The 69,016-nt window shown below is 46.1% G+C and overlaps 1 protein-coding gene across 1 annotated transcript; it reads right to left on the bottom strand.

Annotated features, from left to right (window-relative positions):
• Window positions 1-9,014: 9,014 nt before the first annotated feature.
• Window positions 9,015-28,843, bottom strand: LOC141476496 (leucine-rich repeat and fibronectin type III domain-containing protein 1-like protein). The gene is made up of 2 exons (XM_074165191.1): window positions 27,468-28,843; window positions 9,015-9,525 (listed from the first exon to the last, which is right to left on the bottom strand). The coding sequence occupies exons 1-2, from the start codon at window positions 28,841-28,843 to the stop codon at window positions 9,015-9,017; spliced, it is 1,887 nt and encodes a 628-aa protein (XP_074021292.1).
• Between the last annotated feature and the right edge of the window lie 40,173 nt (window positions 28,844-69,016).

Raw genomic sequence — 69,016 nt, 5'->3', positions numbered from 1 at the left:
GGGATGGTGCCTCAACCCCTTCCCTGGGCAGCCCATTCCAAGGCTTAAGAACTCTTTCCATGTCAAAATTTTTCCTAAGATCCAATCTGAACCTCCCCTGGCGCAACTTGAGGCCATTTCCTCTTGTCCCATCGCCTGTTCCCTGGGAGAAGAGACCGACCCCCCCTGGCTACACCCTTCTTTCAGGGAGTTGTAGAGAGCGAGAAGGTCTCCCCTCAGCCTCCTTTTCTCCAGGCTGAACACCCCCAGCTCCCTCAGCTGCTCCTCATAAGGCTTACTCTCCAGAGCTCTCACCAGCTCCGTTGCCCTTCTCTGGACCCGCTCCAGCCCCTCAACGTCCCTCCTGTCGTGAGGGGTCCAAAACTGGACACAGCACTCAAGGGGGGGCCTCACCAGTACAGGGGGACCATCACTGCCCCAGTCCTGATGGCCACAATATTGCTGATACAGGCCAGGATGCTATTTGCCTTCTTGGCCACCTGGGCTCGCTGCTGGCTCATATTTAGCAGCTTTTCCACCAGACAGCTCTCCAGCCGCTCTTCCCCAAGCCTGTAGCGCTGCATGGAGTTGTTGTGACCCAAATGCAGGACCCAGCCCTTGGCCTTGTTGAACCTCACACCATTGGCCTGGGCTCATCCATCCCGCCTGCCCAGACGCCTCTGTAGAGCCTTCCTTGTGGCCACACGGGGTGGCGGATGCCACCCTCTGCAGCTACTGTGCAGAGCCTGGTGGGCAGCCCCTCATTACCCACGGGATGTGGGCACCCTCCCTGGGGTACGCTGTCTCTTCATGGCACTGGGGTGGGGACTCCAGAGTGGACACCCTCTTCCCCCCAGGGTGAGGAACAGCCTCTGTGAAGCCCACTCTTTGCACATGCCAGACCTGGAAGATATTCTGCAGCACCTCACTGAGCACCAGCATCTCCAGCGTGGTGTCCATGGCTTTGAGGATCTGCAAGGAAGACAAACAATTGTGGCAGTGATTCTGCTGTCCCTCTCACCCCCAGGAGACTGCTCTGAACTCCCAGAGCCAAGGGAGGACTCCAGTGCTGCCTCGCGATGCCCAGGAAAGACCCAAGGGCAGACAATCTGCTGGGTGCAGAGCAGCCTGCGGCACTGGATGTGGCCAGGCCCACGGGAAGGGGACAAAGGGATGAGGGTGGGAAAGTGTCGAAAATGGAGTGATGCGCTTCACTCATAGACAGAAGCAGTGATTCATTTATTGAGATCAAGCAGGGATTTAACCAAGTCTGATAGTAAACGGGAGGGTGTTTGAGGAGATGGGATGGCAAGGGACACTTGGTCCCTTACCGCACAGAGGTCAGGCTCAGACAGAGCTGTCAGAGAGACCCTCCCGCCGAGTCACCAGGTTCAGAAAGGACCCCCTGGCTTTCTAAACTCCTTCCCGGAGAGGAGTCTGGCTGCGGCTGGATCCAATCCTAGTCCCAGACTTGCTCAAAGGGGTCTGTCGAAAAGAGGAGACGTGCGCAATCAGTCCTTTCTCTCCCTGAGCTCAGGGTTCAAACTTAGCATGCCACTAACCCACCAGACCACTGACCACTAACCCACCAGACCACTGACCCAGGATCTGTTGCGGTGAGGAATCTCTGAACCTCAGGGAGTAGCCCTGAGCGGGCGTCCCTGCTCAGGGGGACCTCAACTCCCCTGCTCTCGGGCTCTTGACTGTTTATGAGTGAGATGATGGACCCATAGTCACACTTGCATATCACCCACAGGACCAGAGTTGCGGTGAAGGAGGGTTCATTGCTCAGGTTAGCCCTTGGCTATTGTGTTGTTATCTGTCTCACCAAAACCATGGTGAGCCACATGCAGCGCTGGCAGACGAGAAAGCCAACCGCATCCAGGGCTGCATCAAAAGAAGTGTGGCCAGCAGGGCAAGGGAAGGGATTCTGCCCCTCTACTCTGCCCTCGTGAGACCCCACCTGGAGCACTGCCTCCAGCTCTGGAGTCCTCAGCACAGGAAGGACATGGACCCGTTAGAATGGGTCCAGAAGAGGCCATGGAGATGCTGCGAGGGCTGGAGCCCCTCTGCTGTGAGGACAGACTGAGAGAGTTGGGGGGGTTCAGCCTGGAGAAGAGAAGGCTCCGGGGAGACCTTGGAGCCCCTTCCAGTCCCTAAAGGGGCTCCAGGAAAGCTGGGGAGGGACTCTGGATCAGGGAGGGGAGCCGTAGGATGAGAGGGAATGGTTTGACACTGAAAGAGGGGAGATTGAGATGGTATTTGGGAAGAACTTCTTTGCTGTGAGAGTGGTGAGAGCCTGGCCCAGGTTGCCCAGAGAAGCTGTGGCTGCCCCATCCCTGGAGGGGTTCAAGGCCAGGTTGGTCGGGGCTTGGAGCAACCTGGTCTGGTGGGAGGTGTCCCTGCCCAGGGCAGGAGGTGGCACTGGGTGGTCTTTAAGGTTCCTTCCAACCCAAACCATTCCATGATTCTATCATGACTAGATAATGTCTGTTATGACCACCATGGGTGGTTATCGCTTGGGCAGGCTTACGGGAGATAAACGTCCGGTTGGCAGTGGAGCACACCGTCACAGAAAGCAAAGCCAAGACCCTGCCCTTCCTTGGATTTCTGGTCATATCACAGCACGGCATGGCCCAGAGGGACTGGGGGCTCCTGTAGGTCACCCAGCACTTACCTCAACGTAGTGGTCAACGTCTGGGTATGACATTTCCTCCATTGGAGGAAGGGATAAGACCCTCGAGAAGCAGGCTTGTAGGCTTTTCTCTTTGCCTTTCAGCACTGTCTTCACTGAGCTGCAGAGAGGGGCCAGTTGGACTCTGGCGCTGGGACCAGTGCCTCGAGGTCTCGTGCAGGTAGATGTGGACCTCTGGGGCAGGTACCTCAATTCAGTGATGGCATCCATGACCTTCTGCTGCACAGCTGGTCCCTGGGCTCCTCATCCAGCAGCACCTGCAGAGCACAACCGGGATGGGACTGGGCAGCTTCCAGCACCCAGTGCCACCAAACTTGGTGCCACTAAGCGCTGCCATCACAGGATGCTGTGCCCCCCTCCCCAGAGCTGTCGTGTGTCCCCTCACGTTAACATTCTCTGTGGGCTCATACCTGTGGCAGAAGCCATCCAGGCCCTGTCACAAGCCACGGTGCTTGGTGGTTCTGCACAGGATAAAGATGCTCTCGAGAAACTCCATCTTCTGGGCCACCGACTGGCAGCCAGGGGACAGAGAGACAGATGGGGAGCACTGGACAGGGGACACATGGCCAGCGGGACGGGAGCACTTGGGGTTGCTGTGCCATGGGGGAGACCTGGGAGAAGCAGCTCTGCCCAGCCAGCACACCTCTGGCAGCCCGGCAGTAATTTTGCTTTTCAGTGAGGTCTCTTCTAATGCTTGGGAAAACTGCACTTTTAGAAGACTCTGGTGTCTGAATTGGTGAAAATCTTTGCTTTATAGGCAGCTGTGGGGTGCGAGTTTCAGGGTCTCGGTGTTTTCGATCTCACCAGGTTGCGGGGATGAGGAGGAGCAAGACCCAGGCACTTGACCCAAGCTGCCAACAGGATTATTTCATACCATGAACATCACATTCAACAGAAATGAGAAAGTTTGCTGAGGAATTCTCTCTCTCCCTTGATGGCTGCCACCCTGAGAACTCCTTGCCCCAGTGCTGGAGCCCTGAACCCTTCCCTTCCTCCCCAAGCCACAGCGCTCACAGTATCCCACATTGGCTGTCCCTGCTGGGAGTGCACGGCTTCCTGCTGGTGGGATGGGATGGGTACAATCCTTGTATATTTTGTATTGGTATCGGTATCAATATTGGTTCTTTAGTACTATAAACGTTATCTATCTAGTCTTATTCTATTAAATCTGTTTATATTTCAGCCCTGGGCTTTCCTTGGCAGCGGGGAAAGCCCATGGTGCCCCGGGCTGTGGAACCTGCTTGCAGACAGGCAGGAAAGGTCCCTGCCCCATGGCATTGCTGCCTCCTACCCGCCCAGCTGCCCCTTGCTGCCCATGCCCCGGGACAGGAGCTGGGTCCCCTCTGCTCTCTCCATCCTTGGGAGAGGCTGTTCTGGGGACAGTCACAACCCTGAGCAGCCCCGGCCTTCAGGCAGCATCATGGGCACCACCCATGGGACCCCCACTGCCAGCATGATCCTGGCCTCGAGCAGGGCGCGCTCAGTGGCCCCAGCCCTGCCCAGACCAACAGGGCCTCTCACTCACCCGTCTGCAGTAGCTGGACCCTGCACACCTCAGGGGGCTGTGGTGGAGAGCTGAGCTGGAGCCCCGTCCTCAGTCATAGAACGGTTTGGGTTGGAAGAGACCTTAAAGACCACCCAGTGCCACCTCCTGCCCTGGGCAGGGACACCTCCCACCAGACCAGGTTGCTCCAAGCCCCGACCAACCTGGCCTTGAACCCCTCCAGGGATGGGGCAGCCACAGCTTCTCTGGGCAACCTGGGCCAGGCTCTCACCACCCTCACAGCAAAGAAGTTCTTCCCAATATCTCATCTCAATCTCCCCTCTTTCAGTTTAAAACCATTCCCCCTCATCCTATGGCTCCCCTCCCTGATCCAGAGTCCCTCCCCAGCTTTCCTGGAGCCCCTTTAGGGACTGGAAGGCCACTGTAAGGTCTCCCCGGAGCCTTCTCTTCTCCAAGCTGAACCCCCCCCACTCTCTCAGCCTGTCCTCACAGCAGAGGGGCTCCAGCCCTCCCAGCATCTCCTCTGGCCCCGCTCCAACAGGTCCATGTCCTTCTTGTCCTCCTCCCAGGCCACCCTGGGGCAGCTTGAGGGTCTCTCCACCGTCCTGCAGGAAGTCATAGAATCATAGAATCATCCAGGTTGGAAGACACCCTTGGGATCATCGAGTCCAACCATCTACCCTACACTACAAAGTTCTTCCCTATATCATATCCCCCAACACCACATCCCCACACTAAGTTGGGAAAGGTTGGGGAAGGAGGAAGCTTTGAGGAGATGCCTTGGCACTCAGGGGCTCCTGGCTGGCTCTGTGCTCCTGCTCTGTCCTGTCACCGTCCTGCTGGACACTGCGGGCTGGGGGCTGCAGCCGTGCTGACCACATGCTGTGCAGTGGGGTACCACAAAGTGAGGTCCGCTGGGGATGTGCGGGGCCAGCTCAGCCCTGGGCACCTGGGTGCTCTCGAGGTGCCTCCAGGCCCTCCTTTGCCCTCATATCCCCTTGGGACCTCCCCATCGCCCTCCTGTGTATCCCAGAGACCCAAGCTCAGATACCCCAGTGTCCTCCCCACAGTGTCCCACTCCTTTTGGCGCAGTGCAGAGCTCTCCTTCTCCCCCTTGATGACATCAAATGGGTAAAATTAACTCAAACTTAACAGAAACCCTATTTTTTGTTGCTTCAACTCTTCTCCTCCTCCCACAAAAGAGGAAGAGCTCTTGCAGAAAAGGGGAAAAGGAAAGTGAAACATCTTCCACTGAGTTTGCCCTTTCAGGATTTGGAAGGTCCCAGAAATGGAGATTCCTCTCTCACTGGTTTTCTTCTTGGTCTGGTTTCTAACCATGACAGAGAACACCCTCTTACAATTACAGACTTTCCACAAGTCTGAAAAACCTCTTCCAGCACCAGGTCACTCAGGAGCCCTCCCGAGGCCTCCATTGCAGCCCGGACCCTCTGCAGGACATCAACCTGCCCCAGGGAATGGCTGTGTGGTTTGAGGAACCCTGGGCTGGTGTGGCAGTGCTGAGCTCCAGCTCTGGGGGGGCTTCAGGGGGAGGATGGCACCCAGGAGGGTGCAACTCTAAGGGCCACTGTCCTCAGCATGCCAGGAGCTGTCATCTTCCAGCATGGCACTTCTGGGCAGCCATGTTGGCCTGTGGGGCATGGTGGGAGTTGTTGTCTTCTGGTACAGCCCTTCTGTGTGGCCACATTCGGCCCCAGGGTGTGCCAGGAGCTGTGTCATAGAATCATAGAATGATTGGGTTGGAAGGGACATTAAAGATCATCTCGTTCCGCCTCCTGCCCTGGGCAGGGACACCTCTCACCAGACCAGGTTGCTCCAAGCCCCGACCAACCTGGCCTTGAACCCCTCCAGGAATGGGGCAGCCACAGCTTCTCTGGGCAACCTGGGCCAGGCTCTCACCACTCTCACAGCAAAGAAGTTCTTCCCAATATCTCATCTCAATCTCCCCTCTTTCAGTGTCAAACCCTTCCCCCTCCTCCCACGGCTCCCCTCCCTGATCCAGAGTCCCTCCCCAGCTTTCCTGGAGCCCCTTTAGGGACTGGAAGGGGCTCTAAGGTCTCCCCGGAGCCTTCTCTTCTCCAAGCTGAACCCCCCCCCACTCTCTCAGCCTGTCCTCACAGCAGAGGGGCTCCAGCCCTCGCAGCATCTTTATGACCCTCCTTTGACATTCTTTCTGGGCAATTCCCCCATTCCTCCCATCTGAAAATGCAGTGTCACAGGGAGAGAGTGCAACATGCTCCCCCCCAACCAATCTTTCTGAAGAAGTAATTGCTTCAGACGCATCTTCCTGGTGCTTTCCACATTTTTATGCTTCTATTACAGTTAAGAGTCATTCCCCAATACCCTCAGCCTCTTAAAACAACCTGGAGAAATGCACCAAACCCCGATTCCATTTCAAGTGAGAAATACTTAAATCCAGTACATCCCTATGGTTGCATGCAAGTGAGGGTGATGCTGGCACAGCTCATGCTGGTTTGACTCCCTTCCCCTAACAGTAAGATGGACAACCTGAGAACCGGGCAGAAGAGCAGTCACAGCATGGACTAACACACTGCATCTGCCTGTGGTCCACGGGCCAAGCAAAGCCCACGTACTGGGCTACTGTGATACCCACATTGGGTACCGAGTGTCCAAATACAGCATTTGCAGCTACAGCCCCTGAACCCCACCTGATGCTGCTCAACAATGCAGCATTTTCATATGTAGGAACCAAAGAAAAGGGCATGACAGAAATTGCTACTGGCAGAAAATGGCAAAATATTCCCAATAAACAGATTTAATGTACAGGTGGGTTGAGCCACTTGTGATACTCATAGCAATCAGGCTGCACTAATTACGAAAACCATGTTTAAATTCCAGCACTGAACTTTGTGTCTGGCAAAAGATGAATGAATTTTCTCCCTGCAAGAGGTGGGGATTGCAAACCAGTGACCACAGACGGGTTGAGGTGGTGGTACCTTAGGAGTGCCAGTGATGAGCCTGCATCCCTGGAAGTCTGGCAGAAGCCAGAGGAAAATTCTGGAAAGCACAGACACCATCATCTACCTAGCAAGAAGCATCCATTTGCACAGTCACACATACAGTTTTTGTTGTTTTGTTTTTTTTTAAAAGAAAACTAACATGAATGTAGCTGCATAGTCTTACCTTACTGGCACCAACACACCTGATAACAGAATCCCTCAAATTACTTTTTCCTCCATTTATGCTTGAGAATTAAAAGAGAACAGAGACCTCAGAAAATCTGTGCATCACAGAAACATAAAAAAAAAAATGCCTTGTACTTTGGCAGTTAGTGAGAGTAACTACATTAAAATATAGTACTTAATTGCTGTGTAGTTAAACAGCTTTTGGCTGTCTGCCAGGTAACTTTCCTTGGTCCATTCTTTCATATCCAAACAGGAAAAGGATTTTGAGTCTATTAAAGGGACAATCTTAGGAAAAATACTTTTTTTTTTTTCCTGTTCATTGCTAAGTTGTGACACATTCGCCTTAAAAGACACAAGCCAGGCACGCAGCGTGCAAGCCTCTCCTGCCAATTGCTTTCACATTCCTTTTCTTGAGGTTTAGTAAAAGGCATCAAAACAACATCAAACATCCACCAAGGAGGATGGCAGAGGGGACACTGTTTTGTTGAGGTCACCAGCTCCCCGCAGGCTTCGTAAAAGTTATTTCAAAGCCTAAACTTTGGGCCCATCTTGATCTGACAGTATCCCTTGAAACAAAAGGAACATTTCATTATCCAATATGATGCGTTAAAATGATATGACCAGACACATTCACATAATTCATCTGTCCATCAGCCACTTACATTACACTTCATGCAGGATTACAGGAATCAGAGACTGATATAAAAGCCATCTGAAGATGCAGTGTCACAGTGAGAGAGTGCAACGTGCCTCAGGACACGGAAGCTTTAATCCGTGGGTCTTTAATCAACCAATTTATCAATAAAAAAGGAAAAAAAATACCTTCAGCAGTATGCTTTTGGAGGGGGAGGCCACGGCACGGTTTTCAGCATAGCAAAAACGTGCACAGTGAAACACATCTAATTTCAACCGGTTTGTGAAGTTTGACAGTTTAGAAAGAACAAAACCAGGTCTTCTTCTCACCCGAACAAAAGCCGATCTGACTACCAAGAACCAGAGGAGGTTTCTCAAAGCACAGTCTCAACAGATAACCTCTGTTACAAAGCAAACAATACAAGTTCATATTTCTGTGCCACTGAATAATTAGGAGAATATGCTAAAGTACTTTCAATTATCTTTTTTTTTTTTTTTTTAATTTAAAGAGTACTTTTTTTTTTATGAGGAACCTCTACTAATTTTACTTCTTTTGTGAGCAGCACGTATACAACATGCCTAGAGCAAAAAATAGCTTGGTACTGCAAAGCTAGTAAATTTTTATAACAAATCATTCCTTGAAGAGATGAGTAGTTTAAGCTGCGAAGAGACTCTGCCGCGAGAAAGGAAGTCTGAGGATCCTGAGAGTACAATTTTGCTGCTGGTTGGTAACCAAATGAAAAAGTAGTGCATTTCACCAAAGACAAACCTAGTAGAATTTAGCTATGCTGCTGTCTTGACACCAGAGGTGTATGCTATAAAAGAACCAGTAAAAAAATCTTGTAAATCACACACTTATATTTAATATATTGAAACAAAATAGTTAAGAATGCAAGAACTGTATACAGATTAAAAAAATATTTTTTAAACCATCTGATCTTAAAAATAGACAATAGTAGTGAAGCTTAAAATACAACCACTCGCATTAAAATGTTTCAAGCAATACCACCTTGGTGTGTCCTGTTCCATCAAATGGCCATTAAGATAATGCATCAGTTGTTAAAAAGGTTGTGTTGGTTGGAGTCACTTTTTCACAATCCAAATCTACAACAGTTTTCCCTTTGATGGAAGAGCCCGAACACTCCTGGTGCAAACTTTCCTGCCTCTCTGAAAGTTTAGAAGTGGATCGAGCCATTGAGCCGCTTTGGCTTCCATTGGTTTGAGAGCAGACGTTATTCACTTTAGTAGTTTTATTTTTGTGGTGGTTGTTGTAGACTTTATATTTCATGAGGAGGATGAAGATGAAAACAAGAACCGAAGCCACAATGATACCCCCAATAATGATGATCATGGTTCCTCCAAGAAACTGGGCGTGAAGGGATCGGCACTGTTTGTACTCTTCCTGGGTTGTGAACTGCACACATCCGATCACTCTGGTTGCGGTCAAAGATGTCAATCCATCATCATAAACAGCAAGAACGCAGAGGTCGTACTCACGTCCTGCAACCAGATCAGTCAAGAAGAAGGATTTACTAGCAGCTGGGATCATCCTGGAAGAGAAAATGAGTACAGTAAACATCCAAGCTGATGGAGCCCAAGGAGAGCTCTTTGACTATCGATGCCACTGTAAGGAAACGGACAGAGCAGAAGATGAAGGCGGCCACCAGAGCAAGCAACAAAAAACTGGCATTCCCTGGGTTACTCGGTAGGGACAGAAGATACAGACTTTAGCAATGACAATATCTTTACCTCGGCCGTTTCAACCAGACACGAACTAGAGCGCTCACGCTTGCCAACGGGCAGTGGAGAAGTCACACTTGATGTATTGTTTTGATCTGCATTAGCTTATATTTCCACAGTTTCAGCAGAAAAAGGTATAACGCCCTATGCAGAATTGATTACCATCAACCTTTCAAAAAATGTACAGGAACTGAAGCAACATACTTAAGGACTTAGTTGGCAGGAGAGGATAAAATTCAACACTTTAAAAAATGTATTTTAGTAATTTTACAACCACAGGAAGTGCATTTTGAAGATCAAGGGAAAAAGGCAAATTCAAACCTTTGGTCCACAGATTAACCTTATTTCCATCTTTTAACAGCTTAGTGGTGCTCAGTGGCTCATAATCACATGACCAGTAAGAGCAATCAGAGCAAAGTGTGTGCACCAGCAACTAAGCGGTGTCTTTTATAGCCAAAGAACAGCATGTATTGACTTCTTTACCTTGATGTAATCCTAATATTGTGATGGTTTGACTTCCTTGCCCTGATGCAACTCTCACATTGAGATTGTTCAATGTTGATTCCAAATATTCCTTTACCACAAAGTATCATTGGTACTAAACTGACAGATAAGAAGGATCTCAAAAGAAGAGCTATGTGCTGTGTTACAAGTTCTGGACCCCGGTCATGACCATAGGAATCACAACATCTCATAGGAGAACAGCTCTCCATGTGTTTGGCTCAGGTTCCTCACTGAAGTACAGTAGCACGGCTGCAGAGGAGTCAGTGAAATGACATCCATTTATAATGGGTGGGAGCGTGGCCTTCTCTTGGCCACAAAGGTGGTGGTGGGGTGGTGGTGAAGACTAACCACTCGTCATACAGTCTTTTCCAGGCAGTCATTCATGGGACTACGGACTATACAATAGTATGATCAATGGACATCCCATACAATGGACCATACAAAGAAAGGAGAGCCACACCTTCAAAAGAACATTCTCCAAACACATGGCTGCTACCACTTCATTTATAACAAATGAATTTCTGTGACTATGGAAAAACAAAGGCTCCCTTGTCAATGTACATGCACCATCATGGATTCATAGAAACACTAACAGGGGAGACCCTCCTGAGTTCTCCAGCCCAGCTTCCCATGCAGAGCAGTGCTGTCACAAACAACAGATAAGGCCAATCACGCTTCTGCCTTGAAAACCTTCCAGGAGCTCCCCAGGCACCATTCCAGTGTTAAACTACCCTCCTAGTAGGTATTTTCCCCCTAATGTCTGATTTGAATTTACCAAACTTCCACACATTACCATCGCCCCAGCCTTAATTTATAACACCAGCTTCATGACCTCCAGAGAATGGTGCTGCGTTTTAAGGCTAATGAGATCTTTATAGCAGGAAAAAGAAGGTTTGAGATGAAGTATCGTAGAATCATAGAATGGTTTGGGTTGGAAGGAACCTTAAAGACCATCCAGTTCCAAACCGCTGCCCTGGGCAGGGACACCTCCCATCAGACCAGGTTGCTCAAAGCCCCGACCAACCTGGCCTTGAACCCCTCCAGGGATGGGGCAGCCACAGCTTCTCTGGGCAACCTGGGCCAGGCTCTCATCACCGTCACAGCAAAGAATTTCTTCCCCAGATCTCATCTCAATCTCCCCTCTTTCAGTGTCAAACCATCACCCCTCCTCCTATGGCTCCCCTCCCTGATCCAGAGTCCCTCCCCAGCTTTCCTGGAGCCCCTTTAGGGACTGGAAGGGGCTCTAAAGTCTCCCTGGAGCCTTCTCTTCTCCAAGCTGAACCCCCCCAACTCTCTCAGCCTGTCCTCACAGCAGAGGGGCTCCAGCCCTCCCAGCATCTCCATGGCCTCCTCTGGCCCCTCTCCAACAGGTCCATGTCCTTCTGCTGTTGGTGGCCCCAGAGCTGGAGGCAGCACTGGGGGGGTCCTCCCCAGAGCAGAACAGAGGAGCAGAATCCCCCCCTCGCCCTGCTGGCCACACTTCTTTTGATGCAGCCCAGGGTGTGGGGAGCTTTCTGGGCTGCCAGCACACGTTGCTGGCTCATGTGGAGCTTCTCATCCACCAGCACCCCCAAGTCCTTCTCCTCAGGGCTGCTCTCCAGCCATTCTCCACCCAACCTGGGTTTGTGCCTGGGATTGCCCTGACCCAGGTGCAGGACCTTGCACTTGACCTGGTTGAACTTCATGAGGCTGTCATTGTCCCACCTCTGCAGCCTGTCCAGGTCCCTCTGGATGGCATCCCTTCCTTCCAGCGTGTCAACCACTCCACACAGAACTACTACAGGGAAGTACACAAAAAATCCTTTCTCAAATTGAAACACCCAAACAACTCCTTGCGTGTACATAATGAGAACTTTAATCCAACGTTAATGTAGGAGGAAGCGTGGAAAGCTAGCAACTGCTTCAGACCAGCAGAACAAACCCTTGAAATCATGGCCACCATTACTCATTCAGAGGGCAGGCCATGCGGAATGAAGTCTGCCAGCTGCAAGCATTAACAGACTCATCTCTTCCCTCTCCTGCAAGCAGTCCTTCATGGAACAAACATTTTGTCATGATTGCTGCTTTACACTTGTACATCTCCAACACTGGCTGAGCACTGAATCCTCAAAATATGTTGTGCTCCTTTCTTATAAAATCATAGAATGGTTAGAGTTGGAAGGGACCTTAAAGACCATCGAGTTCCACCCCCTGCCCTGGGCAGGGACACCTCCCACCAGACCAGGTTGCTCCAAGCCCCGACCAACCTGGCCTTGAACCCCTCCAGGGATGGGGCAGCCACAGCTTCTCTGGGCAACCTGGGCCAGGCTCTCACCACCCTCACAGTGATGAATTTCTTCCCCAGATCTCATCTAAATCTCCTCTCTTTCAGTGTCAAACCATTACCCCTTACCATTATCCTTTGTTCCACAAGTTTAACTCAGCAATGTTATTATGTACCATTACACCCTGTCAAAGAAAATACCAAAGTTGTGTTGTCTCACTGGACCAGGACTCCAGAAAGCAGCTCATCAGTCCTTTGCTTTCCCATGTACCATTTTTGGGAGCCTGCAGCTGGTGATTCTTCCACATTTTCTGTGTGAATGTGGCCCTCAATGCTCTGCTAGCAGGTCTGGCTGGTGCTTCACAGTGCACCGCTTGGTTTGCTCCCTGGCTTGACATCCACCTTCCTAAATCATATACCATTGTCAATTATCAGACAAATATGTAATTAACTCCTCAGTCTTCTGTTCAGCCACATTTCATAGTGACCAAACAGGGCAAGAGAACGCCGTGGCTCAGACTGGATTGCATTCCTCCCTCAGCCCAAACACGACGTTACGCCGAAACTAAGCAGATTCTTGCTTGTCACACAAAAGGATGCGACTGAGAAGATGGAGAATTTATTTGTCTGCCTTCAGCACTAAAAGGCTTTGAAATCAGTCAGGCCTCCCAGAAAAATACATCTAACCATGGCACAGAGTCTAAAATTGCTTGACATCAACAAAACTGTCACCGAACCCCAGGGCACTATACGCAAAAAATTAAGAGATGTCACAGATACGCTCTGCAGAAGAAGGCACTGTTTAGAAGACCAGCTAAGCAAAAGGAATATGTTTAGAAGACCAGCTTAAGCAACAGGAATCGAAAGGAAAAACCATACAGAAAGCATCTTTCTAGTCTGCCCATCTGTGAGAGGGAGGTGTAATTGCAGAAATTATGCAAAGTACTGTTTTCTAGCTTAATGTCCATATCATTTGCCTTATTCAGCAGCCTTTGAGGCTCACTTTCCTTCGTTCAACTTTCTGCGTTGCATTACTGTCAGGATTATTCAAAGAAGAGTTCAGTATTGAAATTTGACTGATTACCATGGAAAGCTATGTACAGCATGCACTGCATTTCAGCGTGCCCAGCTATTGCTGAAACACTCTTAGTCATTCTCATCAAAAAGAGGAGGTTCTAAACAAAGGACTTTCTGGCCTCATGTGCAAATCTTCTGCACAAATGTTCAATATGACCAAATATACATTTGATTTCTATCCGCTTTTCTGGTAATACAAGGCTATTTTCAGCACCACGAATAAGGAAAAGCGTATAGTCCTGAGAAGGTAAAAGATAAGGTTTCTTTGCTGGTTGAGCAGTTATTAACAGATATGTCTCCTGGGAAACGTAGCTATTTTGGCACATTTAGGAAGTTTCAAGGAAACCTCTACAAATGAGTAAGGACAGCTCACAAATGAGTAGGCAATCTGCCCACAGCCATGTCAGTAGTTAACCTCTGTATGTGTTCTCAAGCCTGCAGAACATTTCAGAGAATCATAGGATCATTAAGGTTGGAAGGGACCTTAAAGACCATCCAGTCCCACCCCCTGCCCTGGGAAGGGACACCTTGCACCAGACCAGGTTGCTCCAAGCCCCGACCAACCTGGCCTTGAACCCCTCCAGGGATGGGGCAGCTTCTCTGGGTATCCTGGGCCAGGGTCTCACCACCCTCACAGCAAAGAATTTCTTCCCCAGATCTCATCTCAATCTCCCCTCTTTCAGTGTTAAGCTCTTCCCCCTCATCCTATGGCTCCCCTCCCTGATCCAGAGTCCCTCCCCAGCTTTCCTGGAGCCCCTTTAGGGACTGGAAGGGGCTCCAAGGTCTCCCCGGAGCCTTCTCTTCTCCATGCTGAACCCCCCCAACTCTCTCAGCCTGTCCTCACAGCAGAGGGGCTCCAGCCCGCCCAGCATCTCAGGGGCCTCCTCTGGCCCCGCTCAGACAGGTCCATGTCCTTCTGATGTTGGTGGCCCCACAGCTGGAGGCAGCACTTGGGGGGATCTCCCCAGAGTGGAGCAGAGGAGCAGAATCCCCCCCTTGCCCTGCTGGCCACAATTCTTTTGATGCAGCCCAGGGTGTGGGGAGCTTTCTGGCCTGCCATCGCATGGTGCCGGGTCATGTTGAGCTTCCCATCCACCAACACCCCCAAGTCCTCCTCCTCAGGGCTGCTCTCCAGCCATTCTCCATTTCCTTCTGCAGTCAAGTCTAGTCTTCCCTGTACCATATTTACTTTATTTCAGTAATCCTATAAATGAATGAATCGTTCATCATGCTACCAGAATCCACAGACTACAGATTAGAGCCTGGCACCTTCAGAGCAAACATCTCCATTAGCACTTAGTTTGACCCAATAATGGTTTAAGTACCATTGACCAGGTTGTAGGTTTGTGAGAGACATATTCAGGAGATACCACGTGATCCTTGACAGCCCAAGTGACCGGATTTAGGGGCACGGTGACTCTAAGCAGGGTAAAGCCTATCAGCCTCTCCATGGAATTGTTCCATCTCAAAGTCAAAGCTTGCAGCAATCAAAGCCATTTACTTAAACAATTAATTTGCATGAAAGACATTTCACAATAGCAATACAGAAACCAAAAAACGATGTCTGCCAGGATATTCTCAAATATCCATGGATGCAAAAACCTTTTACTTAGCTATTCTTTTGGGGTGGTTTTTGGTCTTTTTTTTAATTCTATGAGAAATGTTATTATATTATTTCACAATAACTATCCATCAGCCTTTTCTCCAAAAGCCCTTAATTTACATTAGAGTTTCATCAGGAGTCAGCTTCCTGTTACTTATAAAAGCTGCTGAAACTGTGGGTTTTAGACACAATTTTGTCAAATCACTTTTCATAGCTGAAAGTATACTATACTCTTTTCTCTCTAGTGTCACAGAGTCTGCATCTACCTGGTGTTGGCCCACAAGCACCATCTTTCAAAGGGATCAATAGCAGTATCTTTAAACCATTTGAAAGAGCAGTGTTAACATAACTGGTTCAGGAGAACTAACATCTCTAAATCCTGATCCATGCCAGTGCTTCCCCTGCCATCTGCAGTCAGCCAGTAACACGTAAAGCCCTTTGGTGAAAGCTCAACTGTGAAATCTGCTCTCAAAACTTCCAACAAAACATCATTTTGTGAGACTGGAAGTATTTCCCAGCAACACTGTCAACAACAACAAAATAAACCAAGCGGCTGGAAACAGAAATGGAGTCTTTTGTTTGGACTCTAATTGATAATGATGCTGCCCATCGAAAAATGTACTGCTGCGGCCAGAATGCCTCAAATTAATCACTTTTATTTTGGCCGACCCCTCTGCCCCCAATCCAGCACCACCATTGCGAAGGTTTGATAAGCAGAATTTATTTTCTGCCATTTCAGCTGCTCGGTTGGGAGGGGAAGGGTGAGGGCGAAAGGAAGGGATGTGGAATTGGAGGTGTTGGAGGGACCCCAGTGACAGGAGATCTTTTTGAACCCATTCTGTCAACAAACTCTTGAGCACCCACTTTACTCGGCTGCTGATTAAAGGAATTAAAAAGCAATTGGTACAGAGCCTGTTTTTTCACACAAACACCCACTGAGACCCCAATACGATCTATGACATCTGTGAAGGGAAAAGCAACAACAACAACAAAGACCACTCTAAGACAGCCGAATATCCTAGACCTTTACTGAACCCAGGCTTCTGGTTGCATTTTTTTTCAGAAGAATTATGTTCATATGGTTGATGGTACAGTCTGGAAATTAAATGACCATGCACCAGAAGATACAGACAGCAATGAAGTACTGATGTCAAGTTTCTTATTTATAGAGCTTTCACACAAATCAAGTCAAAAGGACTGGTGTTATCGGCAGGGCTTTGAGTTTTTTGAGCATAGGCAGCTATATGAGACACCTGGCCTGCTGGTGGCAGGTGGGATGCACCTGTCCCAGAGGGGGAAAAGAATTTTGGGGCAGGAGTTAGCAGGGCTCATTGGTAGGGCTTTAAACCAGATATGAGAGAGGAAGGGGAGCTAACTGGACCTGTTAGGATTAAACCTAAGGGAAGCACACCAAGGCTTGAAGGATGCTGGGTTAATGAGGACTCTCGCTCTGTCATTTCATTTGAGAAAAGGGATAGACATTTAGAAAATTCTGATTGCGAACAATGGAAAAACCCTATCCCAAAAGGGGAAAAGGATACTAGGCCAGGAGTTAACAAAGCTCATGGACAGATCTTTAAACCAGAAGTGGAGGGGGAAGGGGATAAAACCAGGCCCACTGGTAATGAGCCTGGGGGTAAAGGGCCAAGGATGGGGGTGAAATCGGGAGCCCAGCTCAAGTGCATCTACACTAATGCACGTAGCATGGCCAACAAACAGGATGAGCTGGAAGCCATCGTGCAGCAGGACAGCTATGACATAGTTGCCATCACAGAAACGTGATGGGATGACGGTCACAACTGGAATGCTGCGATGAGTGGCTATAAGCTCTTCAGAAGGAATAAGCAAGGAAGGAGAGGCGGGGGTGTGGCTCTGTACATTCGGGAGTGTTTGACTGTATAGAGCTAGATTCCAGTGACGATGAAGTTGAGTGTTTATGGATAAGGATGAAGGGGAAGGCTAACAAGGAGGATTTTGTGTTGGGAGTCTGCTATAGACCACCCAACCAGGATGAGCACGTTGATGAAGTATTCTATAAGCGGCTGGCTGAAGTCTCACAATCGCCAGCCCTTGTTCTGGTTGGGGACTTCAACCTACCAGATATCTGCTGGAAATATAACACAGCAGCGAGCACGCAGGCTAGGAGGTTCCTTGAGTGTATGGAAGATAGCTTCCTGACACAACTGGTAGGAGAGCCTACCAGGGGAGGCGCCTCGCTAGACCTACTTTTCACAAACAAAGAAGGGCTAGTGGGAGATGTGGAGGTAGGAGGCCGTCTTGGTCTTAGCAATCATGAAATGGTCAAGTTTTCAATTCTTAGTGAGGTAAGGAAGGGGGTTAGCAAAACCTCCACCTTGGACTTCCCAGAGGGAGGACTTTAGCCTGTTCAGAGCCCTGGTTGGGAGGGTCCCTTGGGAGATAATCCTGTGGGGCAAAGGGGTCCAGGAAGGCTGGACGCTCTTCAAGAAGGAAATCCTAAAGGCCCAGGAGCAGGCTGTCCCCATGAGGTGCAAAATTAAAGGGCAGGGAAAATGGCCGGCCTGGTTGAACAGAGAGCTTTTGATGGGACTTAGGGAAAAAAGGAAGGTTTACCACCTTTGGATAAAGGGACAGGCAACTCAGGAAGAGTACAGAGATCTTGTTAGGTTATACAGAGAAAAAATTAGGAAGGCAAAAGCCCAGCTGGAACTCAACCTGGCCATTAATATAAGGGACAACAAAAAAAGTTTTTATAAATATGTCAACAAAAAGAGAGTCAGGGAGAATCTCCATCCTTTACTGGATGAGGGGGGAAACATTGTGACCAAGGATGAGGAGAAGGCTGAGATACTTAATGCCTTCTTTGCCTCTGTCTTCGATAGTCGGACCAGCTATCCCCAGGGTGTTCAGCCTCCTGAGCTGGAAGATAAGGATGGAGAGCAGAACAACCCCCCCATAATCCAGGAGGAAGTAGTTAATGATTTGCTTATGCACGTGGACACGCATAAGTCCATGGGGCCAGATGGGATTCACCCAAGGGTACTCAGGGAACTGGCGGGAGAGCTCACCAAGCCTCTCTCCATTATCTATCAACAATCCTGGTCAACAGGAGAGGTACCAGATGACTGGAGGGTGGCCAATGTGACGCCCATCTACAAGAAGGGCCGGAAGGAGGATCCGGGAAACTATAGGCCTGTCAGTCTGACCTCGGTACCAGGAAAGATCACGGAGAGGATCATCTTCAGTGAGCTCTCACGACAAGTGCAGGGCAGCCGAGGGATCAGGGCCAGCCAGCATGGGTTTATGGAAGGGAGGTTCTGCTTAACCAACTTGATCTCTTTCTATGACCATGTGACCCGCCTTCTCGATGCGGGGAAGGCTGTGGATGTTGTCTACCTGGACTTTGGTAAGGCCTTTGACACCGTCCCCCACAGCGTTCTCCTGGAGAAGCTGGGGAATCATGGCGTAGACAAGTGTACTCTTCACTGGGTAAAAAACTGGCTGGATGGCCGTGCCCAGAGAGTTGTAATTAATGGGGTGAAATCCAGTTGGCGGCTGGTCACCAGTGGTGTCCCTCAGGGCTCAGTCTCGGGGCCAGTCTTGTTTAATATCTTTATTGATGATCTAGATAAGGGGATTGAGTGCACCCTCAGTAAGTTTGCAGATGACACCAAACTAGGTGGGAGTGTTGATCTGCTTGAGGGTCGGAAGGCTCTACAGGGGGATCTGGACAGGTTGGATCAATGGGCCAAGGCCACTGGGATGAGGTTTAATAAGGCCAAGTGCCGGGTCCTGCATTTCGGTCACAACAATCCCAGGCAACGCTTCAGGCTTGGGGAAGAGTGGCTGGAAAGCTGCCCGGCAGAAAAGGACCTGGGGGTGTTGGTGGACAGCCGGCTTAACATGAGCCAGCAGCGTGCCCAGGTGGCCAAGAAGGCCAATGGCATCCTGGCCTGTGTGAGGAATAGCGTGGCCAGCAGGAGCAGGGCAGTGATGATGCCTCTGTACTGGGCCCTGGTGAGGCCTCACCTCGAGTGCTGTGTTCAGTTCTGGGCCCCTCACTACAGGAAGGACATTGAGCTGCTGGAGCGTGTCCAGAGGAGAGCCACCAAGCTGGTGAGGGGTCTAGAGAAAAAGTCATATGAGGAGAGGCTGAGGGAACTGGGCATGTTTAGTTTGGAGAAGAGGAGGCTGAGGGGGGACCTCATTGCCCTCTACAACTACCTGAAAGGAGGTTGCAGAGAGGTGGGTATTGGCCTCTTCTCCCAAGGGAATAATGGCAGGACCAGAGGAAATGGTATGAAGCTGCAGCAGGGGAGGTTTAGATTAGATATTAGGAAGAATGACTTTACTGAGAGAGTGGTCAGGCACTGGAACAGCCTGCCCAGAGAGGTGGTGGAGTCGCCATCCCTGGAGGTATTTAAGAAACGTGTAGACGTGGCACTTCAGGGCGTGCTCTAGTGTTTGCTAGTAGTTTAGCTCTAGTGCTCTAGTGTTTAGCTCTAGTAGATTGTTGGTTTGTGTCTGCTTGTGGGTGGGTGTGGTGTGTTGTTGTTTGTTTTGTGTGATTTTTGTTTTTGTTTTGTTTTTTGGTGTTTGGTCTTTTGTTGGTTTGTGGGTTTTGGGTTTTTTTTGTGGTTGGACTCGATGATCTCAAAGGTCCCTTCCAACTAGGAAGAGTCTGTGATTCTGTGAAAATTCTCGATAGAGGCAATGACAGCAATTGATTCTTTTTCATAGTATTTTAAAAAAACAAACATCTGTATCAACACTACAAAAGGAAATGGGAACGTTGGTGGATGGGAAGCTCCACATGAGCTGGCAACGTGTGCTGGCAGCCCAGAAAGCCCCGTGCACCCTGGGCTGTGTCCCCAGCAGCGTGGCCAGCAGGGTGAGGGGGGGGATTCTGCCCCTCTGCTCCGCTCTGGGGAGATCCCGCCCACAGTGCTGCCTCCAGCTGTGGGGCCACCAACATCAGGAGGACATGGACCTGTTGGAGCGGGTCCAGAGGAGGCCCCAGAGATGCTGGGAGGGCTGGAGCCCCTCTGCTGTGAGGACAGGCTGAGAGAGTTGGGGGGGTTCAGCTTGGAGAAGAGAAGGCTCCGGGGAGACCTTAGAGAACCTTCCAGTACCTGAAGGGGGCCTATAGGAGAGATGGGGAGTGATGGGATGAGGCGGAAAGGTTTCAAACTGAAAGAGTGGAGATTGAGATGAGATCTGGGGAAGAAATTGTTTGCTGTGAGGGTGGTGAGCCTGGCCCAGGTTGCCCAGAGAAGCTGTGGCTGCTCCATCCCTGGAGGGGTTGAAGGCCAGGTTGGCTGGGGCTTTGAGCAACCTGGTCTGGTGGGAGGTGTCCCTGCCCAAGGCAGGGGGGTTGGAACTAGAAGATCTTTCAGGTCCATTCCATTCTGTGATTCTATATATTCCTCCTCCAAAAACAGCACAGCATCTTAAGTGTTTGAGAAACAAGACATTGATATTTCTCATTTGAATGATGTCTCCATTGCCATCCATCATTTGCATCTGCAAGGTATTATTTTTTCTAAACCATGTTCCAGCAGCGATTGGTGCCAAAGTAAGAGGTTACACCAGCCCAGGGCTTTTAACAAAGATCATGGGGGGTGTGAAGGAGGGGAATGACAATGGAGAAGTGACCTCTGAGGTGTGAGGAATCCAGCTTTGTAAGGGCAATTCCGATTAACTCAGCACAAAGTCAACCGTGAGAAGTTTTTTCCCCATAAAGGGAAACCTGAAGAAGAGGTTTCCAAGGAGAAACTCCCTAAAGACAACTAGGGACTGCCATGACAACTGCTGTGCTGCAAGACAAGGAAAAAAAGCTACCAAAATTAAAGCCAAAGAGTGACAAGTCATGTGATCTTCTGTATTTACAGATGTTGCATGTCTCCTGTATTTCTGGACTTCCATTGGTATATCACAGAATCACAGAATCACAGAATGATATGGGGTTGGAAGGGACCTCCGGAGATCATCTAGTCCAACCCCCTGCCAGAGCAGGTCCACCCAGAGCAGGTTGCACAGGAACGTGTCCAGGTGGGTTTTGAATGTCTGGAGACAGAGACTCCACCACCTCTCTGGGCAGCCTATTTCAGGGCTCTGCCACCCTCACAGGAAAGAAGTTCTTCCTTATGTTTAGATGGAACTTCCTATGTCCCAGTTTGTGCCCATTCCCTCTTGTCCTGTCACTGGGCACCACTGAAAAAAGACTGGCCCCACCCTCCTGACACCCATCCTTTAAGTATTTATAGGTGTTGATCAGATCCCCCCTCAGTCTTCTCTTCTCCAGACTAAAAAGACCCAAGTCCCTCAGCCTTTCCTCATCAGAGAGATGCTCCAGGCCCCTTATCATCTTTGTAGCCCTCTGCTGTGTCCTCTCCAGCAGTTCCCTGTCCTTGAACGGGGGAGCCCAGAACTGGTCCCAGTGCTCCAGATGCAGCCTCACCAAGGCAGAGCAGAAGGGGAGGATGACCTCCCTCCACCTGCTGGCCACCCTCTTCCTGATGCACCCCAGGATGTCATTGGCCTTCTTGGCTGCAAGGGCTCATTGCTGGCTCATGGGCATCCTGTTGTCCACCAGGACTCCCAGGTCCTTTCCACCCAGCTGCTCTCCAGCAAGTCAGCCCCTTTTCCTTTTTGAGGAATGACCGCTGCTTAGGTGAAGAAACGCAAACATGACCACTTGTCCAAGATTTCCTCCTGAGAAGCAGCCACCGCTCCTGCACAGACTTGCTGGATAACCACGGCAATCCTGACATGCTCCAAAATCATGATAGTTGCTGCTTGCCCACACGGCAGCTCCACCGATTGCGAGACACGCTCCCCACCTGCTCACCCGAGTCCATCTGTAAGCGCACAAGCAGGGCCCGGTGTGTCGAGGGCACCCTGAAAGAAAACACAAAGTCTTACGGCATGTGCCTGACCGGTAACGAGCAACAAAATCTCTTTCAAACCTCACCGTTTGAAATCCAGCCTGATCTTGAGGCTTTTCCATTGCACTGCGCTGAACTAATTTAAGAATTTTTGAGCAGACGTAGCGTGGCTGATTCCAACTGCTTTTCATGCAACAGATGTAATCATTGCTATATTGATCTGGCAATACATCACCTTTTCCCCAAGAGTGACAGCTCTGCCCTTTAAACAATGCTATTTTGTACTCCATATTAAAAGCCTCTCAATTTGTAAGTTTTTCTCTCAACAGAGAAAACAAGGGCATATTATCAGCAGTTTTATGCAATATATAGTCTCTTAATTATCTATAGAGAAGCATCACTATTAAATACTCATTTTCTAATTTATAGCATGTAGTTGCAGCTAATTAAAGCTAGATGATCACTAGCTATGAAAGATTAAATTCAATGCTTAGGAGACTATTGCCTTTGATGTTATGAGATCCAGCTTCTAATTGAGTAGGACATCACTCAGATTGTTATGAAGCATTAGTAATCTGCTGCTTCTATCAGCTAGGGTACAAATTGAAGTTTAACCAGCCTCGTTCAGAAATATGGAATCACTTATTTATTTTTTTTAACTTTTAATTTGTTGGCCATTTGTGGAAGCACTGACAGACAAAACAGGAGCACTCGCAGTTGCCTTCAGGGCCTTTTGAGCATCAGTCGCTGCTCTGCTTCTCTCTTGCACACCGAGGCAGGCTACAAGAGAAAGGCAGCCCAGGGTCCTGTGGAGATGAGCCTTTTATCCCATGACCCAACACAAGGAGTCATTGTCATCAAGATACATGTGAACTAAATCAGCATTAAAAAGAAGTGCATTTTCATCTACACGTACACACAAATGGGTGCGCATCATGACAAAGCAGCAATAAAATAGCGTGGCCTCTCTTCCACATTAATTATTGCTTTCTAAAACTTGTATAATATTCGTCAATACTATTTTAGTATCGAAAGGTCAGTTCTGCTGATATCTCTTCCCCAAGACTAGCACTAGAAACCTGGGCAGGACACTTGAGCAACGACAGTTAAACTAAAATTACAGCATTGTGAAGTCCAAATTGTGCGGGAACTGCAATCAGCATCAGGACTGTAAGTTGTTTAAAGAATACAGATCCATTTCTAGCTCAGAGAAGGAAAAGCTGCACAAAGTGGCTATTACGATTCCTGATTCACTCTATACATGGCTGTACAACAACAGTTTCCGACCTTTCTTCTGAAAACAAACGAGGCTCTTGCTTTCAATATTGATGCTCTCCACAAATTGCTACCTGCACCTTAATTTACTGATTCTGGCTTCCTGCTACTCGTCTTGCCAGACGCTTCACTCTGATGCAATTTTCCTCCTCCATAACTAATGTCTTCCTCCAGTTTTGCTCACCATTCTCCACCCCTGCGCCAGGAGACAGGTCAGGGTGATAGTTTCTATTACACCGATTAAGCAACTCACGTCAGACAACACAGTAACCAGAGGGGCCAGAGGCACAACTCCTGTCTCCTTTTCCATATTCACCACTGGAAAAAACGCTGTGTGGCTTCATCTTGTCAATCACCCAAACTGGGAACAACAAGGAGCAATTTTGGTGCCCTTATGTGCAAGTGTACGCAGGCGGCAGAACCACCTGCAGGGCACATACATTATTCCCACATATGTGAAAGGATAATTTGATTGCAGTCCCAAGGGAAAATTAGGAAGAATGTCATTTCCCTCACTTTACTTCCACAGGCTCCGAGCACAGAGACAGATGAACGCGCACTTACCCACAAATACCTACCCAGAGGGAGAAGGAAACGAAAAGGTGAGGAAAAATAAAGGAGTCAAAGGAGCAGGTTAAATTCTCAAGATAAAGCAGAGTTGCCATAGCAACTGCTCTTCCCGTGGTACCACTCAACTTGACGGGAGAGGCAGGTTTCTGATGCATCCTTAATACTTTCTTCCAGGCAACAATCCATCGCCTGCCAGAAATAAATTACGCAACATGCTCTGGGAAGAAGGAAGATTTTCACCTTCTGTAAAATTCCTTTGGCAGGGCTGAAGCACTGCCACTGCTAGGTCTGCTACTACACCGCTATTGTCAACGACTGGCTCCGTGAAACGCATGTTTTACCAGAAACACGGAGTCTGAGAGGGGTCTTGCCCATGCAAAGGGTCAGCAAACATATCTGGGGACTTCTGTTTCTCCAGCACATGTTAATGTGGTCAACTTAAAACACTCCAAATTTATAGCATAACTTGAAGTACTTGTTGTTCAGATAACTGCAAATGCCAAATTGCTGCCCAATTACCATTCCTCTCACCTAGCACAAAACTTCCTTTAAGGATCTGTATTTGACGATTACTTTCTGTGGGAACTGAACAAGAACACATGAATTTTCATCTTTGAGAGGCCCATTATACTACAGTATATTTCATTGTATTATTTGAAATTGCTGCTGTGTGATTTGAAGCATCAGGAATTTTATGGTTTCGTTACTAACCTGAGCCTCTCAGTTAACGGGAATCTAGGCTGAGAAAGGGGCACAGAAACATAGTATTTTTCCCCATTTCTTCTGTAGGAACAAGGCCATTCGGCGGCAGCAGTATTCTACAGATTCTACAGATTCACTAACAAGCTGCCAAGTGAGTCACTGAATTTAAAGACTTTGGAAAGTTTAAAACTCGTTGTGAACGAATTGCTGCAATTGTAAGAAGGCCGCCAGCTCGGCTGACCAGCTGTTACAGCAAAGGAACAAAAATACTATTTAAAAACCCCCTTATACTACTGGCTGTGCCTACGATGCACCCACTGCCTCTACCTGCTTCTCACTTTGCTTGCTTCACTTCACTCTCTAGCGGGAGAATTGAATAAAATCCCTTTAGAAACCTCAGTTGCAGCTGTCGAGACATCTCTGCTCCACATTCCTTTCCTTTTGCAATTTTGCAGTTCTTTCAACCAGCAATGTCACAAATGTTCTCACAGCTGACAATTAAATGAGGCTTCATCTTCCTGCCAGCTCCTCACCATCCCTGTCAGATACCAACAAGGCATCTTCCCACCCCCTCTTTAGAGACCTCTGCTTACCCCCACCGGGTCCTCCTGGTTCCTTTCTAGCTCGTAGCCATGACAACAGGAGGATGGATGGCAATCCCAGGCACAAACCCAGGCTGGGTGGAGAATGGCTGGAGAGCAGCCCTGAGGAGAAGGACTTGGGGGTGCTGGTGGATGAGAAGCTCCACATGAGCTGGCACTGTGCGCTGCCAGCCCAGAAAGCCCCCCACACGCTGGGCTGTGTCCCCAGCAGTGTGGCCAGCAGGGTGAGGGGGGGGATTCTGCCCCTCTGCTCCACTCTGGGGAGACACCCCCCCACAGTGCTGCTTCCAGCTGTGGGGCCACCAACATCAGAAGGACATGGGCCTGTTGGAGCGGGTCCAGAGGAGGCCATGGAGATGCTGGGAAGGGCTGGAGGACAGGCTGAGAGAGTTGGAGGTGTTCAGCCTGGAGAAGAGAAGGCTCCGGGGAGACCTTACAGTGGCCTTCCAGTACCTGAAGGGGGCCTACAGGAGAGACGGGGAGGGACTTTTTACCAGGGCATGTAGTGATAGGATGAGGGGTGATGGCTTCAAACTGAAAGAGGGGAGATTAAGATGAGATATTGGGAAGAAATTCTTTGCTGTGAGGGTGGTGAGAGCCTGGCCCAGGTTGCCCAGAGAAGCTGTGGCTGCTCCATCCCTGGAGGGGTTGAAGGCCAGGTTGGAGGGGGCTTTGAGCAACCTGTTCTGGTGGGAGGTGTCCCTGCCCAGGGCATGGGTTGGAACTCGATGGTCTATGATTCTATGATCCTTCCTCAAAGAGACTCTGGGGGTGGGCATTTTAATGTGAGGCTTCTGAAAATCTGAAGCGACTGTAAAATCTTCACACAGTTTTCATTCATAGTTCCATTTTTTTACAAGACTTTGAAATAGGAATCCCAGCAGAACAGCTATCCTACATTCCTTTCCTTAGGAGACTACTTACTGAAGCAGTATATTTGAACCCAAACTTTAGGGGATATTTCTTAAGCTATTAGATGTCACCGAATCACAGAATCACAGATTGGTTTGGGCTGGAAGGGACCTTAGAGATCATCGAGTTCCAACCCCCCTGCCATGGGCAGGGACACCTCCACTAGAGCAAGTTGCTCAAAGCCCCTGGCGTTAAACACTTCCAGGGATGGGGCATATCTAATCTAAATCTCCCCTCTTCCAATTTAAAACCGTTACCCCTTGTCCTGTCACTACATTTCCTGACAAAGAGTCCCTTTCCGGCTCTCCTGTAGGCTCCCTTCAGATATTGGAGGGCTGCTTTGAGGTCTCCCTGGAGCCTTCTCCTCTCCAGGCTGAACAGTGCCAGCTCTCTCAGCCCGTCATTCTCCTTTCGCTTCATCCACTGCAAACTTTAGTGCAATCAGTGGAATTATGTTAGAAAAAACATTATCGCTCAGTTTAGAGAATTCATCATCCTTACAAAGTGCACAACTACGAAATATGAAATCCGAACCAAACTTTGGCTCCCACTTTAAAGTCGTTCTGCCCCTCCCTGTCCCTTCCACCCCCAGTTAATCACGAACAAAAGTCTATGTAACAGAAAGGCAGATAATCAGAAACTCTCCCTGACTAGGAGAGCAGCTATAAGCTTAATCTCCATGTTGTCCACTGAGACTTAAGCAGTTATCAGGCAGTTATTCCCAAGTAAATTTTACTAAATAAACTCCAGTGGAAAAACTTGAAACCCCCCCAAAATACAGAACCTAAAACTTTCTGTGCAGCCTCCAATTCATACCAGTGAGTTTTGTCCCCAGGACACCACAGAAGTGGAGAAAAGGCAGAATGCACTAATTAGAGACTAATATGGGGTGAAGGTTTGGCATAACATGGCAAGGCTATATCCATACAGGCAGAATGTTGCTTTTGGCATCTTGCAATTTTGGGCATCTTGATTTTTTTCTCTCTCCTCCATATTTTAAAGTACAATAATTACAGTCAATCACCATAAAATGTAACTAAAATCTCCATCTCATTTTTCTTAAATGTTAACAAGTGAGATATTGCTCATCAGCTTCACTTGGTCCATTAAACTGGACTATGAAACTTAATTATGTCTGTAAAGAGTTTAGAGATCCTCAAGAGGCAGCACGGAAGCAGATGTATTATTAATTTTAATAGTGTAACTCCTTGACAATGGAAGTTTAACGAGCAAAGTCTAAGGCAGCCATTGTCTCCTCATCCCCTCATTTATAGCTTCTGCTTGCAGGATAGCTCTCTTTACATGGGATATGTCAAACTATGCTCTCCTTTTTTCTTACTTCTACTGCCTACTTCATAGAGGTACGAGCGTGGGTTACCTGTACACTAGTATGTCGTCAGCAGAACTGTTGTACTGAATCTGGTACATTCGAATCCCAGGGAGGTGATGCTGAGAAGGCCACTGAATAAGAGCAGAGGACGACGTCAGCTCCGCCACCACGACGACCTTCTCCTGCTGAGCCTTGGTTTCATTTGGAAAGCTTGACTTGGCAGATATGAGAATATCCGAGGGGCCAGGCTCTGCGTCTTTGTCGCAGTTGGTGCTGTTTGCCAGGTTAGGGTAGGGGGTAACGAGGAGTTCGACCAGAGCTGTCGACTCTCCCGCAGCATTCGATGCTATGCAAGTAAACGTGCCTTTGTCATTCAGAGATGTAACCAAAATATCCAGAGTACCATTCTCATAAGAAATCGTCCTAGAGGTGTTAGAGACCAGCTTCCCATCAGGCGAGATCCAGCGAACGTAGGGATCTGGATCGCCAACAGCTTTACACTTCAAAGAAGCGCTTTGGCCCTCTGTCACTGTTAGTTTTGGGGTTCGGTGTGTTATCATTGGAGGTTCGCAGACAAATTCCTCCTCTTTAATAGACCAAAAGTATTTGCCCATCAGTTCTGGCGGAGAGGCGCAGGTTTCTAGGTCATCTTCTCTGGTGAGACGTCTCAGCCACACGAGTTCGCAGTTGCAGTGCAAAGGATTCCCACCAAAGCTAAGCACCAGGGACGACAGTGGAGATCCCTTAGACTTGGCGTACACGGGTATTCTGGAAAACAAAGGATCAGGAGGGATCTTTTTCAACTTGTTGGAGGTCATGTCTAAGCGGGCAAGTTTGTGAAGGTTTGAGAAGATCCCCTCTGGTACAAATTCAATGAGATTATGATCCAAACTGACTGTATTGACATCAGAAAGTTTGGCAATTGTTTCCCAAGGAACGTTAACGAGATTGTTGTAGGACAGATCCAGGTCTTCAATTGTTTCAATAAAGTCATCCAATGACCCAGGAGAGATATAGCTTAATTGATTGTTACTAAGTATTAAATGCCGAAGGTTAATTAAACCTTTGAAATGATCTTCATTGATATAAGTCAGTCTATTACTATCCAAGTGTAAGGCATGAAGGCCTTTAAGATCAAAAAATGCATAAGGCATGATTTGACTTATTGTATTCCTTGATAGTGTCAAATGAATTAGATTAGTCATGTTTGCAAAATCTTTTCTCCTAAGTGTAGTGATAAAGTTATCCATTAACCTTAGTTCTGCTGTTCTCCTGTCAATACTAGGGGGCACAAAGAGAAGCCCCGTCTTCGTACAGAGAATTGTGAAGGATGGAGACAGGTTTTGACACATGCATCTTTTGGGACACATCATGGCCTTCACAGCTGTGCTAATAACCAGTAGATAGACAACCAGCCTTTCCATCGTAAGAAAAATAACAGACCTAAAAAGGGAGGGAAAAAAAGAGAAGAAATCCATGTAAATATAATTTAATTGGGCATTAGAAATAGATTTACATTGAAGTTTTCATTAAAAGTCCATCTGTGCAAATTGGAAACACCTTCCAAGATAATAAAGAAATTAACTGCTAATATTAATTTGGATGTTTTTAGAGCTAAGAACTTCTGGGTCTGTGCTAGTTCAGCCCTACTCTCCTGATGACACCGCTTCAGACTGACTGTAAGGCAACAGCCCATCCCAACCACAGCTCTGGGTCATCTACCTACTGCCAGCTCTTCACAACCCACAGTGTTGACAGTGGTACTTGCATAGGTGGAACAAAGCAAGATGCAAAGCTGATACCTGGTGAGAGGAATGTGAGGGGGAAAAGCAAATACAGGATTTTTTTAGGTTAAAAGTACCATCTACGTAAGGTTCTCTGCACAGATCCAACTGTTTGCTTGGGCCAGAACCTCATTTCAACCTGTGTTTCACTTCATTACTTTGTGATTACGCTCCCCTCACTTTATTTTGCCATTATAGATGTCCAACAGCTTTTTTTTAGCTCATGTATGCCCATCCTCAGTCTCACCTACACCAAGCAGTGAGCTCTTTGCAGAAATGCATGTTTTAAGGACAAAGGTTGGTTGTTTTTTTTTCCCAGGACATGGCAGGGGTCTAAAACTTCTACAGCAAATAAGGAGAGACACCTTCAAAAGCATTTCTGAAAAGCAAGGCTGTGTTCAATCAGAGAAGCAGGTATATATTTTTTTTCTGTGCAGCACAGGTAGCAGCTTTAGAAAAATACGTTTCATAATTGCACATGGGTTTGGTCAATGAAGTTATCTCTGTGAAATCTTGGGTGTGCCAAGTTATTTCCCATTGTATCTGAAGTGCTTGCCGGCTACACCAAGGGTAGATTTTCATTTCTACTTTACCTCCAGCTGGCTGGAAAATTGCTAAGCATTAGGTGTGGTGACTCAAGCAACCACAAAGACCGAAACTCCCAATTTGCAATGTAAAAGACTCAAATTACACATTTTGCATGAGTATTCTGGTACAACCCAATTCCAAATGCCAGCTGGCAAATTCTACCCCAAAAGAAGGTTAGTGGTCTTCCTGCAAAGGAGCACATGTAGTTTTATTTCACGTATAAGCTCTAGCACACTAGAGATCACAGCTTTTTTAGTTTCTTGTGACAATTCCTTCATTGAGTGAGTAAATGCAGTCTAAAAATAATCAACTACTGCCTTTGAGAAGAAGAAATGCAGTGTAAGACATGGTCCTCGGTTTAGCACAAAGCCAGGGACAACACCATAATCTGCTGAGTCAGCGATCTGCAAAAGAGACTTTGAGTAAAAGGGCACAATTTGCTCTAAGTCAACAGATTCTTAAGGTATGCTTGTTTGTGGGTTTGGGGTGGTTGTTTTTTATTTTTATTTTTATTGTTTTGTTTTACTTTAATGATCCCCGTGAGCTAGAGCTCCTTTATAGGGCAACAGAATCACAGTTGCAGAGTCTGGAAAGTAGTTTGGATAGATCAAATTTAAAGCTCCAGAAAGGGGAAAAATGTTGTTAAAATCAACCCATGAGTTATACATTATTATTACTTCAATTCGGAGAGCATGAAACTCAGTCTAAACCTTTTAACCAATGCTACATGTTCACTTATTAGAGGCTAATCTTCAGTTGTATGCAATGCTGACCAAGCCTCTGCAAAGTATTTTGTAAAAAGTAAATGAGAAAGAGACAAAACGATCAATCAAACCCTATCCAAAACCTCTGAATGGTTAGAGCATGGACAGCGTGAGAGGCTGAGAGGCCAGGGCTCAGTCAGCCTGGGGAACAGAAAGCTTTGGTGGACATCACAGGAGGAATCTTCTTGATAAAGTCCTTGATAACCAAGGAGTTTATCAAGGAGATGGAGCCAGGCTTTTCACAATGGTTTGTGATAGGGGATGAAACGACAAGGGGCAGAAATTAATATAATTAAAATTCAAGCTTGATACAAGGAGAAACCCTTTTCACCATGAGGATCATGAAATAGGTTGTCCAGAAAGGTTGTGGGATCTCTGTTCTGGCATGAGGTGACCAGACACAGCCCTGAGTCCAGACCTGGCCCTGCTTTTTAGCAGGAGGTGAGAAATGACCTAAAGTTGTGCCAAAGGAGGTTTAGGATGAAAATAATATTAGGATATTAGGTAAAATTTCTTCACCAAAAGGTTTGTCAAGCATTGGAATGGGCTGCCCAGGGAATTGGTGGAGTCACCATCCCTGGAGGTATTCAAAAGACCGGTAAATGTGGTGCTGAGACATTGGTTAGTGGTGGTTTTGGCAGTGTTGGTTTAATGGTTGGACTCAATGATCTTAAAGGCCCCTTCCAACCTTGACGATTCTATGATTCCACAGACCCTCTGAGGCTTCTTCCCACCTGTTTTATTCTATGACCTAATAACTGCAAATATCTCCACATTTTTCACATTTCATCTGTAGCTCTACTGTCGCCTCTGCTGTCTGATTTTTACTACTGGTTTCAAATGTCAATTCTGAACATCACTTTTTATATTTGAGAGTATCAGTTCTATGTAGAACATAATAAATTTTCTGTTAAGAACAACCAAGTTCGGAAAACAAATCTTACAGCAGAGTTTGCACAGCGCTACTTCTCTTTATACTTACATTTTTTCTAATAAGCATCCTTTTAGTAATGTCTTGCTTCCTGATCATTTTTCCTCAACAGCTTTTATGATATTTGGAGCACTGTGTCCAGCTCTGGGGCCACCAACATCAGAAGGACATGGACCTGTTGGAGCAGGGCCAGAGGAGGCCCCGGAGATACTGGGCGGGCTGGAGCCCCTCTGCTGTGAGGACAGGCTGAGAGAGTTGGAGGGGTTCAGCCTGGAGAAGAGAAGGCTCCGGGGAGACCTTACAGTGGCCTTCCAGTACCTGAAGGGGGCCTACAGGAGAGACGGGGAGGGACTCTTGATCAGGGATGGGAGCCATAGGATGAGGGGGAATGGTTTTAAACTGAAAGAGGGGAGATTGAGATGATATTTGGGAAGAACTTCTTTGCTGTGAGGGTGGTGAGAGCCTGGCCCAGGTTGCCCAGAGAAGCTGTGGCTGCCCCATCCCTGGAGGGGTTCAAGGCCAGGTTGGATGGGGCTTGGAGCAACCTGTTCTGGTGGGAGGTGTCCCTGCCCAGGGCAGGGGGTGGCACTGGGTGGTCTTTAAGGTTCCTTCCAACCCAAACCATTCTATGATTCTACAATACTTCTTATAGTACACTACAAGCTTTATCTTTCAAATATTTCCTTTTTAAAGAAACCCATTTCTCCTATCACTCCATCCCGAACCCTTCTTGCCTCTAATGGCTCCATCGTTTTACTCCTGTGAGGTACAAGTGATTAACGGATGCACAATTACCCAAAAACAGGCTGCTGTGCAATATTGTAATTCCCTTGTTTTGTCATTAGCAAATATTAATGCAATTTTAATGGATTAACTGCCATCTGGGCTGTAAGAAACCAGTACAAAACCACCTCACTTAAACCATTATTCTGTTAAAAAATAATTAAACGTTACTAATGTGAAACCACGGCACTAAAATTAATGATTAGAGCCAACTATGAACATAGTGCAATTACTCTTACAAACTATATAACAGTCACAAGGAAATTGTGACTCATAAAGAAAAGCTGCACGTTAGTGAATTACCACTATTGCTGTGGATAATTTGCTACGTTTAGCACTATCACCTAAAAACCCCATCAGGAATCTAGCCGACTGCATGATAATACAGTAGTATTTTTAAAGACCGCTTAATCCACACCGCCTCAACACAAGGCAGTAAAAGAAAGAAATTTTGCACTTATAAGACTGCCCACAGATCTAGGGCACGGGGGGAAAAAATCTTCTCTGAACTGTTGCTTATTGACTCATTTCCTCACTTCCCATCTGCGCGGCTGCAGCTTAAAGTTCATGCAAAAAAAAAATTGGTTGAGGCAGTCATTTAATTCCAAAATACTAAAGACATATAGAGTAGAATAGTTCCTGTTGGAAGGGATCTACATCAGGGATGTCATGTTCAAGTTACATGCAGAGAGACAGGGGGTTTTTGGTGTTCTCCTACAGAAAAACATGACTGGTTTCCCATTCATTTGTAGTCTAAAGGATATTTAAAGGAAGAGTTATTCGATTCTAACAAGTAACAGCTATTGGCCTATTAACTTTGTTCCGTTGGAAAGAGCTCAGGCTGCCATTGCTGTAAATATAATGGATTTTCAACAGCTTTATATTGCTGCTATGGTATAGAGATTTCTTACACTCTGCAAAACACATGTGCTTCTGTGCGAATAATGATGTGTAAAGATGCTACTTCACCAGCATTAAGGAAGAAATTCTATCCTCCGACAAATGGCCCTTTGCCAAGCGCCTTTGCGAGGGACAAGTACAATTTGTCAATAAAACACACACTTATTTCAATGTAATCCATGTCCTCCTCTTGCACACACCTATCCCTTTTTACTGGAATTATTAGCAAAATATATTCAAGTGCATGGTTTCCAGTCTATACTTGTTGACATTGCATCTATTTGTCATTCACCCCATCTTTTGGCTGTGCTTAAGGGATGCAGCTGTGCCTGTTCTTCAGGTTCATTCTCCACTGAATTGGGTTCTGATCATACTCAGGTCTCTCTGAAAGAGACCTGGGCACCCTATGGCGCAGAAATGTTGATATACAGAGGGTGGCAAATAGATATTAAGTATTAGAAACAGCTATTTCATACCCTATTTCTTGCCCCCTCATCAAACAGAAACACAACCTGGGGTATTTCATCCAACCAAGTGCTGCTTTTCAAACAAACCGAATGAAATCTGGTACATAATTTATTCCTGCAGTGGCCGCTGGCTGCGGAGTCTGGCTGAGAAGAACAGACCAGGCTCCCACATGCTCCAAAGGCAGCTTTTTTGGTTGTCGCATGGCGACAACCTGTTCATGGCACGAGACAGGTGCTCGCCATCTGCATCCATAGGAGAAAAAAAATTAAAAAAAGCTTTTTCTTGAGGGAAGCTTTAATATTACCCTTTTCTGATCGAGAATTAGCCACCACATTGGAAAAAAAAATAATTTACCAAGAATAAATAATGGGCTTAATATAGTGTTGCTTGCCCTATCTGTAAATGAGCAAGAAACACTTCCAATAAGTGTTTAAAGAGTATCTTGCTCAGTTTCTTTCTTTTTTTTTTCCTTTTCCAAGAGCACTGGGAGCACACCTCTAGATACACTTGGGCACAGAGAGGATTAGCTGCAAATCTGGCAGCCAGCATTTCTCTGAACCCAAATCACCATAATTAATATTAATACTAGGATTTTGGGGTAGTTTGTTTTTTTTTTTAATCTAGTTCACAGCATAATAGGAAAACCAAACCATTTACTATTAAAAATATCAAAATATAGAATATTTATTCTTTTTCCTGGCATTATTTTTCAGACATGTCAGCTACGCAAGTGAACTCATTTGCCCTTTTCTTTATCATTGGACAGTGGCACAAATAACATCTATCTGTGCACAGTTATTGCCTGCCACTCCTCCAGGGGATGGCACTGGGGAATTGTATTTATAACACCCAAAAATCACATTTCCAACCTGCGCTGTAGAGTTGCAGAACAAGAAAACCAGAAGTAAAAATACAGCAATAACTTTCATCTCCATGTTAATTTTTGCCTCGCCCAATTCAGTCATCTGTGTTAGCAGAGCTGAAAATGATTTTATTTTGTTTCGTTTGTTGTTGTTGGAGTTTTTTTGGCTGTTGTTGGATTTTTGTCTCCCACTACCCCAGAAAACCGTATATATACTGGTTTCTGTCTCATTTCCTAAACTTTAGTGCATACCATATACTGAGGAAGGTATGGAAGGAATTACCACCAAAAGGTTAAATGCTTTATGGATTTATTGTGTGAATATCTTCACTCTCTTCCTCTATCGCTTTCCCTTCTCTAAGGGCCAAAGAACTCATGACGAGCTGTGCTCATCTTTTCTTCCCCACTGAAAAGCCTGAACTGAAGCCATTTAATCGATGGTTGAGGTAGCCAGGACACCGATGTAAATTAGGAAACAGAAATAACTCCTGTGGATTTTGATGAATTGTCCAAGGTCTCCTGAAGATGTACTTGATGAAAAGCAGACTGAATTATGCATTGATGTTTTATTTAAGGACAAAAAAGCTTCTGGTGCAGGGAGCCTGGAAGTAATGCTACTTCAGACCTACACTGATAAATGAGCTATTCTTGGCCACGCTGTGGATCTTTCACAGTGGTGACACTCAAACCCAGCCAATATTAACAACTAGAAGCACTCATTCTTTATTGGAAGACCTATTATGAATTGAAACACGTCCCACCACCAAGTCCTAGCACATTGCACCCAGCGAAGTGTTTCATTATGGTAAAATCATATGGGTTTTATCTTGCTGGCATCAGCATCTGCTGCTTATACTGGGGAATTTGGTGCCCAAACAGTTCCCACCTTTGGGTGATCTGACCCTCATGCTGCAGGAGCAGAGTCCTTCAGGGCACCTCTGAAAATCTCTGAGAGTCATGGAGAACTTTCCTATAATTCCCACTTGTGCAAGGACTGTTTGAGATTATCTGACTCTTAACATCCCCTATTTGACAATGAAACTCTTGGAATTACATGAGTCACATCGTTCTGATGGGACAGTGAATTTAAGATGAACAGGCATTTCTTTGGACATTTATTCTTTGATTTCTTAAGATGAACAGACAAGCACAATTAAGACCAGCACAGCACTGTTCAAAAATGTTCCTTCATGGAAAAGACATAATGATCGGAGTAGAAAAATGCTGTATATTTAGATCGCACCCTCTTATTCAGGAAGGGCAAATTAGATCCCTGAGGGAACAAGTCCTTGGCCCCATTGGGTCTGGTGGATTAACACCAGCAAAATCACCCAAATTTTGTTGCATCTTATTAGAAAACAGATCCTGGACAGAACATCCCACCAGGAGATGGAAAAGTTGAGGCCTTTTATCAAAGAAAAAGTACTGCCCTGTAAGCGTCTGGAAATTTAGGAAAAGAGGTGTGATAGAAGCAGAGGCCTTTTTGTGAAACGCTTTGCACCAACCACCAAAGAAACGGATGAGGAGAAAGTGGAAGTTCTCAACAACTTTTTTGCCTCAGTCTTCACTGGCAACCCCTTTCCTTCTAGCTCCCATGTTGATGGCCCACAAGTTGGTGACCAAGTCCCTCCCACTGTAAGTGAAGACATAGTATGTGATCAACTGAGGAACCTGAAGGTATACAAGTCCATGGGACCTGATGAAATACACCCCAGAGTCCTGAAGGAACTAGCTGATGTAGTTGCCAAGCCACTTTCCATGATATTTGAAAAGTTGTGGCGGTCAGGTGAAGTCCCTGCGGACTGGAAGAGAGAAAACATCACACCCATTTTTAAAAAGGGTAGAAAGGAGGACCCTGGGAACTACCGACCTGTCAGCCTCACCTCCGTGCCTGGGAAGATCATGGAACAGATCCTTCTAGATGCCATGCTTGTGCACATGGAGGACAGGGGGATGATTCAAGATAGCCAGCATGGCTTTACTAGGGGCAGGTCCTGCCTGACTAACCTAGTGGCCTTCTATGATAGAGTGACTAGGTCAGTAGATAAGGGACGACCTATGGACGTGATCTATCTGGACTTCAGTAAGGCCTTTGACACAGTCCCTCACAACATCCTGCTTGCCAAATTGGAGGGATACAGATTTGATGGGTGGACTGTTAAGTGGATAAGGAATTGGCTGGATGGTCGCACCCAGAGGAGGGTACTCAATGGCTTGAAGTCCAGATGGCGAGCAGTGACAAGTGATGTCCCTCAAGGGTCCGTGCTGGGACCGGTACTGTTTAACATTTTTATCAACAACATAGAGGGATTGAGAGCACCATCAGCAAGTTTGCAGATGACACCAAGCTGTGTGGTGTTGTCGATACACCAGAGGGACAGGATGTCATGCAGAGGGACCTGGACAGGCTGGAGAGGTGGGCCCAGACAAACCTCATGAGGTTCACGAAAAGCAAGTGCAGGGTTCTGCACCTGGGAAGAAACAATCCTCGGTATAAATACAGACTGGGGAATGAGGTATTAGAAAGCAGCCCTGAGGAAAGGGACTTGGGGATGCTGATGGACGAGAAGCTGGACATGAGCAAGCAATGTGCACTTGCAGCCCAGAAGGCCAATCACATCCTGGGCTGCTTCAAAAGAAGTGTTGCCAGCAGATCCAGAGAGGGGATTCTGCCACTTTGCTCTGGTGAGACGTCACCTGGAGTACTGTGTGCAGGTCTGGAGCCCTCAATATAGAAAGGACATGGACCTGATGGAGCGGGTCCAGAGGAGGGCCACAAAAATGCTCAGGGGGTTGGAGCACCTCTGCTATGAGGACAGGATGAGGGAGCTGGGGTTATTCAGCCTGGAGAAGAGGAGGCTCCGGGGAGACCTAATAGCGGCCTTCCAGTACCTGAGGGGGGCCTACAGGAAAGCTGGGGAGAGTCTGTTTACAAAAGCCTGCAGTGACAGGTCGAGGGGCAATGGTTTTAAGTTGGAGAAGGGGAGATTTAGATTGGATATTAGGAAAAAGTTCTTTACTATGAGGGTGGTGGAACACTGGAACGGGTTGCCCAGGAAGGTGGTTGAGGGTCCTTCCCTTGAGATATTCAAGGTGAAGCTCAACGAGGCCCTCGGCAACCTCGTCTAGTTGGGGGTGTCCCTGCTGACTGCGGGAAGGTTGGACTAGATGACCTTTGGAGGTCCCTTCTGGCCTGGACCAATCTATGAATCTATGAATCTATGAAAATTGCAGCTCCAGCTTTAAGACTCACTCAATTCCTCAAAGAGATTGTTGGAGTTTTTATTTTAGCATAGTCTTGAAGCAATTTGGCAACATATTTTACAAGACTATAAAAAGACAAATGGCTCTTTATGACACTGAAAAGAGGAACTTTTGCTGTTTAAACCAAAGTCATCTCAGAAGAAGGGCCTGGGTAGATGTTTTGTGGATAGCTTCTAGGCATACTTTAACCTCCATAACATAAAATGCCATAAAATACACTTCTCTGGGTAAAGAGAATGGGAAGATGAGTCAAGACTCTTAAGTATCCAATCCATATCACTTCATTCCAATACGGACAGTAAATATTTGCATTACAGTTAAATGCCTCTCAGTTTTTTAAGTGTTTGGATGGACAAAGAAACATCCCTGCGAGCTCTGCAGTCTTGCCTAACCCAGTCACTTGAATGTGGTCCTAATTTCTAAGGCTAATTTAGTTTCCTGTCATTGCAACAAACTTTGATGCATTGTAAGACAGTTTTCCAAACAACCTGGTACCTGCAATCTGTAACTTCACATCTCGGCCAATATCATAGAATCATAGAGGGGATCCAACCCTCGGAGCATCTTTGTGGCCTTCTGCTGGACTTATTCCAACAAGTCCATGTCCTTCCTGTGCCTTCACCTGGCTGCCACGCGATCATTCCTTCAGTGGCAGTCAGAAAACCTCGTCTTTTTGTGCAAAGCCACAGTATCTGGCCCTGGAGCCTGTGGGGAGACATGCCGTCTCTCGTAGGTACATTCATCGGGATGCCACGGCTCCCAGTACTGCGGCGCCTTGGCCGTGTGCCATTCCTAATTGGCCCCTTTTGGCTATTTTTAGCACTGGCGCCTTAGATCGTTGGCTTCTACGCAGAGACTCATGGAGCTTTGGGCAGCCCCTTCTCCCTCTCTGCTCACAGCAAGTGCAGCAACAAAGCTTCATGTCGAGGGTTTTACATACGCATGCAAGGTGGCATACCTTTTTTTTCCCTTTCTTCTCTCTTTTTTCTTTTTTTTCCCTTCTCTTTTTATGATGTGATGCCTGCTTTGGATTAATTTTGTTCTAAATAGTGAATATCTCTGTATCCATATTGCAAAGCCTTTATGAAACCTGTAGGTTTAGGCAGCCCAGCTGAAGCCAGGGCATCCCGTTTGCAGAATTCCACCCTGGGGATTTAAATCATTGCAGATGTGAGGGCAGACAGAAAGTGCTTCTGTTTCCTAATTTTTGTGATCCCAGAAGCTTCCTCTTATCATGTGCATCCCTAAGGATGATATTTATTTGCCTGGACATTTTTGCCTGCAGAGAGGAACCTGGGAGTCCTGGTGGACAACAGGATGACCACGAGCCAGCAATGTGCCTTGGTGGCCAAGAAGGCCAATGGCATCCTGGGGGGCATCAGGAAGAGTGTGATCAGCAGGTCCAGGGAGGTCCATCCTCCCCCTCTGCTCTGCCCTGGTGAGGCCACATCTGGCACACTGGGTCCAGTTCTGGGCTCCCCAGTTCAAGAATGACAGGGAACTGCTGGAGACGGTACAGCAGAAGGCTACAAAGATGATCAAGGGAACGGGTCATCTTTCTGATGAGGAAAGGCTGAAAGACCTGGGGCTGTTCAGCCTGGACAAGAGAAGGCCGAGAGGGGATCTCATCGATGCAGATCAATATCTAAAGGGTGGGTGTCAGGAGGATGAGGCCAGGCTCTTCTCAGTGGTACCTGGTAAAAGGACAAGGGGCAACAGGCACAAGCTGTAACAAAGGAAATTCCATCTGAACATGAGGAAAATATTTGCTTTGAGGGTGACAGAGCCCTGGAACAGGCTGCCTAGAGAGGATGTGGAGTCTCCTTCTCTGGAGATATTCCAAAACTGCCTGTACACATTCCTGTCCAACCTGCTCTGGATGACCCTGCTTTGGCAGGGGATTGGACTACATGCTCTCCGAAGGTCCCTTCCAATCCCTGCCATTCAGTGATTCTCTTGGAGACTGGGATGCAGCAAGAGATGAAACCCATGGGATTGAAGAGCTGACAGCAGGCAACAGGGTGGTAAGAAGGTGACAGAGGTGGGTCAGCTCAAAGGCTAGACGGGAGCAGTGGGACAGCACAGGCTGCCACAGTGTCTGCCGAGCATAGGAGGAATCCCAAATTCCATTAACAACACTACCTACCATCTCCAGTTGCATCTGCAGTTGCAGAAGTTGCAGCATCTTCTAACCTCTCAAATCAATTTGTCCTTTTCCACGTATGGCACGATGCTGGAATTGAGTTTGTATGGAGAGAGGGTCGTAATTGGACCTCTTCTATACTTTATACTGGGCACTGTTCAATATATTTGTTGGCAACTTGGACAGTGGGATTGAGTGCACTCTCAGCGAGTTTGCTGATGACACCAAGCCGTGTGGCACAGTGACACGCTGGAGGGAAGGGATGTGACATCCAGAGGGACCTGGACAGGCTCAGAGGTGGGACGATGCAAATCTCATGAAGTTCAACCAGACCAAGTGCAAGGTCCTGCACCTGGGTCGGGGCAATCCCAGGCACAAATCCAGGCTGGGTGGAGAATGGCTGGAGAGCAGCCCTGAGGAGAAGGACTTGGGGACGCTGGTGGATGAGAAGCTCCACATGAGCCAGCAACGTGTGCTGGCAGCCCAGAAAGCCCCCCATATGCTGGGCTGTGTCCCCAGCAGTGTGGCCAGCAGGGCGAGGGGGGGGATTCTGCCCCTCTGCTCCACTCTGAGGAGACCCCCGTGCAGTGCTGCCTCCAGCTCTGGGGCCACCAACATCAGAAGGACATGGACCTGTTGGAGAGGGGCCAGAGGAGGCCACGGAGGTGCTGGGAGGGCTGGAGCCCCTCTGTTGTAAGGACAGGCTGAGAGAGTTGGGGGTGTTCAGCCTGGAGAAGAGAAGGCTCCAGGGAGACCTTACAGTGGCCTTCCAGTCCCTAAAGGGGCTCCAGGAAAGCTGGGGAGGGACTCGTGATCAGGGAGGGGAACCATAGGATGAGGGGTGATGGTTTTAAACTGAAAGAGGGGAGATTGAGATGAGATCTGGGGAAGAACTTCTTTGCTGTGAGGGTGGTGAGACCCTGGCCCAGGTTGCCCAGAGAAGCTGTGGCTGCCCTATCCCTGGAGGGGTTGAAGGCCAGGTTGGATGGGGCTTGGAGCAACCTGTTCTGATGGGAGGTGTCCCTGCCCAAGGCAGGGAGTTGGAACTGGGTGGTCTTTAAGGTCCCTTCCAACCCATACCATTCTATGATTCTATGAAATACAGCCAACTTGACTTTGTGGCAGCCCTTAGACAAGGAACTGTGCAACAAATGTCTTTGCATCGCATTTGTGTTTCCTACTTATGCTGGTATAATGCGGAGGTGATAGTGTCCTGGTTTGAGTGACACAGGACTAATTTATCTTCTAATGCCTGGGAAAATGCATTTTCAGAAGTCTCTAAAGAATGAATTTGTGAAAATATTTACTTTATAGGCAGCTGTGGGGTGTGGGTTTCAAGGTCTCAGTGTTTTTGAGCTCACCAGGTTGCAGGGATGAGGAGCAAGACGCGGGCACTTGACCCAACCTGACCAATGGGATTATTTCATACCATGAATGTCACATCCAATAGAAATTAAAAAGTTTTCTGAGGAATCCTCTTTCTCCCTTGATGGCTGCCACCCTGAGAACTCCTTGCCCCGGTGCCAAAGCCCTGAGCCCTTCCCTTCCTTCCGAAGCTGCAGCGCTTGCATGGTCCCACATTGGCTGTCCCTGCTGGGAGTGACCAGCTTCCTCTGAGGGAATGGGTTGGGTATGGTCCTTGTGTATTTTATATTGGTATCGGGATCAATACTGCTTCTTTGTTATTATTAATGACAATTATCTAGTCTTACTCTATTAAATCTGGTTATATTTCAACCCTTGGGTTTCCTTGTTTTTTCCCAAATTCCCTTCCCTGGTGGGGAGGGGTCATGGGGTGATAGAATAATTGTCTAAATGACAATAAATTGTTGTGGGTTCCTCAAACCATAACAGATAGCCACCTTCTTCCACTTGGATATCACAGAGGGGTGTGCAACCATTGCGAGGGATAATAATTGCCTCGTGACCACATCAGCCAAACCTGCACGAAATGTCCCCAAAATCACTTCCATTACCTTCCACATTTAGGTTTACAAACCATACACACAACACCCATCACTCCACGTTCTCTGCTCTGACACAGAAGGATGGCTACAGACCTTTGAAGTCTGATATTAGTGCATTTTTTCAGTGAAAGTGCTCACAAAAGTATCCTTAAGGACAATTCACTGGGCACTTACTATATTAGACTATAAGACTATTGTAGCCTTTCAAAAAATAATTAACAAACTTATTTACACTTTTTTTTCCCCTCAAAGAGATTATCTACTCTATTCCAAAAAATGATTACAGAACACAGGCAAATTCTGGCATTTCTGTTGATTAATTCAGTGCAAGTAGCTGTTTATCTTGATGGGCTGCAGAAATAGGCTGACAAGTCTCGTGAAGTTCAACAAGGGGAAGAAGTGCAAAGTTCTGGGGAGGAACAACCCCCTGCACCACTCCATGCCAAACCAACCCAGGGAGAACTTTGTAGGAAGATTTGAAACCAAGTACTCTACAGCTCACTGCAAAAGCTTATGATACTCCAGTCTTGGTCGCAAGAAGAAATTGTCCCAGCATTTAAGGTTTGTGGTATCTCTTGGATCATCTCACCTGGATCATCATCGGTCAAGACGACTGCAGCAGCAATTTCCTCTGGGATTGCTACACACTCATAATTAAAGTATTGCCACTAAAAAGCTGTGCACGCTTCTAAAATATTCTGTAGGAGGAAATGTGTTGAGACACGTCTATTATGCTGTTAAAGAGACTCACAGGTTCTCTTAAAGCAGTCTTAATGAAAGAGTTGAAACAAGCTGTGGTAGGAGGTCAAGAGAGTGTCAGATGTGAGGAAGGGAAAAAAACCCTATTAGAAATTTATTACTCAGTCTTTGAATATGAGACAATTCTTCCAACCACAAGAACTCACCCACTTTCTCTGCAAAACAAATGGAAAATGCGTTTATTGTTCACTGAACCATGCTCAAAAGAATGACTTATTAATTGTGGGACTTTGATAGCGCTTAGGCCTTCTGCAAGCCATTTGAAAGGACCAATTTCATTGCACTAAGCCCTCTATAAATTATAATTCCCTTCCAGTGATGATTCATGAGTTTAGATTGGATATTCAGAGAAATTTCTTCACCAAAAGGGTTGTCAAGCATTGGACCAGGCTGCCCAGGGCAGTGGTGGAGTTGCCATCCCTGGAGGTGTTTAAGAGATGTGAAGATGTGGTGCTGAGGGATATGGGTTAGTGGTGAATTTGGCAGTGCTGGGTTGATAGTTGGACTCAATGCTCTTAAAAGTGTTTTCCAACCTAAATGATTCTATGGTTTCTCATGTTTGACATGTATTTGGAAACCTTAGAGTGAGGCATTTGCTGTTGCCAACAGGCAGTAGAAAGGGCCAACGCAGCCCTTTCCCAGTGCCTCAAGGAGCACAATCTCAGTTGCTATGAGCTGGGGAACCACCTGCAATGGCAACCGCCCAACTGCACGACTGCTACATGAGCTTTCTGAACAAGGCTGTGAAAATCCTCCCAAGTTCAAAGCTGGAAGACAAAGGAAAGACATTGAGGTGCTGGAGTGAGTCCAGAGAAGGGTAACAAAGCTGGTGAGGGGTCTGGAGACCAATAAGAAGGGTCTGAAGAACTTCTGAGGAGCGGCTGAGGGAGCTGGGATTGTTCAGCCACAAGAAAATGAGGCTGAGGGGAGACCTTATCACTCTCCACAACTCCCTGAAAGGAGGGTGTAGCCAGGGGTGGTTGGTCTCTTCTCCCAAGAAACAGGCGATGGGACAAGAGGAAATGGCCTCAAGTTGTGCCAGGGGAGGTTTAGGATGGATATTAGGAACAATTTCTTCACTGATAGGGTTGTCAAGCCTTGGAAGAGGCTGCCCAGGGAAGTCGTGGAGTCTCCATCCCTGGAGGTATTTAAAAGCCGGGCAGACATGGTGCTGAGGAACATGGGTTAGTCATGGTTTTGGCAGCATTACATCGATGGTTGGACTTGATGATCTTAAAGGTCCCTTCCAACCTTGACAATTCCAGAAATTCTAACTTTATGAATTAATAAAGCCTCCTGCACAGGAAGGAGCTTTAGCATCGCGATTGGAAGTGGCAGTGCTGTGCCTGTGCTCCCGGGCCATGTTACAAGAACATAAGATGAAATCTCAGGTGTGTAGCTGTGGTTGTGCAACAACACATACGTGGTCCCCAGTGTGAAACTGCTCCATCATAAAGCAGAAGAAATTCCAGGAGTTGGCTTTACTTGCTTACTACTTGTAAAAACATTCATATTGCAGATAATACCACAACACTGTAATGCAAACTCAACAAAAAACACCAAAACCCACTGCACATGCTACAGAAATTTCTCCCCATGTAACAGTACTTTCTGAAACTGCTTCTGCAGGTTTTCCCATTCTTGCCATCATTACGGACCATTGATTTGCACTAAGCAGATCACAGCCATTGCATGGCTTGATATTATCTGGAAATATATTCACCTGCAGTGTTAAGCAAACTGCATGGAACGATCTGTAGAAGATTGACACCCTAAACTGTACTACGACAGATTGAGCAGGGAATACTAAAAATGCTGACGTTACTTGCAGGCTCCTTCAGCGGCATTAAAAATCCTGGAGAATCACACAATCGTGGAACCATTTAGGTTGGAAAAGACCTTTAAGATCATCGAGTCCAACTGTAAAAGTAACACTGCCAAGCCCACCATTAAACCATATCCCAGTCACATTTTGCATCACAGATACTATAAACAGCTATTGCTACTGTAAAGAGAAGAACATCTACTTCTCCCAGTAGATCTGCTGGAGATCTACTGGGAGAAGTAGGTCTCCATCCGCTGCCTCTACTTAGAAAGTATTTCTCAGCAATTCCCAACTTCCTCTTAAAATATCAGCACGGCATCCGTGGCATGTGAATCATGACCTCAAACCCAACAGCACTGTCTGCAGTCCAAGCCTGCATGGGAACCCGCCAAGAGGAACATAAGGACTGGCCGCAGGAGATACTGCCGATGACTCAGGTTGGAGCACTCTTCACTTTGAGTCACTGTTGAATCAACATTGGATTGTGATGCCGGGTGTCACGGTGCTGCCTGCTTGAAAACAAATTATGCATCGGCCCTTCTATCTCACATTACAGAATCATAGAGTCACAGAATGATATAGGGTTGAAAGGAACCTCTGGAGATCATCTAGTCCAATCCCCTGCCAGAGCAGGTCCACCCAGAGCAGGTTGCACAGGAACGTGTTCAGGTGGGTTTTGAATGTCTGGAGACGGAGACTCCACCACCTCTCTGGGCAGCCTCTTCCAGGGCTCTGCCACCCTCACAGGAAAGTTCTTCCTTGTGTTTAGATGGAACTTCTTATGATCAGGTTTGTGCCCATTCCCTTTTGTCCTGTCACTGGGCACCACTGAAAAAAGACTGGCCCCATCTTCCTGATACCTACCCTTTAAATATTTATAAGCATTGATCAGATCCTCCCTCAGTCTTCTCTTCTCCAGACTAAAAAGACCCAAGTCCCTCAGCCTTTCCTCATCAGAGAGATGCTCCAGGCCCCTTATCATCTTTGTAGCCCTCTGCTGTGTCCTCTCCAGCAGTTCCCTGTCCTTCTGGAACTGGGGAGCCCAGAACTGGTCCCAGTGCGCCAGATGTGGCCTCACCAGGGCAGAGCAGAAGGGGAGGATGACCTCCCTCCACCTGCTGGCCACCCTCTTCCTGATGCACCCCAGGATGTCATTGGCCTTCTTGGCCACAAGGGCACTTACGCCAATCTGGCAATTACCGAAAGAGGGAAAAGTGCGATTTTTATGAAGTGAAACAGCAAGTAATGAAGTGTCCACCTACTACTAATAGGCATTTGCTACGAGAAGATGTTCCAACACTGTTACCAACTCTGTTGTTTCCACTCTTTAACCAGCCCAAAATGTTTTACAGTCGATGACAGCTAATGACACTTATAACAAGGCTGGCAGACAATAATTTCATTACAAATCCCATGCCACCACCGTTCCCACCATTCAAAGTCTAACAAGCATAAAATTGCATGCTCAGTATGTATGCAGGCAGGTGTGTCATTACTCTGACAAAGAGATGATAGTATTTGTAGGCAGTGTGTTAACAAAAGAATAATATTCAGATGAAAATCACCTTTGGTTCAATATGAAGAAAGTGGGTTGCATAGAAAAAGATGTCTCTTTTTCTACAGAAATATTTCATTCTTCCCAAACTTCCCTTCTTCCCAGTAGGTGATTGAAGAGTAGTCACTGAGCAATGGATTTCAGCGCAGTGGTTGTAAAGCCAATAGCTCTCCTCCTTCCCAGCTCCAGACAAGGGAGCTGAGATCAACATAACATCCAGTTTTGTTTTTTTTTTTTTCCCCTTTATGCAATTCCTTTCACCTTTACAGAATGCAAAATAAATCACAGAATCTTCATAGTTGGAAGGGACCTTTGAGATCATCGAGTCCAACCGCAAAAAAAATCAAGTTACCTCTCCGTGGGTGTCCAAAATTTAGTCCCTAAGAGCAAGGAGGCTGCTTTAAACTGTTTTAGCAAGGATTTAAATAAATGTCTTTCTGTAGAAGGACAGAAAGGACTCTTTACGCTTAAACTGCAGCCCTGCCCACTTGCATTGAGGAATTTATGGGAACATTCAGATTGGTTTAGCATTGATGCATTTGAACAACTCATTCGTTACTGGCACTGACTGAAGTATCCTTGAGAAAAATAAAATAAAATCAGTCTAGTGGGATGGAAAGATTCTTCTGTAACCCAATAAAGCATGTTTTATCTGCCAATCTCTGCAATGCATCACTGAAAGCCATTTTCTTGGCCACTGGGAAGTCTCTCTTGCTGAACACTGGCAGTGCTACGTTCTTGCTCTCCCCATTTTGTCTCCCCAGAGCGCGCAACTGCCTTTATCTCTGACAACTCTGAGCGTTTCTGAGGTGGCAGCACCTGGAGAGAACAACTATTCCAGGCTGCAGAGGATTATCAGGTAAAAGCCAAGCACGTTCCTCTGAACATCAGGTGAACACTTTGCTTTGGGACCGGGCTGAGGCACGACTGGCCTGGAGACAAGGAAAGACTGACTATAAACCGCTTAGCTTGTACCACTCGACACATTCCTTTTCTGCTTAAGGAAAACCACGTAATAACATCTTTATCAAAGCAGCATCCCAAATTCCAACTCATTTTGGGAGCCCCACAAGGCTCTGCTGCTGTGGTGAAGACACAACCCACTGCCTGCAGATTGCAGGGCAAGGAAGGCAGGGAGGAGAATGCCCAACAGAACGCACACAGCACATTACAGGGCTCTGCTTCTGCAACACCAGCGCCACATTCAGGTTTTATTCAGCCTTTCCCCATCACCTCTGCCTTCTGCCAGGGCTGAAATCCACAGCAGAGCTGGGAGAAGAAATAAAAAAAGGCCAGTCTTGGTCGCGTGCTGCACAAAGTGATGAAACCGTATCGCAAAGCCAAGCTTTCTTGCCCAGCAAACAGCAGTTTCCAAAGAGATTTATAAACGCCTCAACATCAACACCTTTTTATTTTTTTTTTAAATTGCAATTGTTGAGAATGATTCTGCAAAGCTTATGGTGTGTTCCCTTCCTCCTAGCTTGCAATTTCTTACATTAGCTTGAAGCAGGATCTCCCTTCACCGCCTCCCCTGGTTAATGCAGAAAATCAGAAAGCCAGAGGTGCCACAAAATCCAAAGTTTGTAGGAAAAACTCTTCACTGAGCACCCTTGTCTCAGTCAGAAGAGCAATAAGAAACAAGCCCATTGCAAACATAGGGCAGATATAAAGACCGGCACTTTACCATGCCCTACCCAAAAGTCTCAAATTACACTTTTAAAAGCCCAAAGTGAGCCTTTGTGATAATTGTGAACTCATCTATTTTCTCCTTGGTTGCCAAATGCTTTACCTTCACAGCCCAAAAATGCAAAGGGTCAGACAATAGCTTCTAGTGACTGTCCTGGGATGGCAAAAACATGAGTTCTTCTGTTCTCCTACCTCCCAGTTCTCTTCCCTTTGCATCAGACCAGCCTGACATCAACAGGCCCTTTAAAATTGTCATGTTAAGTGCATCTCACCAGCAAACTGCACTGTGCAAGGAAGCGACGGAGTATTTCCCTTGATTAATGTAAAGCCGTACAGACCGTTCATGATCCAATTTGCTTCTTATAAATCAGTCCATGCTACAGGTGGAACTTATTCAACAGGCTCCACCATTGTTCCCAATTTGCCTTAATAACTGGGATGGTGTTCAAGAAGCATATTTGTGCATTCTTGTAGCAAGGCTGCTGCAGGAGGTGAAGATACGTGGAGAAGCAATTTGATCCAAATGGAGCTTGCTGGAGATCACAGAATCACAGAATATTTTTGGTTGGATGGGACCTTTGAGATCATCAAGTCCAACCAACAAAAAAAAAAAAAAAAAAAAAAAAAAAAAAAAAAATCCCAGAACACCAAACACCAAAACCAAACCAAACCAAACGAAACGCCCACAACCACACCCCACCCCACCCACAAACAGACACAAACCAACAATCTCGGGCACTAGAGCATGCCCTGAAGTGCCGTGTCTACCCATTTCTTAAATACCTCCAGGGATGGCGACTCCACCACCTCCCTGGGCAGGCTGTTCCAGGGCCTGACCACTCTCTCAGTAAAGTCATTCTTCCTAATATCTAATCTAAACCTCCCCTGCTGCAACTTCACACCATTTCCTCTGGTCCTGCCATTATTCCCTTGGGAGAAGAGGCCAACACCCACCCCACTACAATCTCCTTTCAGGTAGTTGTAGAGGGCAATGAGGTCCCCCCTCAGCCTCCTCTTCTCCAAACTAAACATGCCCAGTTCCCTCAGCCTCTCCTCATATGACTTGTTCTCTAAATATATAGATATATATGTTTACACATGCACCCACACCCTGGCACTGTTCAACATCTTGGTCGGAGACATGGACAGTGAGTTTGCTGACGACACCAAGCTCTGTGATGCAGTCGACACACAGGAGGGAAGGGATGCCATCCAGAGGGACCTGGACAGGCTGCAGAGGTGGGACAATGACAGCCTCATGAAGTTCAACCAGGCCAAGTGCAAGGTCCTGCCTCCGGGTCAGGGCAATCCCAGGCACAAATCCAGGTTGGGTGGAGAATGGCTGGAGAGCAGCCCTGAGGAGAAGGACTTGGGGGTGCTGGTGGATGAGAAGCTCCACATGAGCCAGCAACGTGCGCTGGCAGCCCAGAAAACCCTGTGCACCCTGGGCTGTGTCCCCAGCAGTGTGGCCAGCAGGGTGAGGGGGGGGATTCTGCCCCTCTGCTCCACTCTGGGGAGGACTCCCCCTCAGTGCTGCCTCCAGCTCTGGGGCCACCAACAGCAGAAGGACATGGATATGGGGAAGATCTAAGATATGAGGTTGAAATTCATCGCTGTGAGGGTGGTGAGACCCTGGCCCAGGTTGCCCAGAGAACTGTGGCTGCCCCATCCCTGGAGGGGTTCAAGGCCAGGTTGGAGGGGGCTTGGAGCAACCTGTTCTGATGGGAGGTGTCCCTGCCCAGGGCAGGGGGTGGGCACTGGGTGGTCTTTAAGGTCCCTTCCAACCCAAACCACTCCATGATATATTCTAAGATTACATATTAATTTGAAGAATTGATCAGGGCAATTAACACCCACTTCAGACATCCATGCAAGCCAAAAATCTTCAAGAAGGTAGTTAATTACCCCCATGGGCGGGTGGTGTGGGTTTTATCCCAGCTTACTCTGCGTTTGTCACTGGCCAGAGCATATTGAAAAGCTGATATGCTGCCTTTGAAGGAGAAAAAGGATGCCAAAAGTTAATCTAGACTGACATTTTTATTCAAAACACAAAAGACACAGCAGACTGGGGAAATAAAAGAAACTTGCATGTTAAGTGTCACTTTGACCTTTGTCAGGATTCAGAAGGATTTGGGGGAGGAAAAAAAAAAAAAAAAATCAAGCTCCTCAAAGGTTGTAGCAAACTAGCATCAAAAGTTACCACCATTCCCTTTAGAAATAAATGTTAAATATTTAATGAGACAATAATCTGCCAAACAGCCCTTAAAAGGCTATTCTTTTCCTTTTTGAAATATGAGTCCCATGCAAATGACCCCTCTGCCACAAAGAGAAAATACGTCTGTACCATGGTTAATGTCTGACCACTAAAGCATCCCTCAGATACTACACTGATTTTGGCTTTGCAGCTGAAGAGCAGAATTAAGAGGTGTTTTGTTTTTTTTTTTCTGTGGTTTGGTGGGTTTTTTTCTTCCTACAAGAAGACTCGAGTGCTCTGACAAGACAGATGGACAGACATTTGGCAAGATCTGCTGCCTTTAACAGAAAGGGAACGAGCCTCTCTAGTCACACAAGCATCTGCTATAGAGGAGACAAAACCCAGTACTGGCTTGAAAAGCAACTTACTCCTGGCCCCTGGAGAGCCCCTTGTTTGTGAAATGCTTCTACCCTCCAAAAAGGACTGAAGTGCAGAGTGATGTCAGTAAATTGGAGATTGCCAGATGACAAGTTGGTTTGTATCCTGCAAATATGGCACGATGACAATGGAGCCCCAGTAACAACATCAAAAACCAGAGGGAGGAAAAAAAAAAATAAAATGAAAAAACCCCCAAAATTACTGAAATGCAAAATTTACTCCAGAGCAGCCAAAAAAGACTGATCTTAAATCTGACTTTATCATGCAGGAGATAAAGATTATCTAAGGAGACAAACCATCAACAAGAGTCTCTGAGCTGCCAGAGCTTGCCTTACTACTAGAATTAAAAATGATAAGGGGAGGGGGAAGAGGATTTAAAAAAAAAAAAAGAAAAGTCAAAACAAAGTCTGCCTTTTAGGTTTTGTTGGGGTTTTTTGGTTGTGGGTTTTTTTGTTTGGTTGTTTTTTTGAACTATTTCAAATTGGATTATAAAACTCCATAATATCTTCTTGCTGCTGATTTCCATAATACACACCGCAGGAGCTGTCAGAGAAGGAAGAATATTTACAAGGCCCAATTAACTCCGGGTTCGTAGCTTATCTTGATTTCTGCAGCAGAGAACGGCAGCCTCTCCATGATGAGGCAGTTTGTCTTTATGACCCAAGCAATAATAAACAAATAAAAAGGCTTCCCTTTCGGAACAGGGCTGAGAAATACCAACTGAAAGGCGCCTGCTCTAACACCGAGATCTTGACCCTTCATAGGATTCGAGCAGTTAATTAATCACCCGCCATCTACAGTAGCTGCTTCTGCAGAGCTCTGGTGGAGATCGAAGGGATTTTTTTTTTTTTTCTTCTTTTTCCCACCAGAGACATTCTTAAATGAGAGAGCTTGGAGACAGAGTATTTTTAGAAACAAGAAGTGCGGTGCTAAACATTGGCAGTGAATGTCTAATCAGTGCTCAGTGAGCCGGGCTGAGTATGGTTTACAAATGTTTGTATCCAAATATGGGCTTTATTCTTTTACTTATTTATTTATTTTAAACACGACATATTTCTTCTCTTTATCTGAGGTCAAGTTGGTGCCTAGGAAAAGAGGCGGAAAATGCCTCTAACTTAACATCACCGGGTCATATCGTGCCCCACCTGGTTGTTCTAGAAATTAGCTGTAGGTACAGCTTCAATCTGTTTATGTTGTGCATAAATGAGTACATCTAAGTCATCTCATTTAAACACCTTATTCCAGTTAAATTGGAGCAGAGAGTCAACACCACCAAAAAAAAAAATCCACAACATTAAAAAAATAATAATACACAATGATTTCCAATGTTAAGAACTTACCTAATCCAAAGGGAAAATGAGCTGGTGTTTCAGGCCAAGAGCAGGCAGCACTGTAAGTATTGAATAAGGGTCTCAACACTCTCATTCTCCCAAAAGACTCTACATTATGTGAATTAATATGAAAAACAGAAGACTATTTGGAATTGTCCGGCACACAAAGACTACACAAGCACCAGAAAGATCTATTTTCTCTCCAGCATCTGGCAGGCAAAAGCAAGTCCGGCTCCACAGGCGTCATTATTCAGCACAATTCCCACCCACACTAAAGTGGCATTCACTGAGAAACACTTTTTTTCCCCTCCCTATAACACCCAGCAGGTATGTCCTACCTCTTGGCCATTAACTACGTTGCTGTACGGCTCTCATGGTATTTATTTCACTGACAAGGTCTCATTTTATGCATGGGAAGGATCAACTATGCCTGAACCATTCCTGACAGGTATTGGTTTTTACCTTCAAACCCTCATCCATCATAGCAAACCTCTCTGCTCTGCTCTTGACACCATCATGCAGCTGATGGCACCACACCAGATCTTACTACCCACTGAATTAAGACCAGTAGGACCCTCTGCTCAGCCCCTCTGCCCTTTCCAGGGGCACATTCAACCTGTCTTGGCTATATTCTGCATGGAGATGAGCAGGATCTCAGCACAGGAGAGACATGGACCTGTTGGAGTGGGGACAGAGGAGGCCACAGAGATGCTGCGAGGGCTGGAGCCCCTCTGCTGTAAGGACAGGCTGAGAGAGTTGGGGGGGTTCAGCCTGGAGAAGAGAAGGCTCCGAGGAGACCTTAGAGCCCCTTCCAGTCCCTAAAGGGGCTCCAGGAAAGCTGGGGAGGGACTCTGGATCAGGGAGGGGAGCCATAGGACGAGGGGGAATGGTTTTAAACTGAAAGAGGGGAGATTGAGATGAGATCCGGGGAAGAACTTCTTTGCTGTGAGGGTGGTGAGACCCTGGCCCAGGTTGCCCAGAGAAGCTGTGGCTGCCCCATCCCTGGAGGGGTTCAAGGCCAGATTGGATGGGGCTTTGAGCAACCTGTTCTGGTGGGAGGTGTCCCTGCCCAGGGCAGGGGGGTTGGACTAGATGGCCTTTTAAGGTTCCCTCCAAGCCAAACCATTCTATGATCCCGTGACAATTCTACAGTCCCAAAGCTGAACTAAGGTTTCTCCTTTCCATGGAAGCAGGCTTTCCAGCCAACACTTCGTACAGGTTGGGGTTTTTCTGAGCAGAAACTGCAGTATTTATGCCACCACTTTCTTAATCCTCACACTGGAGAGCATGAAAGGGAAAAACCCACACAGCCCTTTTGCACAGAATTGTTATAGCACTTCAGAGACTGGATGTTGAAAGCGTAATTCATCATACCCTTCCTCTCCTAATTAAAATAGCTTCTGTGGGCTGAGGAATACAAGGGTATATTTGGACACAACTGCAGATGCGTCTGGGATTTTTTGACCTTCCAGAATCCTAGGATTGCTCTAGAAACTTAAAGTTCTCCAAACATTACTACTAAAAACATAAAGAATATTGTTTTTTTGTGATACCTTTAAATCCCAGGCCAGAGAAGTGCAGCATCAGCATTACTGGTAATTAAATGCTTTGCAAAGCACTACAAGATGTTCCACTTTGTGAAAAGCATTATGGAAATTCAAACCGATCACTGCTGTGATATAACAATCAGAAAGCTCCAGCCCCTTTTTCCTATATTCATGTAATATTTTGTTGTGCTATTCCAGATAACTCTAGTTTAGCAGACCTTAGAAATTAAACTTTTTCATAGGTTTCCAACTATCACAGGTTTCTAACTAAGTTTCCTAAACATTCTGAAGAGTTTTGGCAAACAAACAAAAAAAAAAAGCAACTGATGAATTAATCTTTAATGCTCTGCGGTCTTGGAGGCTCTAAAACCACTCCTAACACTCTGCAGAGCAGAAATACGAAATGCATTAGAAGTGGCGAAGAAACACACAATTGAGATTTAACTGGAGAAAGAGCCAGGAATTGAAGCAACACACTTTCCCAGAGGTCACAAAAGTAGCAGCAGCAGCAGCAACTTAAAAATGCCAAGTGCAGTGAATTGCAGGGCTCTCATTTGGGAATAAGCCTAACGAACCCTTTGCTATCTTTTTCTCTCATTTAGTTCATTTGTCCTTGATCCATCTTGCTTTGAAATGAAAATCTGGAGAACTACAGTTTTTCTGCAGCAACTACCATCGTGAAACTTGCAGGTATATTTTATTGACTGGTGGAATGTGCAACCTGCAGGTACCGTGTCTGACCAGAGTCACTAAGCAGGCATAAACTTTTCCTCTTTCGTTAACGCTCAGCAGGATTGCAGACTTTTAGCAGGATGCTTCGGAGACAGTGCTGAGATTGTAATTTTTCTGGTGGTTTATTGAAACTGTTTGTACAATTAAGTCCATTCTGGTGAATTGATTACCCCAAACTGGAGTAAGCGATTAATAAACTGAATTATTTATTCCTGATTCAAGTCTTTTGCAGCATCTAACATGTACACCCTTCCAGGGTTTGGCAAGTGTGCAGGAGAAGCATGTAAATCCTTCGCATACAAAGCCCCCAGAAATGCAAGTGAAAATAGGAAGTCGGAAAGAGTCTGAATATCAACCCCACCTTTCAGTCACTGGATGCATGAACTGGAAATTCATCTGTAGGTTCCCCTAATTGACTTTAGCCTTTTTCTGTCCCCCTCCAGCATCCTAGGGCATCTTTCCTTGAAGAATTATAGTATTTGTACCCAAGAGGAGGCAGGCAGGACTATAATTCAGCTTCGCATCACCACTAACAAAGTGTCCTTGCAACTGTGCCCACTTGCTCTCCATGAGGTGGCATTTCCCTTGGAGACCTGCAGACGCTGGAGAAGGTTTGCCCAATAAATCTAGCAGAGAACACAGAAGGGTTTTTTTAAAGCCATTTTCTGAATCATGAAACCTACCAACAACTGCCCAAAAACCTACAGTGCCAAATTAAGCAATGCTGTGAGCACAGAAACCAAATATTGAAATGCAAAATATCAAATCTAATTACCTGATGGCAAACAAAATAGATGTAGACAACCTTAACACAGTATTAGTCTGGGGGACCATTCGTCCTGGCTGCAGTGGTTATTGCTTTTTCTAATTGAAGCACTTTGTGTGTTCTGGTTGCTATTTAGGTCGATGTCCTGGTTCTCCAAAAATTGCTTTCTTGCTCTAAAGGACGATTGTTTTCTTTCATATGAACTTAATTCTGAAGCACCCATTTCCAGAAAATGAAGACATGGTAATTCAAAAGCAGTGCAAGCTCAGCCATCTTTTTTTTTTTTTTCCTTTCTTTTTTTTTTTTTCTTTCTTTTTTTTTTTTTCCTTTCTTTTTAAGAGGGATTTTACTGTTATTTTAAATTGTGTGGATGACCAAATACAAGAACACAGCTCTAACACATTAGTGAAATATCAAAGGGCCCTTGTTCTAAGGGGGGTTAAGCTTTTTTCCTTCCAAGTGAACTTTGAGTTGAGTGTCAAACCTGTACCACTTCTTTTGGGGAGTCTCCTGCACTTTCATTAGTGTTTCACTTCAATACAGAGTCCTCAGGGTAATGGAGAATCCATTCAGATTCACAACGCAGTGCCATGGACATCCATCCTGAAATTAAGAGGTTGTGTTCTCTTCCAGAATTGCACTTTGTTAGAAACATTAGGAGTGACAAGATCACAGTGGAGGAGGAAGCTTCAAGGATTGAATATTGAATGGTTCGGCAAACTGGAAAGGGCAGCCAATCTCCATGCAATCTTCACAGAAGCTCCTCTTCTAAACCAGGCAAGAATTGTTAAGAGACTCGTTTTCTCCAGAAATTAAAAGTTGCAGACAGAGCAATACAGGCTGAAACATCTAGACTAGATATAAGGAAGACATTTTCTTTTTACACTGAGGGTGGTGAAACCCTGGCGCAGGTTGCCCAGAGAGGTGGTAGATGCCCCATCCCTGGAAATATTCCAGGTCAGACTGGATGGAGCTCTGAGCAACCTGGTCCAGTTGAATATGTCCCTGCCCATGGCAGGGGGATTGGACTTGACAGCCTTTAAAGGTCCCTTCCAACCCAAATCATTCAACGATTCTATGATCTACTACATAAAACAAGGTTACATACCCCAAGCACCCAAGGATAAAGCTAAGTAAATAAAATTAATATAGATCTACCACACCATGCACACCAGCACTCATAAACCAGATCCAAATGCCAGGCTATTAATAGGTCACATTCCCATTAGCAGGAATTATATTATTTATCCTGCCTGTACAAAACCACATTACACTGACTGTATTTCAAACTAAGCAATACATGGACATTTCCCTCAAGAATCCATCAGATTGAACACTTGAGAAGTGCTGGGAGTCTCTCTGGTCCAAAAATTCAGCATCCCACCAGGTATCATGTGGAAGTAGGACATTCTTTTCAACAGCAAACCTGGACCAAAAATCCCCAAAAATCCAGGAGTACTGGCCTAGTTAAGATGCTGTACCTACTTAACAGAAATTAAATCAATGCTTGAGATTTCTGCAGAGTTGGTTTCTAAGGAAGCAAGGAGCCCCAAGATGGGAATTTCCTCATTTAGCTGCAATTCTGTGCAAAAGAGCCCATCCCTTCTCCTTCCTGTTGAGTGACAAGTGCTCAGCACTGCTGAGCAGCAGTCCTCACACCCAGGCCCAGTGGTGCGAATGGTGAATTGGGTTTTGGTGACCATCCACAGCATGTAACAGTTTCCCTATTTCTTTCCCACTTTTCCAATTGTTCTTCCTTCCTGCTCCCCTTGAAGTTACTTAAAAAAACTAGAGCTCATCCCTCCGCTTTTTATTTCTGCATTGTGTGTCTTAGTAGGGCAAAGCAAAAAAATGCCCTAAGAGTTGTAAACTGGGAAGTTACCAGTTGGATCAATAATTTGATGCTTGCTGAGTGCTGCTTTTAAAATTGGTACTAAGAGAGACCCCAAGCAATGAGATTATTGTACTTGTTGCAGGCAGCAAAAACCTTCACTGTGCCACCAGCAGACAGAGCCTTTTACCATCTGGCAATGCAGGAAGAGAGATTCACTTTTACTCATGGACCCTGGAAGCTGTTTTCCTACTCATCTTGTTTTGCTCATAACGCTGGGAATTTAGTCAGTGATTTTGTTAGTTTTATGCTAGTAGAGAAATGGAGAGTTCTCCAGGAGAACATACACATGCCAGAAACTTGAAGAAAAATTCCAGTACTTCATCATTATGGGACAGGACCGGTGAAAATCATGGTTCTGAATATATACAATCTGTTAATAAACCAAAACCTGTGAGGTTGTCCAAAAGAAGAAGTCAATCACCAAATATCACCCCAACCCCTAAAGGCTGCAGAGGCAGGTCCTGCAGGTCTTTCAGGGTTCAGCAAGTTCATGACTGCATTGGTCCTTTCTGATTTCAGAGAATAACAGAATGGTTTGGGTTGGAAGGGATCCTAAAGACCGTCCAGTCCCATCCTGTCCCATCCCCTTCCCTGTGCAGGGACACCTCCCACCAGAACAGGTTGCTCAAAGCCCCATCCAACCTGGCCTTCAACCCCTCCAGGGATGGGGAAGCTTCTCTGGGCACCTGGGCCAGGGTCTCACCGCCCTCACAGCAAAGAATTTCTTCCTAATATCATAGAATCACAGAATGGTTCATATTGGAAGGGACCTTAAAGCTCATCTTGTTCCAATCCTTTGCCATGGGCAGAGACACCTCCCACTAGACCAGGCTGCTCAAAGCCCTGTCCAACCTGGCCTTGGACACCTCCAGGGATGGGGCAGCCATTTTCTTGAGGAGGAGGTGTACAGACAACCAATACAGTCCCAATATTTAAAAAAAACAACAAAAAAAGGAAATTTCCGTTCTAAAAAAATGCCCTTTTCTGCCCTTCATCTCTTGCTTTGGTTTAGAGTTTTATCAGTAATGCGAGTTCAATGCAAGGTTAATTAGTGTCAAAATGCCACTGCAGGGGATCATTACTGCAGATGCATTAAGAATCACAATTTTGAACTTACTTTTGGCCATACTGCAGCTCCTCGACGCTGAGCGGCTGCTGTATATTTTTTAATTGCAATATAACTTCGACATTTCACCATTAAGCAGACACATGATAACCCTTTCTGAGTCAACAGATAGATGGCAACATAAACCACAACCACAGGAAAGGTAAGGGATGCTGAGGAACTTTGAAATATCTTTTAAAAAAAAAAATAAAAAAAATCTGCCAGTCTGAAAACTCTTGGCATATCTGACCAGGGTGAAATTTCAGCTAAAGCCTTTTCAAAGTCTGGCAGGCCTTGCTAAGGAAGCCAACAAAGTGCAGTAGGTGGTGTGAGTTGGGAACAACTGAGCAGCAGCAGAATTTAAAGCCCAAGCTTCAGAACAAACAAGACCAGGACAATAAGGAAGAGGAAGGCAGACTCCTAAAAAAAAAAAAAAAACAGAATAAAAGAAAATATATAGCATCCCCTCATTGCTTGGTTTAACCATTAGCAACAAAGGTAATGAAATTGTGTAGAAAGCAAAGAGCCAGGGTGCCTGAAGCAGACCAACTCCTCCCCATCTATGTTGAGCAACAAGACTAATGCAACTTTTGATGATGGCAAGGTGCTGCGGCACAACCGTGACATAGCTTCTCTACAGCTTGTGGAGAGGGGAGTGTATTACACCCCACTGAAACCTCCCCTTACTACCAGCAGTAGTTCAAAAATTCTATTTGTTCATAATTTTCAAGCCTACAGAGCCCGTAATAAATCACCTTGGCTTCACAGTCTGAATGCTGCAGCTCATTAAGTCAGCAGGAAATGTGCAGCATGCGGCATTTCCCAGCTTGCTGGTGAACGAGCCAAGCAAACAAAAAATGCAAGTCACCACCTAGAAAATGATGGTTTTCTCTGAGATCACATTTGGGCTTATCTTCTGACCGACAGAACGGAGTTTGTCCTTAGGGCTCCCAAGACCACAGGCAAATCATCTGCACATTCTCTTTGCTAATTCTCAAAAGTTGTATTTCATTTTGGTGCCTACTGCTAATATTTGATCTATGCTGTCCACTACTCATATCTGTTTAGGTGGGATTCACAAGGTTCTAAGGGTTGTCACCGGGTGTGTAATGGTTCTGTAGATCCAAAGGACCTGAACTCTAATTCTATTTAAAGGATTAAAATGAAGCAAGAAGACTCACACAAAACAAATCCTTTGACTGCCAGCAAGAGAAGTGAAATGTTTCGGATGAAGAGTTTGTAAGAGCTTAAGAAAACTACACTGGGTTTGAGGTCCACAGCGAGACAAGATTACAGAGGAATTAAGCGGCACTAAAGGTGATTTCCTTTCCAGAAGTCATATTCAAACCCAGAAATACTTTGCACTAACACATCATCCTTTGTGAGTGCCATGAAAGATTTAAAACAATCAAAGTAAACCAACAGAATTAGCCAAAAATAACAATTTCCATCCAAAACTCTTCTGCAGAAGACGCTGCAACCCAGGAACAAAAAGAGAAGTCAGAAGTTGTGCAGAAAGTCTGAAATCACATTAACAGGCAGCACCTAATGAAGCTTCCCCTAAATGTTGCACACACTCAAGACTTCATGCTCCTTTGGGGCATGATCTTCAGACCTACAGCCCTTTATCTATTGAAACGCTGCAAAAACACTTCTCAAAGCCAACTGATTTCGTGTTCTTGACGGTCTTCTACTTTGGTAAGCAATAATTCCCCCAAGTTTTAAAACATAGAGGAAGGCATCTATCTGTCAAACTAGAGGATCCCAAGAAACAAGGATAGAATTAGGGGACAGCTAAAGAAATGAGAATCCAAATTTTTCATATGAGGAACCTAGGTCTTTCACAAGCAGCAGGTTTCTTGAAGATGTCTTAAGCTAATATTTTCTGGGTGCAACCTGTAGAAATTTGCACTGAGATTTAAGATGTAGGATTGCATAGGTGTGCTCAAGTCCTGCACGTGGCACAGCTACTTATCCCCCTTCCTTGCTCAGATGGAAAGAGGCTGGGGTTAATCTGCCTCGCCCTCGTTTTATCTTCAGTCCCTATCCCTTTTCCACGTACGCAAGCAGAACCTCATGGCGCTAGTAGCGCAGCTTGCTAAGGGAGCGAGTAAATTAGTCTGAGGCTTATGTCTCAATAAGGAAAAATAAAGTCATTGCAATTTTAAGTTCAAGCAAGATCAGGCTTTTTCATCACATCTTACATTCTCAAATTCAGCTCTCGGAAAACCTTCCGAGAGGGCCTACTTCACCAAGTACTCTGTCTTAAGGGAAAAAACCCCCTTTGTTTGAAGTTTTTAGCGATGGAACAGTTTATCTTCTGAATTGTTTCTGGAGGAGAAGCCATTCCTGGTATTATGCCAAGTACAAACAGAACGATAGACAAACAAAACCCCAACAGGAATTTAAGGACCTGCACACTTAGACTTAATAAATGGCTGCATTGCTCCAGTAAATCTAGGTTATCACTGTAGTTCTAATTGTACTGAATATCTCCTAAACATCATTTATCTTCTAACACTATCCTTTGCAAAAAAAAAAAACCAACCAAACAAAAAAACCCACTCTGCACAATGATAACAAGAACAACTCCCTGTGGTTTAAGAGTCAGAGGAGATGACAGCTCAGGCCTAGCAAACCAAGCTCAACTCTGCAAACTCCAGATGTTGAAGAAGCCCAAGGAAGAGTGTTCACCTGAAACGCAAAACACAACTGCAACCACCATCCGATTGACCACAGACTCAGCAGAAACAGGACAAGAGGATGTCTGCTCCCGAGATCCCTGGTGGACCTTGGATGAGGTTCACCGAGCTAAAATCTCCAACATCAAGCCACTCAAGACACAGCTGGAACAAGACTCCTCTCCAATGCCTGGACCACTGTAAGCTCAGATGGTTTGCTCGGAAGCAGAGAGTCTGCCACACTTGCAACACAGATGGCTACTAGGACTCCAAAACGCAAAAGCCAGATGTTGCCAGGGGAAGAGAGACCAGAGGTATCACTGCAGTTTTGGTTCTCTTGGATAGGGCTTTACTGGAAGCATGCCACCAACGCTGGATCTCAAACCTGCAGCATAATGTCATGCAAACCACGTTTTTCTTGCATTGACAAAGAGATCATCCCTCTGTTGAGCGACACTTGCGTGTCCTCAGTTCTGAGAGTGTCAAATATTTAATATCGTACTACTGAGGGCAAGATGAATTATCTAAATACTATAATGGATTAATGATCCTGAAAGCAGAGGGCAGTTCAAAGGCCAAAAGGGGAAAGATAGACACTATCTTATCATTCTGTTTAGAGAAGCATCCAAGTCACATCTTTGACCAAGGCAAAGAAAACATGCACTAAAGCAGAGAGGTCACAATTTGCAATTCGTGCTGTATAATTACTGCAGCTGAAGAGGGCAAAGCAACAGTTCTGGAGCACACAGAGGGTGCTACAGCTGAAGGACGCTCATTAAATGGGAAGAAAAGGGCATGATGCTGTAGGGCTGTACATGCCAAACAAGCATGGCAAACCCACACCGATCAGGGGAGTCCACACCACAAGGAACCCCCATGTCACCTGCCAGGAAGCCCTGGGGGCTGTTCCGCTATTTTTCTGTGGTGCAAAGTGACCCCTCGGCTCACGGCCAGGTGCTAATTTGGGATTGCAAGTGTTGCTTTAGCACATGGAAAGCACTATCCAGGCTACAGTCCTCTGAAATGACAGGAGAGGCCTCATTAAAGGCCCTTTAGCAAGTTCTCCTGCTCTCACATAAATGATTATATCACCTTGAGAAGTGTTAATGAAACACTTGAAGTAAAATTCCTCTGTTCTCCCAGGTGGAGAAAACGGTGCATCAGGTAAAGCTAAATCCTTTCTCTTTATCATTTAAGGACTGACAGTTTACCCAACAACCTGTGACAATGACAAATGAGAGCCATCTAAGCTCTTGACCATCGCTCTCTCCCATGGTACCTGATGAAGCCTGCACTGAGGTGGCAAGGTAAAACCAAGGTCTCCTCCAAGGCCACATCTGTGTGACAAGAGCTACCTACTAGGGTTGAAAGGGCTGTCTCAAAAATGGAGAGGCTGCACCATTTTGATAAACATCATAAATCTTGCAAGCTTTCTCTGAAAAAACATGATGACAAACTGGTGCATCATCTGGCCGACTCTCAGGTTGAATATTTTCCTTACAAATTTCATATTTTTACATTGTAGAGAAACGTAGAATGAATTAAACACAAATCTCAAAGCACTATCCAAAAGGAAAGTTTCAAAAAAAAAAAAAAAAAAAAGGACAAAAAGCTGCTGGGGAATGACTGCTCAGTTTGTGACTTCTGGCAATGTTTTACTTTTCATTCCAAAAAAGCAAAGAGAAGGGCACACCACACAGAGGTGCCATAATCCAAAACACTCTGCCTTAACAAGAACACAAGCTTTTTAATCTGAATTACATCCTAGCAGATTATTTAAACTACACATAATTCTTGTGTGACCACTTTTAATCCCAATTTAAGTGGCTGCAAATCAGGATTAGCCAACTCCACTCATCTGCAATGACTGAATGCGTTTTAATTCTGAACAAAATCATGCACTTGGGGATTTATTTTGCCTTAACTCCCTCAAAGTTAAGCCAATTAGTTAATGCCACAAAGCTGTTGGCTTAAGAAGAGAAAAATATATGACCAAGGAAAACATGTAACCTCTGTGGGAATTGCTGCAATTTGCCCAGGTGGAAAAGATGATGTTGTAAAAGCATTGAGAGAAGCAGCTCTGCCTTTCCACTCCTGCTTTGCAAACACTACTTGTGTCAATGCTACCAATAAATTCCTAATTCCTGGTGCATGAACCCAATTGAGACCTTTATTCCCATCTACCCCATTAAAATCCCCAACATTTCCATTCTCCAGTCCTTAAGTGCTGATTGACTCCACTCAGTCATTCCCCAACCACCGGAAAACTCCCTGAAAAAACTGTATCGTGTTTTGTTATGTGACTGCACACACCTGGATAAATCCCACAAACAATAAGAAAGGACAAGCCTAAGGAGAGGATGCTCGTTAACATTGTCATTCAGCCAGGAGGGAAGGAAGAAAGGGCAGGAGAGATGATATTCTCACAGCCCAACTTCCAGCTCTATCATCCATCCCAGTGTTTTGGAAACTCATGATGGTCCTTATGCATCCCTTACTTTAAAATCTCTGCTGTGAGGACAGGCAGAGAGAAGAGAAGGCTCCAGGGAGATCCTAGAGCCCCCTTCCAGTCCCTAAAGGGGCTCTAGGAAAGCTGGGGAGGACTTTTTAGCAGGGCCTGTTGTGATAGGACAAGAGGTAATGGCTTTAAGCTAAAGGAGGAAAGATTTAGACTAGGTCAGGAAGAAATTTTTTATTATAAGGGTGGTGAGACCCTGGCCCAGGTTGCCCAGAGAGGTGGTGGATGCCCCATCACTCAAAACATTCCAGGCCAAGTTGGACAAGGCTCTGAGCAACCTGGTCTCGTTGAAGATGTCCCTGCCCATGGCAGAGGCGTTGGCCTAGGTGACCTTTAAAGGTCCCTTCCAACCCAAACCATTCTCTGAAAACCTCTCCAAAGGCAAGGTTTTGCATTATCAGGATACAAGTCATGCTCTTCTGAGAGCTGACACGTCTTGCCCCGTCGCTACCTGGATGAGCTGACACAGCCGACAGGTCTCAGGCAACGGCGCAATTACCATTAACTACTTCAGCTATTTCCTTTTGCTTTTCCAGGGAGCTTAAGACATGCCTTCACTCTACACTTATCACAGTAATAGCTCAAATGCTTGCGGGGAGCACACTTTGCTGAAAGGCGCCGTGTTTTGTTCTCTCCCCTTCTAGGAAGGGAAAAAAAATCATGCTTGCAAACAAATTCCAGCTCGTGCCAAGATTCGTTAAGTCTCTGCAACTTATGACAGTCTCCTTGGTGATTTATTCCCCCCCTCCCTTAGAATTCACCCTGCTTCAAAGGTTAACGAACACCTTGATAGAATACTCCCAGTGCTGAACTTCTGCAGCAGAAGCCACACAAATGCCATTAGAAAACATTGGAAAGGAAAAAAAAAGGGGGGGAGGGATTTAAAAGGGAAAAAAATAGGAAAAAAATTTTAAATCCCTGAAATTCTCTCAGACATTTTACTGAGGGATGCAGATGCAAGCTAGAAGCATGCGGTATAAACATATATTCTGCAAGCTTTTAATAATAATACAATAAACATGTAAAAAACTCTGCTTTGACAGTCTCTTTTTCAGGAGGATTTGATAAATTGGTGTTTTATAGGCACAATTTTAAAGGTTCATTTTAATACCATCTAAAAGGCAGCAACTATTGTATTACATGGCAGTCACTGGTGAATCAGCTTTTGCAAAAACCTTTGCAAACAGCTGAAAAGAAGGAAAATGAGATAGAGAAATAATGACTATTATACACGCAAGAAAGCAACTTTAAACTAAGCAGCATATATCAGGAAAGGCATTACCATCTTCTTGTTAAATTCAAATATGCTTTGAGATGCAGAAAAGTCTTTTTTTTCCAAAAGCACCCAGACAAAGGCAAATAGCTCCTGATAGAGTATATGCCACAGAGAAAATGTAAATGTAAAAGCAGACCTTAAAGTCTGGGCATGATCTTATCTCTCAGAGCGTTTTAGGGGAGGATTATATTCCAGTGAGTAAAAAGTAATGAAGGCTGTGACACTGAGACTTACCATACTAGAGCAGAAGCTTCTTGATACCCCAAGGGTGGCCGTGTCCGACTGAATTAGCTGCATTTCAACAGCCAGAATCCTCTTGAACTGACCTTATTCTCAAAGTGACAGTCTTCCCCAGACTGTAGCTAGTAAGCCTTGTACCAAACCAAAAAAAATTAAAAAAAAAAAAAAAAAGCAAAATTGTGCTGCTTTTCCAGCAGGTTAGGACTTGTGTGTGGAAAGCTGCCTCTGCGGCATTCATAGGGCTGCACCAACAATGCAGTACAGTCCCCATCGAATTTATTTGGTCCTAGTATGACTTTGGTGCTCTCGTCTTTCCTTTATGCTCCCTGTATAATTGATTTTCCGCTGAGTGTCCATAGCCGTTGCTGGATCCCAAGCAATGCAGCATCTTCTACTTTTCTGGCTTTCAGGAGCTTATTAGCAAACCCAAAGAGCAGCTTTCCCACAGCTCGGGAATGCAAGGAAGCAGCGGACCATGCAATGGCTTCCCCAAGCCTTGACCCCACCAGATCAGGCAAAGAGAAGCCATCTCCAAGCCCACACCTCCACCACTGGCACTCATGGATGGCTGGTTCACTCCAAAGAGCTGTAAATGAATGAATTCCTCCTACATGAGCTTTGCCCAAAGATAAATCAACCCCAGAGAGCCAGTCTGGTTTGTGTAATTAATAGACTTCATGAGCCATCACTCATGGCATCCATGGGCTGTCCAAATTCCATAGATGTGGAATTACCTGCAGGCACCTCTCCAATGTTGTGGCGTGAAAAGCTGGAGGCTGAAAACATTTAAGTGCATTTTGATAAACACTCTGGCCTCTTCCCCAGGTGCTGACATGTCTGGGCTTAATAGCGTCATCACCTTAATAGCTTTTTGGACTTATTTCTCACCCAGTCAAAAGAAGAAGGAGAAGAGGTGCATCAGCAGCTCACAATCTGCCAGCCCAGATAAGCCTTGCCGGTTCCTTCTCCACAGCTCTGCTACCAAACCCCAGTATTTTTCAAAGCATTCCTGCAAAAAACCAGAAAGCCCTGCAATCCTCAGGTCTGCCACGTAGGACTGACACCCAGTGCTTCCCGGGGGAGGGGTACATTACTTTGGAAAATACTACCCTACCAAGTACATCTCCTCTGGAGATGTCCTTGCAGACTCCAGGGACAGAGGCAATTTCCTGCTAACGTGCCAAAAAGGGTCCATCCAGCAAGCACAAAGCAGCAACGAGACTCACAGCTCTCAGCAGGGAAACACATTCATGTAAATTAAATTATTTTCCCAGCTACGTACTGTACAACCACAGGAAAAGCCACTTTAACTATCTCCATCTGCCCTTCTCCACACCACCCACACAAGCTATTTGCATATTTATTGCATATTTATATAGCACACCTCGGTGGGATGCTCCATGTGCCACCACCATACATGGCCTTTTGGTCTCCAAGCCCGCACATCCCTTGTGTGCAACACCAGACCCACCCACCCACCCCCTCCCCCCCAAAAAGCCACAATAGAGACACCGCAGAAGGAATATTACACTAAATATTTTGCACTCTGGGGGGAAACTGGGTATCTGGCTGTAAACTGACCACATCTGCTGATGCGCGTTATTCCCTCCCATGGTGTGCTATCAGGCTGTACAATCTGTTAGCTCTACATTTAATTGGGTCCCTGACTGCATGGTCCAAGAACCGCTTACCTTTCAATATCTAATTTTGCTAAGAAAACAAAATGTTGTGATGTTTCATTTGCTATAATCTATTTTCATAGACAGCGGAATAAATTCAGAAAAATAATTTAAAGACATTGCATGGTCTGAAGGCAGCCACAAGAGCCTTCCCTGGAAATTCAGCATCATCCCCTTCATTTAACCTTGTGGCAGCAACATAGGTCATTCCTGAATCATAGAATGGTTTGGGTTGGAAGGGACCTTAAAGATCATCTCATTCCACTCACCCTGCCCTGGGCAGGGACACCTCTCACCAGACCAGGTTGCTCCAAGCCCCGTCCAACCTGGCCTTGAACCCCTCCAGGGATGGGGCAGCCACAACTAGTTGAACTTCATGAAGTTCACATGGGGCCCACCTCTCAAGGTCCACCTGTCCAGGTCCCTCAGGATGGCATCCCTTCCCTCCAGCATGTCAACTGCGCCACACAGCTTGGTGTCATCAGCAAACTCACTGAGGGTGCCCTCGATCCCACTATCCACATCACTGACAAAGATGTTGAACAACACCGGTCCCAGTACAGACCCCTGAGGAACATCACTCGTCACTGGCTGCCCCTTAGACATGGAACCGTTGACCGCAACTCTGAGTGTGGCCATCCAGCCAGTTCCTTATCCACCAGTAAAGTGGCCAAGCATCCACCAATATACCCTCAAACACTCCCAGTCTGGATCAGCATCACCACTGGTCTGGCCCTAGTACATCCATGAACCACACCAGGCAGCAAAGCACAGATGCTCCAAGGTCTCCAGATGAACTAACAAAGCTTGGAAGGTCCACTTTGACAATCTGTAGGTAACATTATGTTCTTCCAGCACCATGGCAAGTGCAGAAGCCACCCAGGTCCCAAGCAAGTTTGCAGGATCTTGTATACCCACTTGCAGCAATCTCACATAGTCACTGCAGAGACCACCACACCAATGACTTCAACACCTTCTGTCTCCTGCTACCATCAACTCAGAAACAACAGGCCACATAATTCCCACTTGGCCAGCACTTGCTGGAGCAGAGAGACTTTTCCAAAGAAAAGGCCATCCAAGGAGATTTACTTCCTTATAAACTGGGGTGGGGAGGTCTGAGTGGGAGCAGCATCTCCTGAAAGACCTCACCTCCTTCACCAGCTCCAGCAGCCCTGGCAGAGCACGGGATTAGAGAAGTCCAAACGGTCTCCAAGGAAGTTGGAGAACATCTACTCTGGGCCCAGAGCTGCTCATGCTGGAATTCACTGAAGTGCAGATGCATCAGCCCAGCTCTGAGCCCAAGGTTAATTAATTCTGGCTCCATCAGGGCTGCTTCACCCCCAGCGACACGCTGTCACAGCTCAACTTGGCTTCAAAAATGATTCTGAGGTTTATGAAGTGGAACCAGACCTGGAGTGGCTTTACTGGTTTCAGGGAGTAGGTGAACTGGTAAGGGTAGCTCATTCCTCCTCAGAAAATAACAAATACATGGCTGGACACGGGCAGCTTCCAGGCCCCACTGGGGAAAGACACAGCCAGAGCTGCAAAGTTAAGCAGCTTATGTAGGGCAGCTGCAGAGATAACTAATGAAAAAAAAAACAACACCACAACCAAACAAAAAACCACCCCACAACCAAACAGGAAAAAAACCCAAAACACCAAACCAAGTAAAAAACCACCAAAACCCAACCCCAACCCCATCACACACAACCACATTCTCAAAGACAGACAAATAAATATATAAAAAAAGAAAAAACGGACACCTCCCACCTAAAAACCAACCCTTATCCCAAGCCCAGCACAACCAAAGACTGTAGTTTTCACTCCTCAGGGCCCACCTACATTTTAAAGCCAAAACTTCAAACAGACCAAACCACAGATTTTTGCAGATATTTCCCACAGGCCCTTTCCCTCCACCTCCCGCATCCAGGCTCCTGCTGTTCCCATCCTCATCCAAGTAAATCTGATTCTGAGTTCTTCTTTCTGACCTGGAGGCCACTCGTCATCATCTCTAGCTCATTTTTAGGGATTTTTATCTTGCTGCAAAATACTAACCAAGGCAACTTGCTAAGCAATATGGAACATCCTGGCAGAGAAAGATACTGCTTAAGTGGTGTATATATAAGTAACATATATAACATATGTGGCATAAAAGCAGATTTCATTTCTAATTAAATGTAGGAGGAGGAACAGGACCCCTAAATGCCATTTGAACAATTCATGGTACCTCAGTTTTCTGCATCCTCCACTTTTCTGCCCATCTCAGCCAAACATTTATCTGAAATCTCCAAGTTTGCCAAAGAACTCCCCGTCAGCCCTCCCAGCGCTGCTAATTAGTAAGGTGTGGGTGCTAAACTGGAAGTTCAGGAGAAGTAATTATGAAATTAGCCAACAGGAATGAGTTCAGAAACTGCACACAGCCCAGCGCTATTATAAAAATATTCCTAGAAGAGGCATTTTATTTCAGAGAAAAGCGAGTGAGCAGGCTAAGCATCGATCTTCCATTATATTAATATGGGAAAAGCACCCGGTTTCATTTGATTTTCTCATCCTGGCTCCTTTAATAGCACTACTGATTTCCTCTGCTTGGGTATGATTGGTCAGGGGGGTTGGGGAACCCCCTCTTTTTCTCTGATGGAACATAATTTGCAATTCAGAGCTTAGTTATGGTGATGCAAAGAAGAATAATGCCTTCACTAAAAAAAAAAAAAAAAAAAAAAGAGAGAGAATTGGAGGAGAGAATGAATTAAACCTCCACAAAGGCCACAAGCTGCAGGTTAAGACTCTTCAAGATGCCTTGAAATAGGAGTGGTGGCATGAAGAGCCAAAACCTTGCCAAACCTTTTCTTTCTAAAAAATTATAGTTCTCTTTTTGTAATTTTTTTTCCTTAATACAAGTAATTTCTGGGCAACAGAG

The sequence above is a fragment of the Numenius arquata genome, chromosome 35 (genome assembly GCF_964106895.1).
Source record: "Numenius arquata chromosome 35, bNumArq3.hap1.1, whole genome shotgun sequence".
In the NCBI taxonomy this organism is placed as follows: Eukaryota; Metazoa; Chordata; class Aves; order Charadriiformes; family Scolopacidae; genus Numenius; species Numenius arquata.
Note: the sequence above shows the minus strand (reverse complement) of the source record. Positions and strands in the feature narration are given on the sequence as shown.

What these genes read in the sequence shown, in the direction of transcription:
- LOC141476496 (XM_074165191.1), bottom strand. Translation starts at nt 28,843, where the DNA reads ATGGAAAGGCTGGTTGTCTATCTACTGGTTATTAGCACAGCTGTGAAG. An exon ending in GACGACATACTAGTGTACAG is followed by an intron (nt 9,526 to 27,467) that starts GTAACCCACGCT and finishes TTTCTCTTCCAG; the next exon opens with GATGATCCCAGCTGCTAGTA.